The sequence below is a fragment of the Lygodium microphyllum genome, chromosome 2 (genome assembly GCF_053477565.2).
Source record: "Lygodium microphyllum isolate KBCC chromosome 2, Lygodium_microphyllum_v1.1.10, whole genome shotgun sequence".
Lineage (NCBI taxonomy): Eukaryota > Viridiplantae > Streptophyta > Polypodiopsida > Schizaeales > Lygodiaceae > Lygodium > Lygodium microphyllum.
In genome coordinates, this window is record NC_141136.1 from 80,978,980 (window position 1) to 81,051,068 (window position 72,089).

The 72,089-nt window shown below is 40.5% G+C and overlaps 1 protein-coding gene across 1 annotated transcript; it reads left to right on the forward strand.

Annotated features, from left to right (window-relative positions):
- The first annotated feature begins 18,064 nt into the window (after positions 1-18,064).
- Positions 18,065-37,788, forward strand: LOC148039936 (potassium transporter 7-like). The gene is made up of 9 exons (XM_087695357.1): positions 18,065-18,685; positions 21,955-22,189; positions 30,334-30,579; positions 30,724-30,774; positions 35,176-35,436; positions 35,521-35,573; positions 35,752-35,866; positions 36,013-36,267; positions 36,354-37,788. Exons 1-9 carry the CDS (start codon positions 18,647-18,649, stop codon positions 37,430-37,432), a joined length of 2,334 nt encoding a protein of 777 aa, XP_087551483.1. The 5' UTR covers positions 18,065-18,646; the 3' UTR covers positions 37,433-37,788.
- The last annotated feature ends 34,301 nt before the right edge of the window (positions 37,789-72,089 follow it).

Genomic DNA, 72,089 nt, shown 5'->3' on the forward strand with positions numbered 1-72,089 from the left:
GTCTAACCATAGGTGAGTGTTACCTCCATAGGTGTGTCCTACCCTTGATGTGCCCTAAGCATGAAGTCAGGAATCAAAATGAGGCTAGGGGGTTAGGGACAGAGCCGATTGACCAAGGCCACCAGATGCACCTAACTTGAGAACCCTTAGGTGTAGTGATTGTGGTAATCAAGATGCTTTGGGGGGGTCCAGTGTTTCCACTTTTTCTTTCTTTGTCTTTTTCTCTTCTTTTCTTTTTTTTTTGTAAGTCACATAGTCATGATAGAAGTTAGTATTCGTTATCGGAGTGAGGCATAGAAGAGGGCTTAATAGATTTGTTAAGGAATTGGTCACTTTGGAGATACCCCTTGAGGTTTAGGTGGACTTGAAGGGTGGTGGTGGAGAGGAATGGATGAATGTAGTGGGTGAAGTGGCTATCATTCATATCCTCTAGAAGAGCTAAGCAAAACGAAGGTAGTAGAGCAACTCACATCATTAGTCGACGAGCCATTGCGCAACTATCTATAGCATTAGGATCAAAATGGAGGACTGATAGGTTGCGCTCTTGCAGAGTGGGGTCTTGCATAAGGAGTATCCTAGGCAATCTAAGGTAATTACAAGTGGTAATAAAGGTAGGGTTAGGGCATGAAGAGAGTTCGTTGGTGAAGTGGATTAGGGTATCATACAAATTTTTTTATGTGAAGATGAGGGCATTTTCATATGTAGTACAATGTGGATTATAAATTATTGGGAATTCATAGCGGCTATGGACACTGGAGTCAAAATCCACTCCCACCCTTTGAGGGTAGGGCATAAAAGTTGGGCCATTCCGCTCAAAGGGTTGAGTGTTGCAGAAGGCCATCCAAGTATCCATGTTGGCGTCGCTAGACCCTTCTTCTCCATGTGGGTTGGCATTCGTAGCTAGGCACCGACCTTGGCACTTCAAAAACTTTATTTGCCAAAATTATGCATCTTCAATGTCGTGGGGTTCTGCTCTCTCTCCTTCAGCCACTTCTGTCCAAGACTACCTCCGATGTTAATCACCTCTTCCACCACTTCTGTCCAAGCCTGCCTTCGATGTTAATCACCTCTTCCACCACCTTGATGGGCAAAACTCTATGCAGGGTGGTGGGGAATTGGAAATTAAAGTCAAAGGGGTTCTTGGCCATTTCTTGCCTCTCCCAGATTACAAGGTCGGTGTGGAAACTTGCTGGGGAATCGTTCTCACATGGTGGGATAAGTGCATGGGGTGCCCTCACTCCTTTGGCATTCCATTTTCTTCTTGTTTCCTCTACCATTTGCTTTCTTCTTTCCCTCAGTGCCGCCTTTCTTTCTGTAGAGGTATCTATGTGATGTTGCTCGTTAGCAGGCCATGGGGAAGGAGGCGGTGGGACAAGCTCTTCCTCATGTGGCCTCATTTCAAAGTTCGCATCCACCTCCTCCTACCTTCGCTCCTACTGCTTTTCTTCAGTGAATCCAAGTGCGTCCACTTCTTATGGGGTTAGCTTTGCCAATAGGAGGTAGTGACGTTGCTATTCCAAGCTTGGGCCAACTCCCTGAGGTTGTGGCGGCATCTGCAGATCTGCTCTCAGGGCCCTGCTTGCCGTTCCCAGCTTCTTCTTGATGGCTTCTACAAACTCTCCCTCCTCTACTTGGGTGACATCCAATAGGGTATCCAGGAGCGGAAGGTGCGCTAGGGTTCTCATTCTCCCTTCATTGCGGGTTGCCCACTCCTCTACTCTCTTCATCAATTCTTCACTACCTTCCCCTTGCCTTCGAGCCAACACCATGAGTCTTTGTTCATGGCCTTCCATTTCCCTTTTGAGTCTCTGTTGTTCCTCCTGTTCCAAATCTGCCTCTTGTCTGAATTTTTCTATTCTTTGGTGCAATCTAAGGGTCTGCTCTTGCCTATATGTTTCCAATGTTGTTGTAGCATCCCTGAGATTTGCCATTTCATCATGTAGCCCTTTATACAGCTCTCCCATATCCGCAGCATTTTGTTGCATTCTCATGAAGCTCTGCTCTTTCTTGGCCAACCTTGCCTTCCACTATTCATTGTCTCCTTCCTTTGTTTTGAATGCTTCCCTCAGCTCATGTATTTCATTTTGGTGCATCGCCACCTATCGGGTATTTTCCAACTGGAAGGCTGCCACCAACTCCTTCTCGACTTCCAACTCGACCACCCCTATTCTTTTTTCCTCCTTGGCTTTCTCCAGTTGGGAGAATAGACATACTCGTCGTAGTTAGCAGTGGTGTCACAATTGTGGGGATGGGAGTTGTGGAGGTTCCCACCTTTTGCCACTTGAGGTCCTGCCTTGACTCGGCATCTGTTGTTGTTGCTAGTCTTTTTTAACCTACAGTCAGGGTTTCCATGCTCTTTTCCTGAGCTAGTTCCTTGTTGATGAAATATTGCACCCACGCATAAGGTTAGTGGCATTGAGGGGTGCTCTGAGCAGGTGTCATTGCTGCAGTGGTGGGTATTAAGAACGTTGGGATGGGGTCAATAAGGGCTTTGCCCTTGCCTTTAGTCACTACCAGTAGTGTCATGTCTAGCACTTGTGCACTCGAGCTTGGGTCTTCATCTCCTCATGGGCTTAAGAAGATGCCCAACTCATCTAGCCTGCCCTACTGTACGTGGCTAGCACGATGTCTTCCTCTTCCTTTCTCTTCAATTCCTCCTCCTATTCAGTGGCATTTCTCTTCCTCAGCTCTTTTTGACTCTACCGCCAACCTCTTAAAATTTTCTCTCTTTTTCTTCTTCTTTTCCTTCGCCTCTTGCTTTGACTCTTCTTTGGCTTTTTGCGAATTTGCTTTCTCCTTTTTCTTCCTCTCTTCCTCTTACTTTGTTTGCGTCGTTTCCTTTTTAGTTGCCTTTGCTTTCCTTTTGTTGAATCGAGCTTCTTGTTCTTCCTCCTCTTCACTAACCATCCTCTCACTTGATTATTATTTGTCCTGACGAGGAGGTGACCTACCAAGTGCTTCATCTGCACCCTCTTCTCCATCCTATGCCTCTTTTATCACCTCTTGGATAAGGGCGGTCAAGATTCCTCCATACCCAATAAATGAAGCTTTGGTTGAAGGCTTCTTCCTGTCGATTCCTTTTGATGTCAGGGACTCTCCACCCACTAGTCTGCTTCCAAGGGCTAGTGCTTTAGCAGATTGGTCTATGGTCTTTTGCACATAGTCATTCCAATCCACCTCATCCAGCGAGTGAGCCACCACACTCTCCAACACGAGTTATACCTTTGGCTAGAGAAGAGGGAGTGGATCACCTTGGTGTGCAATCTAACTTTAGCGTCGGGGATGTCCTAGATGCTTATGCCATCGTTCGTTAAGACACTCTCCTTTCTCATTCTCAACATGGCATAAACATCTCTTTTCTACCTCTTTTCTACTTTCAGTTCCAATCCCAGCACCTTCTCCACCAAGGCCTTACTGAGTAGGACTGCACTTGCTTGACTTCTACAAAAATTTCTTTTGGAAAGTCTCCCAAGTAGTAGGACAATCAATACTTTTGCAGACAACAGTCCACCATAGGGATGCTCTATCCACTAGATGATTAGTGATACACTTAATTTTGTATTTCTCAGCATAGTGTTCTTCATGGAAATAATCATCAAATTGACTAATAAAAGCAAGTATAGTATTTCCATTGCGTGACCCATTGAAAGTACAAAATTTGAAATTTCTTATACTTATCTTTGTTTCTTTCCGAATAGATTGCGCTTCAAGTGTCGCATCGATCGTACGTCGTATAAGATCTTCAGATTGCGGTCCATCTTGGTTGGTGGTAGATCGTTGCAGATTGGCCAATTGAGCTTGCAAAGTTTGACATGCTCTTCGTTTCTCTTGAAGCTGCATCATAAATAGATCCAATTTTTGCTCCATCGTTGGTTCCGGTAAATCACCTTCAGCTATAAAATCTTCCATGGTTTGATCGGACATCTTGCAAAATTCCAAAAGACCTCACACACTTGAAATCTTGTTAGGGATGAGCGTAGCTCAAAGTCGGGTTTACAAGGCTTTTTTTTTAAATGAATTTTTGCAGTATTTCTTCTTTGTGGATGTTGAAATTGATATCACGGTATTCTTCCAAAAGGATATTTGTATGTGTAGTCTGCGTGTAGCAATCTTGTTTGCTGGACTTGAACTCTGTCAGTCCACAGGCGTGAACAGGGGCTTGCAGGGAAGTTGAAAATCCGTTTAAGACTAGTTGTGTATGAACAGCCACTATGGGAGAGGTTTGAAATTGAGTTTTTGAACCTTTGTAAAGTTGAAAAGCATTAAGCTTTAAGGAAATAAAGCTTTAACCAAACTGTTGATTTTTTGGAGGACGGCGACAGCTTCTGAACGGCGTCGTCTGTGACGACATACTCCCACCACAAAAGATCAAAATCTCAAGAGCTTTAAGCTCTTATAAGCGTTTAAAGCTTATCTCTAACTTAAATAATGATAATTAACTTCTTCTCTTATCTGTGAATAGGCGACTTGATGTAGGAGTTTGTCTACTGATCCTCCGTCTGTAGAGGCTGGTCCTTTGCAATCCAACAATGTAGCAGGGGGTTCTTCACCACTAGGAATGCGCTGGTATTGACGGATTTTCGTGAGACTGACTATAGAGCTTGATCATTCCAAGAGCTCCGCCTTCGCGCGAGATGATAAGCGATTGGAAGCCCTCGATCTCAGCTTCGCTTTAATACCATTGGTGCACAGATCGGATGTTCTATGCGTACGTAGCGAGCACTGGAAGGTCCTCAAGAACAAAAGAACTCTTCTTTTGCACAAAAAACAAGAGAGAAGACTTGCACGACATGAAGCAAAAAACTAATTGGGTACAATCTCCCCCCATGCCTTGTGTGAGTGCTCCACAAAGCATGTATTTGATATATTATTCATCTCCAAGCTCAAAACATTAGCCCAATTTACAATTAGCACGCTTTAGCTTTTGTGTTTACTTTTGTCCCACTAAAGAATTAAAGTGATTGGGCGCCCAAAGAGTCGGGTTGTGTCCAAATACAATGTCCAATAACAAATATTTAAATCGTGCGCTCATGCGCATACAAAATAATAAATAAATGTTAAGCGCTTCAATAAGTAAGTGCGTCAAAATAAATATTGGCGCCACGCCTAAGATGCGCGCCCATCAAAATGATAATTTCTTCTAAATAACTTGAATACACGCTATCACCTAGTTCCTCCCAACGCCACCATTACCTGCTCTACACATCAACTGAAGCATTCACAATTGTTAGAAAATAATAGAATTTAAACTAACAAAAGTGAATACCTAGTAGTCTTCAGCTACAAAATAAATAAACTGGTTAGAACTCAATCCTAACCTTAATTTATTATGAATGCACACTCTAAACTCATAAATGTCCATTAATTTAAATATGTATTTTGCGGAATCACCCGCTATGGAATCACCCACTTGCACATTAAATTAGCAAGACGCTCGAAAAGGACAGGCGTCCCCATCGACTTTTCACACAAGGATTCCACCTTCTGTATGAGCCCCGACAACAAATATAATTTTATGGAATCCACCAAAAAATCTCAGAAATCCACCGCGGAATATGCCTCCTGGCATCAAGATGTCAAGAGACTTAACATATATGGCCAAAAGACACTAAGTGTTAGGGAAGGAGCACTTGTAGCACAAAGATATAGATTTCAATGGAAGAAGACAAAAAGAAAGAGAGAACATAATAGATAACAATAACGAGGAACCAATTTAACTCAAAGCCCAACTAAAGCTTCTATATACTTGATAAAATCTTGTGTCCAAATCACATACATCATATACACTAGCATATATATCAAGTTCTAAGGCTATTTGTTAGCATATCATCCCCATATGCAAATAATCACCATACATGATTGTGGATAGTAAACAATGTATCTGTAATTTAAAAATAGTCTCATACATACATATGAACAACCCGAAACATAATCAGCCCATATAGACTTGATTATCCCTACATTAGGGCCCAAAATGCCTCTCTTTTAGTCTTATACATTGACCTTGCAATCCATGACAACAATGAACCAAGATACAATCAAAACACTCCATTATTTCCTTGGAATTGGGACAACCATGTACATAGAATAGAGAAGAACTTTATGATCATAATGTGCTACTTTAAAATCCATGTCCCCATCACTTTATAACAATATTTTTCAACATACAAGAGCCCTCGAAGAGCATCCATAAATACGAAGCAAGAAGATCGTGCCTACCTCTTGTAAAACCATGTTCTTTTATGGATAACAATGGATACATAGACATAGATTCAGGACAACAATATGGCTACTATAAATTCAACCCGGGTTCCCTATTCTTGACCTTCATAGATCAATCCTCATTGATGTTCAAAGTAGCCTTGAAGCATCCTCCCCCATTTTCCCAAAAGCAAGCTTCAAACCCTTCAATGTATAACCAAAAATCCTGCTCTATATACCCCTTATTGTGTATTCAAACATAAGACAATTGGAAGCATCCCAAATTGTGTGCAAATTGTGCTAATTTTTAGCCATCCCTAACATGATTCAATGCTACCAATAGATTCCAAAAAAATCCTACTTTACTCTTTAGTTTAATATTCTCCTAGCTCTCTTGCAATCCAATTCATACATAGCCCTTCAATGTATGTATACATACTCACATAGTGTTTAATGCACCAGCCACATTCAGTCGTATGATGAATCACATATTTTTGAAGCATCAGCATTGTGCCATTGTTTTTTTTGATGATGTATTGGTTTTCAGTAAGAATGAGAATGTGTTAGGGGTAAAGGCGCCTCCGCCTAGCCGTCCGTATATTACTACACTGACAGTCATTGCCACTGCACACTGCAGGTGGCGAGCGCTCATCACCGTCACTTTATTCTTCATTCTTTTAGTGACAGTTTGAATAAAGGAAGGCCCGATCACACATTGTGATTTCTCTCTCTTTCTTGCTCTTGCTCTCCCACTATAGCTCTCGAGTGCAAGCTTCGATCCTTCTCACCTTTCAACTGATATCAGAGCTCGGCTTCCCGACTCTTGAGCTTGGTTCGTGGCATTCTCAGCTTCCCATCAACTCCCCACTTGCATTGGGTCTCCTTCCCGACAACCATATCAGACTCCTTCCCAACAACCATATCTGACTCCCCACTTGCATTGGGTCTCCCCACTTGCATTGGGTCTCCTTCCCGGCAACCATATCTGACTCCTTCGAGCTCCCGTCACTCCCCAGCTTCCCGAGCACCTTTCCGACCCCTTTGGGCATCCTCAAGGCATTCACACACATGTATTGCTTCACTCTTTATAGGGTTTACCTCAGTTTTTAGCCCTCTTGAAACAGGGCAGCCATTACACTCCCAGCTCTCATTTCATATGTGGGCTGCTCTCCCCTTGCTAGAGTTTGTTTAAGGCCTTCCTTGGCTTTAACTGGACCCCTGCGAAGCTTGGCCAGCATTTTTTGCAGCCCCAGGATCAGCATTTACAATTGGCGCAATCACACAGCCCTCCCATATGTGTCTTCAGCATTGACAGTCACAACAACAACTCTCCCCCTCCATTGGCACTTGGAAAGGCTCCATTTCGGGCATATGAACATGCTTTGATGCTTGGTTTCTGATCACTTCATTCAAGTCATATTTGTATATTGATGTACTTCTTTAAAACCACACAACATTGTTTACAATAATTACATGATTTTTGATAGGACATGCATGAAGAGGATACAAAGCACCATATTTGATTCCTTTAGCAACAACAAATGATCCCCTTCTAGATTTTCCATGAGATTGGTTTCCAAAAGTAGTAGGGTATCCCAAGACATCTAGTTAACCAATAGATATCAAGCTTTTAGGAATCTTGGGCACATGGCATACATTCCAAAGAGTAAAGGTGGATCCATTCTAAAAAGCAAACTACACATCATCTACACTAGCTATGTCACATGTATAGTCATTATCAAGATGGATTCATTCACACTTCCTCTATCATATGGACAAAACCACTTCTTATGAGAAGTCACATGAAAAGATATACCAAAATCAGGTATCCAAGCTTGAACCAACTATCAATCTGCTACAGCTAGCATATGTGCAAGAAGAGTACAAGTAAAGCATACTGCACCATCATCATTGCTCAAAATCACTACATTTATTTCTTTCATGTTTATCTTCCATTACCTTCTTTTGTATTACTAACCTTATCCTTCTTCTTTTTATATTGTTTCTCTCTCTTCCATTTGTACCAATCCTTCATGATATGCCCTATTTTACCACAATGGAAACATTAAACGTCTTTCTTGGACTAGGATTTGCTACATGATTTCCCATGGTCCTAGTTCTTGCTTGTATTCTATTTCTTGCCTCTTTCTTTTTGAGTTGCCAATGCTTGACCATTTCTACCTTTGTCCATAAATTTCTTGCATATCTCTTGACCCAATAGACTACCCACAATATCCATAAACTTTAGCTCACTAGAGTTCAATTACTAATGGTTGTCCTAAAAATATCCCATGATGTAGGAAAGAAGCACAACAAAAAGATTATATTAGCCTTATCTTTAGATCTCAACTTTTAGGCCTACATCCAATAATATATGATTAAGGTGGGAAGCAATAGTAGTGCCCTCCTTCATTTGCAACTCAAATAACTTTTTCATGACATACATCTTATTTGAGGAAGTTTCCTTCTCATAAGTGTAGCATAGCTTCTATGCAATGGCCTTATTCACAATTGTATACTACATAGATTTTATGTGCAACCTAATAGTGGATTTGGTTATTAATGTATCAAGCTCTAACCAATCCTCTTTAGATATATCCATCGGTTTTTTATCTATGCCTCTTATGGGCCATGACTACTTCTTTTGAATAAGGACATCTTTGATCTGGTCCTTCCACCAACTAAAGTTAGTATCATCAAACTTTCTTATGTTATACAGTTCCGTATGCATTGTAGATGATGAAGCCATTTGTGAAAAATAGAAACTAACTATCAAGTAATGAAAACCAACAAATTAACAAACTGCACAGCAAAATTGGCAAAATTTCTACAATACCTACTCATTATAGTCAAAACCAAAAGGAGACAAAATGAACCATTGCTCAACAATAATGCATGTACATTGTCCAAATACTATGAAAATCATAGTACGTAGTCAAAACATTGTACTATTGTATCAATACTTTAGTAGGCATATAACAACATAACAATATCAAGTTGTTCAAAAGTACATCAATTAGGCTAATCTCCATAGAACCATTACATTACACTAAAGGAGAGTGTTCTTGCTCATTCACAAATATGCATGGACAATAAGACAATATATGCAACACAAGAATTGCTATAGCATATACGTTGAAATCTCTACTCCAAAGAGAGAGAGAGAGAGAGAGAGAGAGAGAGAGAGAGAGAGAGAGAGAGAGAGAGAGAGAGAGAGAGAGAGAGAGAGAGAGAGAGAGAGAGAGAGAGAGAGAGAGAGATAGAGAGAGAGAGAGAGAGAGAGAGAGAGAAGAAGAAGATGATGATGATGATGATGATGAAGAGAGACAGTAGTGGTGGTGGTGGTGGTGCTGCTGCTGCTGCTTGTGGTTCATCCAATAGCTATGTTGTGAGCATCACCTCATTACCTTATTAGTTCATGAATAAAAAATGAGTGTGTACATGTATAGTTAGGGTTAGTTTAGTAAGATGGATGGCTAGTCACATTGGCCTTCATCCCAACAAAGAAATTGGTCGCCTAAAGAGTATAAAGCATTTAATATAAAGCTTAAGAAAGCTTTATAACAATAAGATTTTAAAAGGAAAGAAAAGGTGATGAAATTTCAATGGTCTACTGGAGTATGTTGCATCCATTGCTTTTTAAGGAAGGCGAAGTGATAAATGTGCTAGAAAGAAGGGTGGTTTTGGAGTCAACTAACGATCTTGAACAAATCAATAGCCTCTGATTTATCTCTTCTTGTCTCTTGAGAAAAATATTACAGATCAAAACCATTATAAGAGTGGTCTTATCCTCCTATCATGGTTTTTGTGGAGAAAAGGGGTGGAAAGAAACCCTTTGAAAGGTCTCTTTTGCTAATAAATTGAAGAGAAGGATAATACAATTAAGAATACTAAGCTTTTTAGCTTGAACAACTATGTGAAGCTTTTATCTATTATGCTAGTTCTTGATGTTGGAGATGAAGTAGCTCTCAAGGATGGACATATGTCTCTCCTCTGTAATGTTGATGTGTAGTCTAGTAGCCTTATTCTGATACCGATGTTATAGTCTGTACAATTGCAATTATCAAGTAAAAGTTGAGAGAAATACACAATTTACACAATAAAGAAAATAGAGACATGAGAGTATGATACAAACATTGGGTACAAATTTATGGAACTATATTAGCTTTTTGTTCTAAAAAATCATTGAAAATTATTCTCTTTTTGGGTTCTTGCTTTCTTTGCAATAGCACCATGCTTGTCTAATACTGTATAATTTCAATCAAATAAATATATCCTATGATTTACAAAAATAATAATTTAGCCCTTTAGGCCTCCTTTAGGGCTTATACAATAGTTACATCCAAATAAAAATATAAAATGCAAGTGTGCATACAATATCTTCACTCTAGAGAGTGACCAAAATCTTCTTCACATGTTTAAGCACACAAGTAAGGTTCCCAACATGCTCACTAGAACTACATAGGTAGTCCCTCCTTCTAGGAATTATTTTTCTTCATTCTGTTAATGCCTATTTGAAGCTACTACACTAAGAAATCCTAATCTAGAATGGGTGATTTTGTCTTTTAAATAGTTGAGGGGACTACTTCCTAAAATTTGAGAGCCCTATTAAAGTAGCGGTCATCCACCAATGACTCTACACTAATAATCTCTCAATAATCTTAGATAAGAAGGATGTAAAGGCTTCAATTCCACAAATTTGAGAGCCCTATTAAAGTAGTGGCCATCCACCAATGACGCTACACTAATAATGTTAAACAAGAAGGATGCAAAGGCTTCAACAATTTGTTATTCATTTCTAATAATGTGCCCATACTTTAACTTTAGAATTCTTCTATCATTGTGTTGAAATCCAGATTTGAGGGGCAACCCCCTAGTTTTAACTATTGAACGCTAGATTGAAGTCTAGAGACTTGAATTCTAAACTTTTCTTATTTCTCTAAGGGATGTTTAGCTTTTTGAAATAATTTCTACACAAATTTATAATTTTTTTCCAAACAAATGTGGGTGAGCAGATTAACATTGTTGCAAAATTCTCTTGTGGTGTTGGGGAGAGATCAAATTAAGAAAGGATAAAGCAAAAAGGAAAACTATTGATGGAGAGACAAGGGAAGCAAGGTTTCTCTCAATATTCTTTGCTCATACTCTCCTCACGTTCAAGCTAGGAAAAACCCATATAAAGCAAGCATACCTCCAAATATGTCCATAACCAAATACAACCATTTAACATTCAATGCATTTAGTGAAGAGAATATCCATTCATGGGACATGTCATAAACATATTAGGTCTTTCTCCATGTTGCTTGAAATATGTGAATAGAAGATCCATTCATGGGACATGTAATAAACCTATTAGATAATTTTCCATGTTGCTTGAAATATCCTTTGAAGGAACTATCCATAATGGATCTTTGCATTGAATGTTAAGTATTGCATCTAATAACAATAAAAATTTGATTTAACAAAAGTGGGTTGTTGGCTACGTTAACAATGTCTTTCTATGGATTTGTCATCTAATTAGATTGGAAATCTTTCTAGTACTTCAATAATTGATAGGCTTCTACAATCCATGGAGATTGAGGATGAAACCATCTAGACATGTTTCAAGGGAAGCATGGCAACTATCCAACAAACAGTCGAATATCAACTACATTGTGAATCGAGTGCATGTTACCACCACCTCTAGCATATGCTATCCTATAAAATGAAGAACACTTGATGCTAGATTCTCAAGCCTTACCTTAGTTTACTCATTCGAGATAGTCTCTAGATGTCACTTTGATTATACTTTTGACCATTTTTGAAATTCATCAAGGGAGCTACATCTTGACTAGGTTAACTCAAATCCTATCCATTGTGACATCACTTCACCCATTATATTAATCAAGGGGGTGGTGTGTTACATATGGCATCAATGCTTAATTTTTTCTTAGTACCCAATCTTGTATTCTCCTTTGTGTTTATGGGTGTCGACAAGGCATGTTGACCCAAATTTATGGTTATGATAATAAATTTTTATCATGGCCTATGAGTATTTTTCTATGCATCCCTACTCGTGTGCTCATGAGTGAACATCTTTCAAAGCTTCTCTCACTTTACTTGTTTCTCTCATCTCTCATTTAAATATCCATGCTCATTCTTGAATGGTCACTCCCCAATATACATAAATGCATCAAGTTGATAATTAAGTTATTGCATAACTATGCTAAAATACAAACAATTTCCCAAATATACTAATTTATACTTTCACCATACAAAGCAAATGATTAACAATCATATCCGAATGCAATTTACATTGTTTTCTAAATGACAATCCACACTTTATATTATGTGTGGAATAAAACTTGACCATTAAAAAGCAAATGATTAACAATCATATCCAAACAGTACACTTTTGTTAGTTGAGAGCCAAAAGCTAATAGAATTACATAAATGATTAGTGGGGTTCCACTTCTCTCCTCCTTCGCTTTTAAATATATTTATTGGCCCACATTATGTGTATCCACAATGTATATTGTAAAGGTTAAATCTAGAGTAATACACACACACACACACACACACACACATGACAATTTGGTCACTTCTATAAATTGTTGATGTTGTCAAACATACAATACTTCAATTTTAATTTTTGGCTTTTAGCTTGAAATAGAAGAGGATATTGCATCCCAAGTGATGGTTAGAGCATGATTAATAGTAGCAATCCATTTAAATTTGTTACTACCTTGTGGTATCACCAATATTGTATTGTAGGTATTAGTTTTGTAAGTGCTTGGTGTAAAAGAAGGTGGGATGGCGTCATATTCTTAGAACAATCGATGATGATTCGTGAGGTTTTCTTGGTTGTCTAAAAGAAGCTTCTTCAACCAACAAGTAGAAAATAAATAAACTATGGGTGAGAAAAAATGCAAGCATCGGAAAGGGAAAGTAGAAATAATCTAAAGAGCCTTGGAATGGCTCACATTGATAGTGAGAGGCAAGTAGGGCAATATATTATAAGAAACATTTCAAAATATAAGGGGGGGATTCACAACTTAGGAGGTGACAAATAGGGATTGCAAACATTTAAGATAAGTAATTTGTGTGCCATATGCACTAGTTGGTGTATGGGCATCTGTCGCCTTCCTATTGCAAACATGAATATGGTACTAGAAAACTCATAAACTATAATGGACAAAGGAGGGCATTATGAATGTGAAGAATCTAGGCTAGTGGCAGCCTTTCTTGAAACGTGTTTTGCATTTTATGGAAGTTTGAGATTTTGGAAACCTCTAAGGTCTGCATGCATGTATTCAGCCCTTTCATTTTCATCTTACTTTCTTTAGAGTAATGTGTCATATCAATGTCTTGGTACTACGGGCATTGCCGCCCAATTTGAAAACATTTATTGTTAATATTCAACAAATGGCCGTGACACATGAGAGAGTCTCCCATCCTTCTACGCACTTTAGGGACAACATGTTTACAATTTGAGAACTATTGCCCCATAGTTCCTAAAGATTTCTTCAACGCATAGAAGAAATGGATGTGATGTATTAGGTGTCTCTATTGACATCTTTTACATTTTGGGAGATTGTACGTGTCAAGTTTCAACAAGTAGGTGAGTTTGAGCATAAAATTCCTTGCACACCTCTCATTCAATAGTACAATGGGCATGCACCTAGACAATGTGACAAATTTGCAACATGTGCGATGGTGCGAATGGCTATGATGATAATATATATGTGTTTGATTGCATGATAGTAGAGAGCCAATGTGGCAAATTTACATCATAGTCATAGCCATGCACTATCATTTCTAGGCATTAAACAATGCTCATGCATACAATTCCAATATATTGACTTGAGCCTACATTTTTTATTTTTACTTGGCTTAGGCGCTACCTTGGCACATGGAGAAAAAAGAGAGATTTTGAGAAACCATTCTAAGCCTATACTTCTAGCTATACATAAATGCACACAAGCAAATATACTTAAGGAAGTATATGGTCACTTTGGCAATCCCTTTTGCCATGTGGCAAGGGAGAAGGGATTCAAAAAGGCATTTGAATTGCTCTAGTATGCATATAAAATAGAAATGTGAGTGATTTCAACATTGTCACTCCTTAGAACTTCATGAACCTTTGTACACATTTTGGCATGCCTTATGACCAATCTAATAACTTGTTAACCAATTCAAGGGACATAAAATATCATGTAGTAAAATGCAATGCTCTACAATCAAAGCTTCACCCATTCTATCATTCACAATGTAATGAAATTAATTGATTTATAATTATAGACATATTGATGATGGTATTCATTACCCAATAAGGTAGATATGTTGCATTGTTGTATAAACTTCTATTGGGGAGCTCCAAACATTCTTGTAGAATGATAATGTATAACTTGGGCTTGCTTTAGATCCCATGCCAATGAGCTTGACAAGCAAAAGATCAATAACTACTAGATTATAGGGTGATGGGATTCTTGATACAATCCATTATCATGCAATATGAATGAGACACACTTATAAACCTCTATTGTGAGTCCTAAACATTGCTATAAAATGCTAATGTATAACTTTGGCTTGCTTTAGAGTCCATGTAAATGGGCTTGATGATTAAAATGTTGTGCACCACCTAGAGGAAGAATTGGCTACTACAAATAGGAGAAAACCATGGATTTGGTCCTCTTTATTACCTCACATTTGGTAAGACCACACCTAATTCTAGGCATCTCTCTAGTTCTTATGCTCGCTTGAAAGACTTTGATAATAGCTCATAAGGGGGATGTGTAGAGCCATTAACATAATCCATTACTTCTTTCTTCCTCAAGTAGTTGTTAGTTATTACCTCATTATCAAGGACTTCCATGGACTCATTCTTAACAACAAAAGTTCATATGAACAAATCACTTTTTTGGGTTGGATTTTACAAATGTTACCTTCAAATATGTTGTGTATCTGAAGTTGATCTAATGATGAATTTCAATGCCTTTTAAGAACAAGTTGCACATTTTCATGCCCACTTCTACATAGTTCATAAATTTATGGGTTCATTAGTCCATTAGTAAAGTCGTTCATAGTGGCTAATGAAACTAGCTTTCATTACCATTACGAGACCATTGCCAGGTATGTCCACACATGTTGCACATATATTTCACTTTTGGCAATTTATCGATGGCATGATATGAACTTTTTAGGAGGGTGCTAGACATGTCTACGCTTACCCTCAAAAGGGAGGAAATGAAGAAGCATTCTTTGTACTTGCAATTATTGTTCTATGATTGAAATATGGTTGAAATGGAAGAATACTTAAGACATGAAATGGGGAAAGGGAAATATTGAAACGCACTTGGTTACATAATCTAATAATGGATTATCTAAGGAAAATAATAATCATAATCGTCACAAGGAAAATGCATGTATCATGTGATTTAATAAAGTAAGTAGTTGTAAAGATGCAGAATCTTATGAGAAAAGTAACTATCATGTGATTACAAAATATTAAGTTCCTATTTACGAATGGTGGTGGTGGTGATCATGATGAGAAATAGTAGTGCATGAGTAGTTGGATAGTTCATGCACCTCGTGTGGCACAAGAAAAAACAATACTCACAAGCCTAAAACTAGACAATGAGTGACTGGTAAGTAGAAAGCAAAATCTATTTATAAATGCGCGATTGTGATACACATAAGGGCACTTATGAGAGAGAGAGAGAGAGAGAGAGAGAGAGAGAGAGAGAGAGAGAGAGAGAGAGAGAGAGAGAGAGAGAGAGAGAGAGAGAGAGAGAGAGAGAGAGAGAGAGAGAGAGAGAGAGAGAGAGAGAGAGAGAGAGAGAGAGAGAGAGAGAGAGAGAGAGGTGTCATCCCTCTTTGTGCACTTGCTTGGTAGAAATCATTAAGATATCAACTCCCAAAAATGTTAATGTGATGAACACAACATAGAGAAATAGATTTTCCATTAAACTTTTAGGTTTCTCCTCATCTTCATGCATGGAAGGATTACAGCTCTTTCACTTGACCTGAAAAAAATTTGAACTCTCAACTGAAGAGACTTTTGGATAAGCAAAGCCAAGTAGTAATCATTTGCCATACTTTTGGATGAGAAAAACTAAATACTAATTATTTCGCATACTTGTGATGTTGTGGAAGGAGTACCTAAAGTCCAAGAGTTACTCTTACACTCTAGGGGGGCGATCCTTGTTGGACTTCCCCCCTTAAGAGGCCATTACCTACTCCAAATATGTTGAAGGTTTGGGAGTGGCTATTCAAAATATTATCTTTAACACTTATAATAATCTGACTTTTATTCTCTTTCACCTCACTTACTTGAATGTTTCTAGTTTTAGTAGCTCACATTTAATATGTGAAACTCACACCTCATGAGTAGATGTAAACATGTACATCTATCATTGCTTTAGAGGAAATTGACTCCCTTTTGGAAAAGGGCTATTTACAACAATTCAAGGTTCAATGTGGAAAAAATTATTAAATTTGTTAAAAAAACCTTATTTTTTGGAGAAAATGGGGTTTTCCTTTGCTTTGAAATCAAGGGTGAATTTAGTCATACTAGGATTACAAAACTCACAAAACACAAGAAAAAGTTCAATCTAATACAATATTGTTCTCATCTAATTCGGTCGTTTGAAGGCAATTGCACTTGAAGTTCAAAATCAATGCTAAATGCCTAGTTGGGAACAGGGTGGGTACAACTTATGCACCCATAAAACTTGCATTGGCTCATAGAAAAAGGTTCTCTCCACACATTCCAAAACTTAAGCTCTTGAGGATAGCGATTAAGTACCTTGTACATAGTCAACATGGAAATCCCCAAAATACTCCTTAAAATTTCACAAAAGTTTCTAAATGCATCATATTTTATTACAAATTAGAAGTCCTAAGCATTGTCCAAGAAAGGATGGGTTTGGTTCATTAGAGAGATTGCTTAAATTTCAAAAATAAGCTTATGGAAAATGTATAAAAAGGAAAAAATGACATCCTAAAGAGGTATACATACAATATAAAATTGATACAAAATTTAGAACTCTTCTTAGTGTGAAACTAGGCGCTCCGCGCCTAGACTCAGCTTGGCGCTTCGTGCCGGGCGGGGGCGGGTGCTGGACGCGTGGCACCCGCCCCTGCGTTCTCTTTTTTTCTTGTGGGGGAGGTAGGGGGCTGCCACGTGGCACCCGGCCCCCACCTCTCGTTAACTAATAGTAAAGAAGAGCAAGGTTGATGTTCCAAATTCCCAAGGACTAATGTTCTAAATTCCTTCTGGACTAATGTTCTAAATTCCTTCTTAATGTGAAACAAAAAGGACTTAGGGCTTGTTGCATCTAGGATGGGGGGGGGGAACCAACAAGTAGGCCGGACGGCTAGAACTGTTTTCTTTGTGATAAACCTTTAGGCGCGGTTCGCGGGTGGGGTTTCCAAGCTACATGGCTCTTATTATGTACAATTCATGAATTTAAAAGAGCTTCAAATCAAAAGAATCATGAACGCTGGCCCCTAAGGCTTAAGGTCTTTCCCAGCTTCCAACATTTCTCTTACACCTAGCCTGTAGCGTATGTTGTTTGGGTGCCAGCTGGCTGTACTCAGCTTATAGGCCTATTTGAAAGGCAGGCCTACGCCGTCCACGTGGTGGCCTCTCATTCCGGGTCCACCCGTCCCAAAACATGGGTAGCCCCCGAGGGACGAGTACCAAAACCCGTAGTACTTACTCGCTCTTCCACCTTTCACTCTCATATATCCTCAAAAGAGAAAGGGGGGGAGAAAAAAATAGGAAAAATATAAAAATAAAACATCGAAGAATTAGGAAAAAGACAGCCCGATTTTTCTCTCTCCCCCCAACACAACCCCCCCTGCCCCACACACACACACACTCTCTCTCTGTGTCTGTCTGTGTGCGCGCTCTCATGTTTGCCTTGCTTTCGAACTAACTGCAACTTCCATATCCCAGATGTTCTTCGTGTTTTTGCCTTTCCTAATAATAGTCTTCCTATCTCAATCGCTCTCTCGCTGCTTCACATTCCCCCCATTTTTTGGTTCTATTCAGCTAGATATATTATCACATTCTTCCATTACTCGTATCTCCCTGTATTTCCTGCTCCCATTCTCAAAAGAGACTCGATCAAGACACAATTGGTCTCTGCATTTCTTTCTTGTTTTTCCTCTTAACTCCATTTAGACAACTCAAGCTCTTCTGGTTCAATTTTCAGCAATCAGAAAGACCCTCTATACCAAATTTTGCTCCTCTGCATTAGGAGAGATTGTCTTGCTGTAGCATGTACCAGAGGCTGTTATAATCATCTGCCTGCACTCTCCTCTTCTTGTTTTTTTATTGTACTTCAGAACATCTGTGCAGGAGATTTTGAGTTGTGTATTCGGTTAATGGTGAAGGCGCTCTGGAGCGAAGAAGGGGGTATTCATGTAAGCGCATGTGGTTCCCCTTCTTTGCAATATCATGGACCTTGAAGCAGGCTGGGTTCCAGATACCCGTAGAGTAAGTACCCACTAAGCGCCTTTCTTTTTCTGCCCTTCAAATCGGCATTTTTACATTGTCCTGCAATCAATATAAGAACTTCAAATTGATATTTTGAGCATGATCTCTTTGTCATGAGAGGGTTAAGGAAAGCTAAGATTGTCTCTTTGGTCCCATGATTTTGTTCATCATGACCATTCCAAGGAGCTCTGCAACTTTTGGGGTTGTTTGTGAGGTATGGTTAGATCCCCCGTATAAGTTTAAATCTCTCCATGCAGGAAGATCGGGGAACGACTATTTTAATAGACTCATTAGTCCTCTGGCTGCACAGAAAAGAAGTTATCTTTGGTTGCTTTCACAGATGCGATTTTCCCACTATATATCTGTACAATGTAAGCTGTTCAGAAACTATTATAAGGGGCCAATGGTTAGTACATGATTGCACAAGGCTGTCACATTAGTAGACATACGCTTATAATAGATGAATGTGCAAGATTGGGGCTGGGTCATACTGTTCTTGATGAAGGGTGACAAATTTTCAGTTGGTGCAAATTGTTCTTATGGGTCTAAATTGTACGTACAATATGTGTAGCATGCACCTGGCCGACAAGCTGTGCCACCCGAAAGAGTGGTTGACCTACGTGCATGCTATTCCCCCTCCTATCTGGTCACTTGTTCTGGGTTTCCGCTGACACAGACCTAGGCAGTTCATATGCTGGAATTGCAGCTGAGATATAGATAGATACTAGAAACTGGACTTCAAAGCTTCAGCACTACAATGAATTTAATTATTGTGTGACTGTGGAACAAAGTATTACTCTGCATCATATGAGGCTTGGATCCTTCAGTGGCTACTTGGGAAATCAAGCCCTCCCGATAGGCAAGGAATTTTCTCTTTCTTTTGGAACGCTCTCCCTTAGGGTAGGGGTACGTTAAGTTGAACCTAGACAGTTACAATAAATGTCTGACTCTCACAGATTATGCAATGACTGCATTGATGCACACGTACAAATATGGATGAAATCACTAACATGAGAGTGAAAAGACAAATATATGCCTTGTTGCTGTTGCATTGCCACACATCAACTTCCTGTTGCAAAATTAGAAAGGAAAAGAGGGGGCTCAATTGTTTGGGAACTTGATGCTCAGAAGGTTTGAGAGTTTGGTGTTTAGATATATCTAAGTATATGGTGTATTCACCAAATGGTTCTGAAAGAGCTTTTGGCCATACGATAGCCATACAGACAATACTTTGGTATCCATTGCTGTGACCAAGCTTTCTTTTACCTCTAGTGTGTGTTTGCCAACTGTGGTCAACCCTCACACCAAATAGGGTGTTTTAAACTGTGATTCTCACTTCCAAGTACAGTGTGGGTTGCGGTATGCAGGTTGACAGGTGATCAAGCTCTCCGACAATGAACCTCTCATAGTTAGATGTTCAATCCCATAGTTAGATTCACAAGAAGTTGGAATAGCAAACTGAAACCGAATGAAATATGTGGAGGGACAAGTTGAGGTTTGACCGGCCCTTTAAGGCTCCCTAATTCATCCACAAATATGTTTTCCAATCTCCAACATCTTGAGGAAGTAAAATACTTCTTCAAGGCCCAAGGGGTGGAGTGGGAGGCTGGTTAGGAGCCCAACATCATCCCTTGGCTGTAAATTGAGCTCCATGGCTAATTGCACAATCTGCGTGGCAATCCTCACAACCGACCTAAAACATTAAAAAATCGTTTAACTCTGTGACATGGAACTCATATTATTATGCACATAACCAGCTGCCCTCATTGCTATAAAAACATTCATAATAATCTATGTTGTTTTGACATAGTACGTCATTCTTTTGTGATGTATAGAGGTAAAAGTTCCCTGTGTCAGGACTTTTCTAGACACTTCAGTGTCTATTTCATACCTTTGTGAAAATATGTCCTGCACATGCTTTCCTGTGATGCAGAATGGTGCAATATGCTCAAGACTTATCTATTTTATTGGATTACACGTTTAACTTTGTAATCCAGGCATTTCCTAAAGTTCTTCAGCAGTGCTTGTTGCTACTTGAGCCTTGATAGGCCAGACGGATGCCAGAGATTCTCATTCCAATAGCTCTCACTTCATGTTTTTGTGCCTTGCATGGTGCTTGCACATTATAACTAGTCGACTTGTGTTTACTTTTCCACTATCATACCATCAATTGTCAATGCTAAATCAGATTGTAGCAAATGTAGTTGTGCAAAAATCAGTGGGCACCTGTAGTCGGTTTGTGCTGATTGTAATAGAGGGCTATATCAGCTGGAAAACTATAACCAATTTCCTTTCTATCTGGTATAAGATTGGAACCACATGCATCTAAAGCACCTTTCACTAGAATCAGCATAGGTGTGGTGTATATTTTGATGCTAAATCTTATTAATGTTAGAAATTCAGATATTATTAGCATGGAAGAACTTGGATGGAAATATAATGTAAACACCTTTATGGAGGTTTTTTAGTTTTAGAAACTATTTGCAGGGGGGGTCAACCTATTAAGCTATTGGGTTTAGCACTGTGTTAAGTCTAAATGTGTTACAGAAAACATCGCTCTAGACATTGTGCTTGATGTAATGAAGCTGAACTGAATTGTGCCTGCGCTGAAAGATTACCAAAAAGCTACATAAAGTGAGGAAATTGAGTGCAAGTCAAAAGGCTGCAATGGGTATTTCCAAGTCTGATTAAGTTAGAGCTGAATCTGATTCACTGAGATGTGGCTCTGATGCTAAGCATGAGCTGGAGGCCCGCATTTCTTAGTGACTTGATGTTAATAATCTGAAAGTCTTCATACTGCATGTCTTTATGCTTGGTGAGACAAGAGAGCTTTTAAGTGCCAGGTGCAACACATGAGAGTGTAAATAAGATTAGAGTCTCTGAAAGGCCTGGCTAATGTGACTTCTGAATGCTGACAACTTACTTGGGTTTCAGTATGCTATCCATTCTGAAGCAGTGTCTTGTTTTTGAAACTCGATTCTGCAAATTGCCCTATCGATATGACCCAAAATCTACTTTTTTCTTGATACACTTGAGATATGTATGCTGACAGCCATGCTCTGGTCGACGTGAGTGTGTGATCTATGGTGTTTGAAACATGATACTGCGGTTTGCCTTTGGAATAGAAAGTACTAGGTGTGGCTGAAACACACTTTGCACTGGAGTTGTTTCTTAATGTGAAGTTTTGTCTTTTGTTTACTGGTCGATTCAAAGAATGGAAGCAGGTTCAAAGCAATATCTTTTGCTAATATGGTTTCAACTTGCTTCAGGGGACCTCCTGGAAGAGTGTGTTATCCCTAGCCTATCAGAGCTTTGGTGTTGTTTATGGTGATTTGAGTATCTCGCCTATATATGTTTTCAAAAGTTCATTCTCAGGCATTGTGAATCTCTCTGAGGATGATGCTGAGATACTTGGGGTTATATCCTTGATATTCTGGACAATTACTATGGTGTTGGCAATTAAGTACACCATCTTTGTTCTCAGAGCCGATGACAATGGTGAAGGTAATCTCAAAGTCTAGGAGCAGTTTTATGTGTGTTGCACTTGTTAATTGGCAATTGTACCAGGTTGTCTGTATACAGGTTGTGGTGTGTGAATTGCACTTATGCATGCAGGAGTGCACATCCATTTCATTTTGCCTCAGTATGAGAAAAGTTACTAACCAAAGGAGTTCAGATATGAAATGTTCTGTTTTTTTGTTTAGCTGATTTAACTTTAGACTACTGTATAGTGACAGACTAAATCAAAAGGAAAAGATTGTATACTCTTGAAACTGTTTGTAATTTTTGGCACTGCAAGAAAAGAAAGCTGCATGTGGAGGCAGTTTGGTACTGCATTTCCCAACCATTGAAAGAATCTAGAGAAACAGTATATTAGAGAGAAGCTGCAGGAAATGTTTGGCAGGCCCATTTGACTATCTCCTCATGGAAGGCATTCAAGGCATTTTACTACTGCAACTTTTCTTCCTCTAGCATTTTTCCAACCTGGAGGGTTCTCGCCGTACACCTTCCAAAAACACCATATGCTTTAGAGAGGTTTCCATTGCCCAAAGCCCATCAAAAGATCTTTGCAACTCCATGTGGATTTATGGCCCATGCAAAAATCTGTAGCAGCCAGTTGTGTTGATACCTGGCTCAAAAATGACTTTCAAGAAATCTGGCAACCAGCTGCAGCGATAACATGAGCAAAACATCTCTAGTATTTGAGTAGGCCTGTAGAAAGAACTGTACTGTCTCATTGATGGAGGAACATTGAGGCTATGAGCCAGAAGCTATCTTTGTTGCTGCTATCTTGTCTCCAACAGGCAGTGCGGCAAGAAGACAAAATCCGCAGGGAGATGCTTTATCTCAAAGGAAGCTTGTTTGCCTTAATATTTCGTAAGCTGTTCTTCCAACCTCACTATCTGGGAGCTTGTTTTTCCCGATATTTTTATGAGCTTGTTTCCACCATGTTCTGTCTCATGCATATCCACGATCTTGTTTGCATGGTCATGGCTGCAGTAAACTCAGACATGGCCAACAAGTCTATTGTCTTGATTCAGAGGAGGGAGATGACCTTATTGCTAATTCCCCATCTCAAATCTTTGGAGGGCTTGAGTGTCAAAGAAGATCAAATACCAAAGAATCATATCATATACCAAGTCGATCTCTCTTGCATGGAGTCTTTCTCTGACATAATGGTAAATTGTAATGTGCCTCAATATGCTTAGTGTAACCATGGAACACTAGGTTCCTTGCAATTGCCATAGTGCTCTGATTTTTATTATAGAGAGGAGTGGGCGAGTGCTGTCCCACACTAAGATCAGCCAAAAGGTGTATGAGCCACATACATTCCAATGTAGCTGTAAATGCTGCCCTATATTCAGCTTTATAGCTGGATGTGCCAATGTAGACTGCTTCTTGCTTAGCCAAGAGATACATGAATCACCAAGCATGAAACAATTGCCACTAGTGTACACTTTGGCGTCATAACAACCAGCCCAATCACTAATTGTAAAAGCATGCAAGCAAGTGGAAGTGCCTTGAGGATAAAGGAGGCCCAATGATTGAGTGCCTTTCAGATACCAAAAGAAACATTTGATTGATTGCCAATGTTTAGTGGTAGGATTGTGCATGAATTGTACTAATTGAGATACCCAAACTGAATATTTGGCTATATTGCATAAATAAAGTTGGTAGCCAATAGTTTGTTCACACACACACACACACACACACACACACACACACACACACACACACACACATGTATATGTATATATACTTCATGATTCTTTGGGCCCTCGTCCGTATTTCACCGAAGCCACAGTTTCTTGTGATAATCGATTCGTTTCAATTGTTTGATCTTGAAAACTAAAGATAAAGGGATTGGATGATTTTTCTCTTAAAAATTCACTCTATTAAACTAATAATAGGCCAAAAAAGTGTGTCCATCTGTAATAAAAATGACATGAAAACTAAGAAAGTGAGAACCATTTAATGAGAGAGAGAGAGAGAGAGAGAGAGAGAGAGAGAGAGAGAGAGAGAGAATTTATTAACTTTCCCCGAGACCCATCTCTTAGCTTCCACCATCTGATGATATATCTAATTGGCTGACCTTTTCTCAAAATCATTAGGAAGCACAAACATCAGTCACGCCATGGATCCAGTGGTTGTAACACAAGCAAAGGAGTGAACCTTTGAAGACTGTCGTGTATGGACGACCAAATGTCACTATATCCACGAGGCACCCTAAAGTACTGACGAATACGCTTGAAAGAATAAAGACGGGGCTGCCCAGGAATAACACCGTCACGGATTGTCTTCAACCCTACTCTAGCCGTTCGATTAAACTTGTCTCATTACAAATCTTTTTGTTGCCAATCCAACAACCTTGAGGAAGCCAATACTTCTCCTTGCAGTGAATTTTTCTCCTTACGAATATCCAGAGAACGCCAAACTGCAAAACGAAGCATCTCTTGTCAGGAAGCAATCAAATGAGAAAGGAGAAAAGAGTGGGAGACCTTAATAGGCCTCGTAGAATTAAGCTCATGCCACCTGGAAGAATGAATAACCGTGCTACCATGAGAGATGCCAGTCTTTTCGATGAAGAATTTAGCAATATCTGACCAAGGATGACACTAAATACATAGACTTTGCAAAAGGGATAGCCTCAAAGTGGCCATATGCAAATTAACATCCAACAAAGCTGCACCCCCCATCCTTTTCAGAGTAGTCACATGCTGCCAGGAGATCCATACCTGACCCAAACGATTGCCTTTCTTTTTCCACAGTGTAAATTTGATAGGCTAGACCAAATCCAAAAGGGACTTCTTAGTCCAAGGAAGCAATGACAGAAAGAACGAAATCATACTGATCATAATGCATTAAGCCACTTTTAGTCTGACATGCAGAGGCCAACTCTGAGATTTTCAATACATGAACCTATCATGAATTCGGGAGGCCATCCAATCTAGCAAGGCACGGGGAGCAACCTCCACACCAATAGGATATCCCAAGTGTCTATTAGCTCTATGCTGACCTAATGGTCTATTGTAAATATTTACTTCTTAATACAATTATCTTCACGAAAAAAAAGAGAGAGAGGGAAGGGGGGGGGGGGGGGGGAGAAATGGATCTCCTACATCCTCAAGTGGAAACTTGTGGCTTCTCTCAACTAGTGTATAGAAAGGCTTGTAGTTTGAAATGCTTAAGGAGTTGTCCAATGTACTTGGATTGTCGCATGACAATGTCCCCCTCGACTACGATAAATTGTATACTTGTTGGCCTAGGTGTGAAGTAATTGCGTGATTAATTGATGGAGAATAAAAGATAAAGAATGGATTAATCGATGCACAATAACTCAATCACAAAATGAGAGGCAACGTATTAATAAGTGAGAGATATAATGCTCTCGGCGATCACAGTGAATAATGCTACACTTATGTACCAATGAGGTACAAAGCATCTTTTTATAATAAAATAAAACCCTAACAGCTTAACTATCATAGGAAACCCTAATCCTAGTGTGACTTAGTGCCTAGGATACTAGGGGCAACATTGCATTTAATGATAGTTTAAATGCTTAGGGAGTGTGGATTATGGATCAAAGGACATCAATGTGTAGCCCATGAGATGGCTTACAAATCCCCCCTTTATTGCAATGGGTGGATTGATCGAAGAACAATGACAAAATCCTAGAAAATAAAAGGAAATATAAGGTCATGGTTGCACAAGCTCATCTAAGTGGGTATAGCAACCTGTGACAGTACACAATATGATAAATCATGTAACAAATGCACTCGAGTTCAAGGCTTACTGAAAAACTTTGGTCAAGAAAGAGCCTTTTTGAAAAGATTTGCCAAGTTGTTTTCATCGGATATGAGGACAACTCTATTTCGCAGCTGACATCGGCTTGTGAATATAATGGTAATGAACTTCTATATGCTTTGTATAGGCACGGAACATTGGGTTCCGTGCAATGCCCAAAGCACTTTGATTGCCAGTGTAGATAAGTGTTAGAGTTGTCTAGTGCCCATGAATATCTGCAAGTATGTGCTTGGAAAGGGAAGCAAGTGTGAATAGAGGATAAGATTGTTGGAAAATAATTGCATTTAATAAATAATAAGCCTTTTTGAAGGAAGCTTGGGAAAATGATGAGTTGAGAGCTTGTTGACTAAAGGTGAAATAGGGTGGCAGATTTGATGTGGTAGTTTGTCGGCGATTAGCATGTATGTTGGAAAGGCAGCAATGTTGAGAAACCCCTTCACCCTTCACCCGCAGTTTGCGTTTTTGCGTTTTGCGTTTAGGGTTTGCAGCCCCAAAAAGGGGCGCCATCCTAGATTGATTGTGCCTATTTATAGGCCACTCTCTCATTCATTCCTTACGGTTGATTCATTCAGTTCGTCATCTCTTCTCTCGAGCCTCTCCATTGCCCTCACACCCCTTCAGGAGGACATTGCGGTTCGTGGTTCATGACTGTCTTCATCATCTTCCTTGTGCTACGGCACCCTTGTTCCCTTGTATCACATTCATTCCATGATTCAGGTCTTCATCATTCCATTCATTATAGTTTTTTCTCTCCTCTTCTCTTCTCCATGTTTGTCGAGTTCACTCCGTGTTCCTCCCCGCAAACCCTATTGTCTCGTTGGTACGTCATCTTTTGACAAGCAACTTGTGACTTGGAGGCACTGGGAGGATGTCGAAAATGGTAACGTGCTGACAGGACATGTCAGTAGGAGGGCAGCAATTGGTCACGATCAAGGCGCTAAATAGGCAACATGCTAAGGGTAAGTAGATGGTACTCTAGGCTGCAGGGATGTCATGTCCACAGGTAGATGAACCAAGGTCGCGACTCCAAGAAGCATAGGTAGGGCAGGTAGGTCTGGTGGCAGGAGACTAGCTAGGCATCGTGTCCAAGATAGTTGCGCAAAGGTAGGGTGCCATAATAGCTTGGCGAAGTGTCAGCTGCGCCCAAAATACGTGGCGTTGAAGGCGTGCAACAAGTGAAGCGTGTTGCTAAGGATGTATGCAATGAAGATTGATGTTGAAGATTGTAGGGTGGAGCCTTGGGTGTCATTTGGAGTGGACGGGCGAAGATGGCGGTATGGAGTGTGATCGCCAATAAGATGGTAGAGCCGGTGTGAGGGTAATGGCTTGTGGGCACTCGACTGAGTGGGAGGAACTCAATGGCAATGGTTGGTGGCAATGTCGTGAGCGATGGCGATGGCGAAGAAAGTAACTTGGTTCTAATACCATTGTTGATCCAGGGGTGAAGTAATTGCATCGTTAATTGAAAGAGAATGAAAGATAAAGAATGATTGAATTGATGAATAATAACTCAATCACAAAATGAGAAGTCATGTATTAATGAGTGAGAGAGAATACAACGCTCTAGGTGATTGCAATGAATAATGCTATACTTATGTGCTAATGAGACACAAAGCATCTTTTTATAATAAAACAAAAACCCTAACTCTAGTGTCACTTAGTCCTAGGACACTAGGGACAACAATTGCATTTAATTATAGTTTAAATACCTAGGAAGCCTAGATCATGGATCAAAGGACATCAACGCATAGCTGATGCGATGGCCTACAATACCAAGATAATGATGCAAATGGCCTAGATCAATGACATCAAATGAATGCTGCAATTCAGTCTTCAAAGCTGTGATATATAACTTATGGGGCCTAATCAATAGCATGCCTTCCACATAAAGAATAAGAATCGATAAATTCCCACCATCCTTGTGGCCATAAAGTGTGCTCTTAATAGGTGAATTGCTGAAACCAAGACCAATCAAATGAGCATGTATCTTCTCATGCCATGCTTGAGGTGCATGCTTCAAGCCATATGGTGTTCCTTTGATTCTTTTTGAACAAATCCTTGAATTTGTGCGACGTAATCCTCCTCATATATATCACCACTCAGAAAAGCTATCTTCACATTCAAGTGATACACATGCCAATCAAAATGAATAGCCAATGCAATGACACTACAAATGATAGTCATATATGAAGTGGGAGCAAAGGTCACATGGTAGTCAATCCCATGTTGTTGGTCATACCCTTTTACAACAAGCTTGTAAGTTACATAACTCCCATGTGCCATTTTTATAAATGGAGTCCAAATTTGATTGAATAGTTGCCATCCAATGCTCACTTTGTGAGGCATTCTCAAAAGAGAAGCTCTTCATTGCAAGCAATAGCTACAAGTGCCTGTGCAACAAAGCGACCTTGTGCATGGTGAGTGATTGCTCTAGTTCTATGGGGAAGTGAAGTGGGCCATTTGTTGTCGTAATGTGTCTAACAAGCATCTAGGGACTTATTTGCTTTTTGAATAGGAGCTCTCTCATCGGCCAATACAGCCTCAATAGATGTCTAATCAGCGGGCTGAAAATCAGATTGGTTCAGCGTTTATAGGCTGTTGGTTTTGTTGTAATGTCTCAATAGGTAGTTGAATTTGGCCAAAATATGATATACCATACTAAAATAAAGGTAACAAAGTGTCAAAATATATCAATGGGACCCACAAGTGCTGATTTTTGTAGGCCACAAAGGGCTGACCTGCATTTTCAGCAAATATCACGTCTCTATTCACAAAAACTTCGTTCTTAGAAGGTTGGTATCCCAGCCTCATATGGCGTATGCATCCAATGTGTTAATGGGGCATGATTAAAAATATGTTGAGCACATATTAGCATCTAACCAAAACCTTGGGAGCAACTTATTGAGCAAAAGCATACATCGAGCCATCTTTATAGGAGATGGATTTTTGGGCTCAGTCATACCATTCTGCTGAGGTGTAGATGATGTAGTACACTAATGGATAATACCACACTAAACCATAAAAGATTGAACTCACTTGACATGTTGTCCCCCCCTTTCTATCAGTATGAAAGGTGACAAGCTTACAACCATTGCCATTTTCAGTCACGACCAATAAGCTTTTAAAGCATGCAAACACTTTGACTTATGCTTCAATGCATACACCCAACAATAATGTATTGCACTTCATGGGGTGGGTGTGTATTCATGTATCTCGATTGAATCACAAAACCATCACGAGAGAAATATGGAAGATGCGTCAACCAAGACTTGCCTATGTATAGTTAAATAATTTTTATCTGATGATCTTGTTATGCTCCTCTCATTTGAGCTGTCGAAAGGGGAGTCCAATTTGTATTGTAGAGGGCAAAGATGATCCATATGTAGCCCATGGAGTTGTGGAGATGCATATGCCTCAAACAATGTGGTATGCTCGACAATTATGATATTCACTTATTTTTGAGGTTGAACCATTTGGGAAAATAGAAAGAATGAATACTTGAGGCTGAATATGATAATTATTTAGAAAATTGCAGCCATGAGCAATTAAAAGAAATGGAGATAGATTGAGGGTTGAAGATGGGCAAACCCCCCTTGAAGGTGTGTATTTTTGCTCAACTCAAGTCCCTTGGGGAAGAGCTCAGTTACTACAAACGTGAGAGCGAGGAGCAGTATTTCTCATTCTCACAAGATCATGTAAAAGATGTATGTTCACATATGCATTGCTTGCTATGCAATTAAAAAAAAACTGGCTCTTGCTTCAACCTTCTCTAGATGAAATATCTCTAGACTCTATTGGCTCTTGCTTCTTTTGCACTATAAGTGTGGAGTCATATTGTCATAGGTTTCTTTCCTATCTAGTGGGTGGCACGGAAGATTTGGTCTCTTCTATCAGAGATTTGGCGACAAGTGGTGGGACCTATAATGCGTCCTTGTGATTGGGTGTTTGGCAAGACAAAATTCTCAGACCTTGTCTAGCTGCATATGAAAATAGTGATCCATTTTCTGTTTTCTATGGATGTTGGCATAACTGGGTCATTTGAGATGCCTTTATTTTTGACTTTCATTCAGGTATTCAAAGCCACATTGCTCAATTGAAAGGCCTTCTTCACTAGCTTGATATGGTGCTGCATGTAGGGCTTTTCCCTCAGAGGATTTGGTCTCATGGCATATGGCAGTTTCCTCTGTTACTCTGCCATCCTTTTAGCTCATCTGTGACTCGTGTACCTTTTCAGTAATTAATATAATGATCTTTTATGTGAGAGAGAGAGAGAGAGAGAGAGAGAGAGAGAGAGAGAGAGAGAGAGAGGTTTATGAGTTGATAATTTGTGATGCTATTTTCAGGGGGTACATTTGCATTATATTCACTCTTATGCCGGCATGCAAAGTTGAGGCATTTGCCAAATATACAAGAAATAGATGAGGAATTGTCAACTTATAGAGTGGAATCCTTCCCAAGAGGGGGCCAAGAATCTACAATGAAATCTTTTCTTGAAAGGCATCAATATCTCCACACTGTGCTATTAATTGTAGTGCTTCTTGGAACATGCATGGTTATTGGTGATGGTGTCCTTACTCCAACAATATCGGGTGAATCTTTAGTGAATCCTTAATGAGCTACCTCATAGATTGCAATTAGAACAGATATGAGAGAATTCCATTGAAGTCTTACCTTCATAAACCAAAAGCTATTGTTAATAAAACTGATACTTAAAACATTTGTGTGCCATGCAGTGTTATCAGCAGTCTCTGGTATAAGAGTTGCAGTGAACGATCTCAATGAACGTGAGTACCTATAATTTGAGGTTTGTGGGCCTTCGAAAGTATAAATTTCAGTTGTACAATCCATTTTTTGCATGCCTTCTTGGATTTCTGCTAATTGCTGATCTCTCTTGCTTTAATGCCTAAAATTTGAGGAAGGATTTTAGATTTTAGTTTAAGCCTTTGAAAAAGGTTTATTCACTTTGGGGTTGCATACTTTTGGAAATGGTAGTGAAGGATGCACACAGCAGAAGAAATAAACTTTGATTGACTGATAGAAGTCATTCTATGTTTTTATAAGCTTCTCAGCCTTATTGCATCTTTCAAGTTAACTAACCTAACCTCATGTTAGCCATTGCTTCTCAGTATTGAAAGCTTTGGGGCTTACACTAATGGCCTATACGTACTTGACCGGACTACTTATCCCCATCATATGTTGATTGTTGTGGAGATTTAGAGGGAGTTCTAAATATATCCTTCTTCTTGAGGACTTAACAATGATTTGCTTTGGGAGCAGGAGCTACCCTCAACAGTGTCCCTCATACCAACTGTTTCTTAGAAACTGAATGCAGGTGATAATGTCTTCTTCATTCAGGTCTTCTTACTAGGATTTATCCATGACTAGTTCTTGGATCAGAGATGTTTCTTGGTGCCCTTTAAGTGAATCTACGAACTATAGTGGAAGCTTCCAGGACTCCTTCGGAAGTGGAGCATGTACGCTTGGTGGATTTCTATCAGAGATTGTGTTCCTAGCTGCTCCAGAGCTGGCATGATCAGTGCCCCATCCAGGATCTGAGAGGGGATGTTAGTAGTACATGTTTACATCACTCTTGGTTGAGACTCCTATAGTGAGTCAAGCAAGACCATAGAAGAGCTCAGTTACTTTTGTTAATTTGTGGTTGGTTTGGTCATTTTGGTCCATCATGGCCAGTTGAGTTGTGGTAGTCCACCTGGACGTTTTAGTCCGTTCTTGGGGTTTTCCATGTATAGTTCCCAGTTCTCTCTTTCTTGCTTTTTGGCCCAAACACCATGTGGTAGGTTTGTTCCTCTCTCCTTGTAGTCCTCATTGTAGCTGCGCACAATAGCATGTGCAGGAGCTTTCCTTGTATCAACCCTGTATGTCTTTAGTCTGAGTTCTCCTTTGCCTTCATCTTTGCTCTTCAAGGTACCTGTCTTTTGTTCATGCTCTTCTTCTTTTGATGTCGTTTTAACAAGGGGTGGGAGAGTGGTCAGGAAGTGTTGGGGGTGAGTGGGTCCAAAGGTCAGGGTCTGGGTGCATAGGAATGGGCAGAGGAGGAATGGGTCAGCTGCAATGAGAGTTTCTGCTTGCTGCGAGGTGGGATACACAGAAAGATGTGCAGCATCTACTACCTAGTCTCTCTACTGAGTCCATGAAGTCTGTTTTGCCACCTTTCCCTAACCATGATGCTGTTGCATTTTGGTAATTTCCCCATCATTAGCTGCAGAGGGTAGGCAATGGCTGTGGGTAGGCTCTTGCTGTGGGGCATTTCCGCCCAGACCTAGGAGAATTAGCCCACTCGTGAACTTATGACATCCAAGCCATTGGTTATTTGGCTGCCAGATGATGATGGTTAGTTGCAGAACCACGGCACACCTGTGACAATCTTGATGGCTGCAGAGATCTTCTTTGTGGTAGCTCTGCAAAATGATGTCAGCAAATGTAGCAAGAAACACCATTTTGAAGTTTCCCCTGGCCATGAGGTTTCTGCAGAAGTCTTTTCTATAGCTGGCTGTCAGCAGACAGTGGACCAGTCTTCACCAGTAGAAATCATGGGTCCCTAAGCCTCATGCTTTGGAAGGGGAGTGCTCATATCAGTGCCGATCTTAGTGTCTCATTGGACTCCCCACTGGCACTAGTAGGGAGTTCGGTTACTTGCCTTTCCAGAAAGGTATTCAGCTTTTGTCAGCTTGGAAACTTATGCTAATTTAAGCAGGATCCAGTTTCCTTTCATCCAAGAGGTTGACCACTAGGTGGATACCTAGGCAGTCAGAGCTGACTTATCTAGCCATACTGAGCCAGCCAACCTCAGTAAATGGTTACCAATTCTAGTCAGCTCACTAGATCTGCACCATGTGGCTTTCAGCTTTGTAGGTTAGACTTTTGTATTCCAGACCTCAGACTTCAGGTTCCAGGAGTTGCTTGAAGCTTCAGACCCACTATTGCAGTCTCAATTGCAGCAGTCTCCAGTGATTACCATTACCAGACAGACAGTAGATAGCTAGTTAGTACAAGATGCATCTGCAAATCAGAATCCTAGAGAGAGTTTCAGTTGGTCAATCGTAACTCAGCAGCTCTAGGTGATGGTGTCACAACCTTGTACTAGATTGAGTTCATGGCTCAAGTGCTAGATCAGGTTAGGTGCATTTCCAACAGCAATACAGAGGCCACTACCATGGAATTATTTGCTTCTGAGGGTGCACTACTCCTGACATTTGCAAGGACATATTCACTAGACTTCAGTGACCCATGTGGGCCATCCTCTGATGACATACAGTTCCATACTTGAGCAACTATGGCCTCTTTAGATATGGTAATCTAATATATATATATATATATATATATCTCTCTCTCTCTCTCTTTCGTGGAGAAGCTTAAAATTAAATGAAAGTATTTGCGCCAGGCCTCCTGGCCAGCTGAAAGAAAACCCTGAGAATCCTAGTGGTTAAAAGTCAAGCGAAAAGGCTACCAAAACATAGCACACAAATATCATGTAGGTGTCACAATAGAAGTAGAGCGAACTTTATCCAGTCAAGGAGCAGCTACATTAGGGAGGACCAGGTTTGCTGAAACGATGGAAGAGATTTGTTGTAACAGTAATCCTTGAACACGGGCCACATGACCATGGATACATAAGGCCAAACAAAAAAGAAGGCATTATAGGTGCGCAAAATGTGCTAGAGAGTTGTTCATCTGAGAAAATGAAAGAAATAGGGATGATCTGATTGTAAAGTGGACAAAGAAGGCAACTTGGTCAAGACCCAAGAATGGATTGGCATTCAGTGGCTTGTCACGGAGGTCCACACACGGGAAACAAAGCTCCAAATCGGTCTCGCTATAGGGCAGGAGATGAAGAGGTGAATCGGTGTCTCATCACATGTAGTGCAAAAGATACATCGACCTTGTGAGTTCTTGTGAGCATGTACCACATCCCGAGTGGGGAGACCCCCAATAAGCAGTCCCCATAGAAAAACTTTCCCTCCATAAGGAATCTTGGACTTCCACAATTGGAGAAATCAAACAAACTCAAATTCCTTCACACTTGCTCTCCCACCTAGAAGCCTGCCCAAGGCTGCACATGAAATGCCTTCTTATAGCACTACGTACTCTCTCTCCTAACTGTATTTTTAAATGTTTTTCCTTTGTCAAGAAGCAAAAAGGAGTCTTCTTGCCTCTTGGTTGTTCATTGATGAGTTGAATTAAAATAGAGGAGTTAGATGTGCTTCACTTTCCATTGGGGGATTGGACATTAAGAAGATCTTGAGTGTAGTTAGAGGTACTCAATCTTTGGGATCCAAGAAGAATGTTGGCTGCTCATGCAAGGTTGTAAAGCATGGCAGGACAAAGGGAGAGTTTGAAGTCTTTGATTATGAAGGAATGGTAGAAGCCCTAACATGTGTAACCCTCATGGTAACCTTGTGCTTAGGAAGGATGCTCAATGTCCCAATGACATTTTAGGCATGTGGGATGATCATTTAGTATTATGCAGTTTGGATCGGCCCTTTTCTTCTCAATCTCCATCCCGTGTGTGTGGCCCTTGCCATGTGGGCAGCAGGTTACAAATCACTTCAATTTAATGACACTGACTACAAACAATTTGTTTTGTTTTTGCACTGCATCTAAAGTTCTTTGGATGTGGTCTCTCCTTGAGGTTCCTTCCACTTGTAAATTTAGAATATATGAACATATTAATGATCTCACAATGTTTGTGTGCACACATGTATATGCACAAAAAAGACTAGATAAATTACACAATATATCTTATATCTATCTTTGATGTGCCACTAGGGGGCATTTGGACTTCCAGAAATCGCACCCACACACAGCTACTAAGGCTATCTGTTTATAGTCGTCATGAAGCAGAGACATTGGTTAGTATCAGATGGACTTGTGTTTTGACTGTTTTTGGCTGTCAAGTTAAAAAAAGTCCCTCAGATTGAGGGTTTCTGTAAAAAACTAGTACTGGATGAAATGTGTTTGTAGGCGTATCTTGATGTATTTTTCTGTTTATAGTTGTCATGAAGTGACATTGATTAGTATAGATGGACTTGTTTCCACTGTTTTTGGCTGTCAAGTTAAAAGAAGCCTCTCACATTGAGGGTCTATGTTATTACTAGTTCTGGATAAAATGTGTTTGTAGGTCTATCTTGACAGGTTTTTCTAACACATACCTGGTTATCTTACAGATGTTGTGGTTTTGGTGTCTTGCGTCATATTAGTTGGCCTATTTGCCTTGCAACACTATGGCACACACAGGGTTGCTTTCATGTTTGCACCCATTATCATTACTTGGCTTCTTTGTATAAGTCTGATAGGCATCTACAATGTATGGCGCTGGAACCCTGGAGTCATCAAAGGACTTTCACCATTCTATATCTACAACTTCTTTAGAGTAACTGGCCGAGATGGTTGGATGTCCTTAGGTGGAGTTGTTCTTTGTGTTACAGGTGCATCCATGCTCATATTTCATTCTTTTTGTCAAGTGCCATCTTCGGGAGTAATTTAATCACTTTTTGATAAACCTCCTACAGGAGCAGAAGCAATGTTTGCTGACTTGGGACATTTCTCACAGGTTTCCATTAAGGTTCGTTCTTTCTTTTGAACATTATCTTAATCAATGTTCACAGCTATGTTATTAGGTAATATCTGAAATGCTGCAGTCATTAACTTATCCAATTTAAGAAAGACAGATACTAGGACAGCCTGTTGATTTTGAAGTTAAGCTGTTGAAATCCACCTGAAATTGGCAGTGATTTATGCAGATTGCTTTCCTATGTGCTGTCTATCCTTGTTTAACTGTTGCTTATCTGGGAGAGGCAGCCTTTCTTTCTCGAAATCGTGAAGCACTTGGTTGGAGCTTCTACAAGTCTATACCAAGTAATAGTTTGTTGTTTTAGCCCTATGCTTTTGACCAGTGGAGCTTGCTAGCTATGTAGATTATCACTGCACACTTATGTTGTCAACCATTATATATTGCAAAGCCAATGTTTTAGTATTAAGTGGTAACATTTACTTTACTGCAGAGCCAATATTCTGGCCAGTCTTTTTGGTTGCCACTTTTGCCTCTATTGTTGGAAGCCAAGCTATTATATCAGCAACATTCTCTATTGTGAAGCAGAGCTCCTCTTTAGGCTGTTTTCCACGTGTGAAGGTTGTGCACACGTCTAAGAACATCTTCGGGCAAATCTATATCCCCGAAATCAATTGGATCTTGATGATTCTATGTTTGTCTGTCACTCTTGGTTTTCGAGATACAACTCTTATTGGAAATGCTTATGGTTAGTTTCTGTAGCCTTATTCTATTAATGGTCAGTCTTTATCTTGTTCAATTGATAAGAGTGAAGCCGCTTTTTGCCCACTGCAGGTCTAGCTGTAATAACAGTAATGCTGGTGACCACAATGCTTATGTTGCTTGTCATCACTGTTGTTTGGCAAAGGAGGATTGCAGTGGCTTTGTTGTTTCTCATTGTCTTTGGATCGATAGAGTTTGCCTACTTTTCATCCTGTTTGATTAAAGTTCATGAAGGTGGCTGGGTTCCTATTGTTCTTGCCATGATCTTCATGGCTGTTATGTACATTTGGAACTATGGTCTAAGAAAGAAGTACGAGTTTGATCTGCAGAACAAAGTCTCTTTGAAGCGGTTACTGACTCTGGGCTCAGGTCTTGGTATAGTTCGAGTCCCTGGCATTGGTCTCATCTATACTGACTTGGTTACAGGGATCCCAGCTGTCTTTTCACACTTTGTAACAAATCTTCCGGCTTTTCATCAGATTTTGGTATTTGTGTGCATAAAATCTGTGCCTGTTCCACACATTCCTCCAGATGAGAGATTTTTGGTTGGTCGTATAGGACCCAAAAATTATCGGATTTTCAGATGCATAGTCAGGTATGGCTACAGGGACATGCAGCATGATGATGACTTTGAAAATCAGCTTGTACTTTTTATAGGAGAGTTTATTCAAACAGAAGGAACAGATGCGGATGTTGTATCTTCTCCAAATGCAATGGTCACAGAGGGTAAGCTGAGCCTTGTAAGAACCTCAAGCCGTTCTGCCATGAAACTAGTGAGGCTTGATCATGGATCTGAAGACAGTGGTGACATTTCCCGCAGCTTGTCCCGTGAGGAAGCTGCTAGTTGCCAAAGCCTGCAAGATCTCAGCTTTGGAAGGAGAAAACAAGTGAGGTTTGAACTTCCTAAAAGCCCTGAGATGGTGCAGGCAGTCAAAGATGAGCTAAAGGAACTTGTCGATGCCAAGGAAGCAGGGGTAGCCTACATACTCGGACATTCCTATGTGAAAGCAAGCAAAAGCTCATCTTCTGTCAAAAGGTTTGTGATCAATATTGCATATAATTTTCTCAAAAAGAATTGCCGAGGTCCTGCTGTGGCCCTGAGCATTCCCCATGCTTGTCTGCTTGAAGTCGGTATGGTCTACTATGTGTAGGGTCCCACTAAAGGAGCCTCTACATTGTCCCAAGGCCAAGTTCTTCTTAACAGCAAGCTCATTTAACCTTTTTGTGGTGCGGAACTATACAACAGATTCAATCCCTTGTAAAACAGAGATCACCCTGATTTGTGCTGTACATTTACAGAGAAAATACTACCTTCAATTGTATTATAATCGTCATCTTTTCTAACATGGGCATTCATGTTGTACTGTGTATGTCTGTACGCTATTCAATAGACATTATCTTTAGGTCTGGCATTGCAGGACTGCTGGAATTCATAGGTTCACACATTGATTTTCAGGCAACCTCAATTTGATGTTAACAAAGACAAGCCCAAATGCAAAACTATGACACAAACAGGTTTTCCTGAATGCAGCATCATTTGCCTTTAGTATGAGAGTTTACTAGGTTACAAATTTTCTGATTAAGAGTTTGGCATATTAATTTGCTCAACTGTTTTGATGGAAAATTCAATGCTGGAAGGTATTCTGTTAATTTAAACAAAAAAACCACCTTTGTTGTTTGAAAGACTGGCAGGATCATAGTCTTGCACTCCCTAGGGAGTCGCATTGTGCTAGATACTTTGATTTTCCTGTATTTTATGGGTAGGCTTCCTTGTGAAGAAGAGTTTATTCTTGCTGGTTTGCATCTGTGTTCCAGGCTCATTGCACTCTGGTTCACTACAAGTTTTTTGGAAGAGGCTTCTTCTAAGTGGTTGTTGATTCTGAGCCTGAGAGAGACTAGATTCTCTCTCGCTCAATGGGTTACAAGGGTAACTTGGTTCACATGGTATTGTGGTCAGTGGGGGTTTTCCCCCTTGAAAGTTTTGCTGTTAGAATGCTTGGTTTGGGTGTTATTCTCGGGCTCCATACAGTTTTTGATGCGCACATCAGAGAGAATTAGAGAGATTGCTATTGGTCTCTCACACTTGCAAGTGGCATGGGTTGCACACATGGATTTGTAATTAGAATAGCGTAGGCTAGGTCCAGCTAGATTAAGGTACAAGCATGCTTTAAGAAATGACTAGTTTGAACCCCACAAAGTAGGCAGGACACCCAAAAGAGGGTACAAACCCTAATCCAAAGTTGTGGCAGCCTTAAAACACAAAAGGAACGAAAACCCTAAAATGCAAATGAGTTGCTATGCTAGAGAAGTGGCTATTCCTAATCTTGGTCGATGAAAGGGTGGGAGGGCTCTCTCAAGGCAACTACTATTGAAGCTTTTTATTCTCTTTTTCTATTCTATCACCTTGCTTCCATTGGAGAGAGAGAGAGAGAGAGAGAGAGAGAGAGAGAGAGAGAGAGGGGGACCAAGGGAAGGTGAAGCTCTATGTTGGCTTCTTGCTTCTTTTTTCCTTCCCTATTAGCTTTTTTATTTGTTGGTGTGCTTTGTGGTGGATATGGAATGATGGCATGGGATCATGTTTCTTGGGCCATGGAACCATATTGAAGCCTTAATGCGTTCGGACTACAATGGGGGAATGTAAGTTTGTGAGTTTATTAAATCTCGAAGTTAGTTTTGTGTTCTTGTTTTTTGGGCTTGAAGAAACGGATGCATGGTTAGAGTGGAGCATCCAGAAGACAAGGTGAGAGATTCCTGTCGAAGTAAGTCGTAGCTTTTGAAACAATAGGAGCCCATTCAATGTCGATTGTTGTGTGTTTAGCCCACTTGTTAGCCATTTTGCTAAAGAATGCTCGAGAAAAGAGAGAAAAAAAATATCGATAGTAGTAAGTAGTCCAAGGCTCAACTAGACGTTGCAGGGGGTTATGGGCAAGAAATCCATGGTGGTTAAGGTTGTAAATTTGCTATCTAAGAAAACAACAGTTTTGCTTGTGCATCAACCTCTCTAGCCAAAGAATAGTAATGCTTCTTTATTTGCAAATAAAGAGAATCATGCCTTAGATGAGTGGATCATTAAAGATAAGAAATGAAATAAAAAAGAAAATATGAGGGAAAGGATTTTCCTTAAGAAGCTTGCAAAGAATCCAATTGGGTTTATTAAATTTTATGCCCCATTTGAGGCTTTGGGTAGTTCTTGAATTTATGTGGAGACTGGATATCTGTTCATGGAACATAAAGGGGCTTTGTTCCATAGGAAAAAAAGATGTAATAAAAATATATGTGTGGAGTATTTCAACCAATTGTATTATCCATGCCAAAAGTGAAATGTGGATCAATTTATGATTTGATGTTGTTGGGTTTTGTTTCCTTTTCTAATGTACCAATTGAGGGAAGAGATGGTACGATTATTTTTTGTAAGCCATTTCTTCATCTAGAGTCTTGGATCATGAATGGTGAAGGAGAATATGTTGGAATAAAACTTAGGTTTTATAATGAGAAGTTAGGGTCGATAAATATCTATGCCCCCAATAATAGGGTGAAGAGGGAAGATTTGTGGGTATGCTTGTATGGACTCTAAGACGTGGGGGAGGTTCTCTTTTTTGGAGATTGGAATATAGTACCCATTTGATCGAATAGATGGTGGTGTTTGAATGGAGTGCATGGTAAAGCTTCCAAAGCATTTAGTAGATATTACAGAAGAGCTTGCATCTTATTTTACTTGGTAAAACAAGCACTGTGATGATTCTTTGAGTGAAGTCTCGATCGAGTTTATGCATCCATGGGAGTTGGTGGTTGGGGCAAGGAGTTGAGTTGAAAGTTACCTAATTTGCGTCATCTGAACATTTTTAGTCTTGGTGAGGTTTACGTGTTTTCCCTCATGGTTCCTATCACATGATGCTCTAAAAAAAAGAATCAATAATATTTTATCGTCTACTTGTTTTAGGGATCCTACTACAAAGATTGGGATCGTAAAATTGATGTTGCTATTTGAACTTGTTAGGATTAAGGTGGGGGGGGGGGGTAGGATTGGTCTAGTAGTCTCGTCTATAGTTCGGATTTGCGATTGTCTTATAGTTATTGTTTGCATTGGCTTTTGGGATGAGATTACTTTTACCCTCTTTCAGGATGAGATTACTCTTTTACTCTCTATTGGCATTGGCTTTTGGGATGAGATTACTCTTACTCTCTTGTAGGAGACTGAGGCTTTACTGTAGTCTTTGATAGTATTTGTACTCTCTATCTTTCCTTTTTGCAAATCATCTTGGAAGAAGGGTTAAAAGCTTTTTAGTGATTTCCTTTGACTAAATGATGAAAAGAAAACTCAGTGTCCCATTAGTTGGTAGCATGTGACTTCAAGGAAGGAAGGACATGGCTTAGGAATTGCCAATCTTTCAAATCATGCTCTATCATTTGTTATGAAGTGGCTTTGGAGCTTGGAGGCTTCCCATCCTTGCGCTTCTCTTCTTAGCTTTTGGATCAGTTCATCTAAAGTAGCAAGCATCAAATTCTCTTGGTGGGATAGTTTAACAGCCAAATTGCTTATCCTCAGGACTTGGCAATCTTGTACTACATACACTATTATCAAGGCTTGGTTGTTGGTTCTTTCAAGGTTGGAATGGGGGATCACAGGGAGAGGCATTTTCTATCTTGGCACTATCAATTTGGTGTAATCATCCTCCAATCCAAGGGGCTCCCCTCATGAGTACTTGTTGACCTGAAGTTATAAAAAATTTTGATGGATAAAGGGATTTGAATATGGCATGATTCGTGGAACCTTGGTTGACTTGATTGCTATCGTCCTGAAGAGTTGGTCTATAGGTTTAAGCTACTAGACATTGAAAGAGATTGGGTGGTCTCAACCTTGATCACGATTAAGATAGAATGGCACTCCTCTCTTGGGTATGTCACACAATTCAATCTAAAGCACTATTACCTGAATAAAATCCCTTGCCCGAAAGTTAAGATGTAGTCTCAAAGTGCAACCACATTATGGATTCAAAAAGCAACTGCATACCGGAAACTTAAAAATCCTCATTGGTCATTTGAGGCAATGCAAAATATTGTGAAGGTGTGGCTAGAGACACCATTTCCAAAGATTAACTTGTTTTGGATCCTAATGAAGAAAGTGTTGACCAAGGATACACTGAGCAAATGGGTCCCTATTCCTCTTATGTGCCCACTTGGCTATACTAAGGATGAATTTGTTTATCATCTATTTTGGGAATGCAAATGTATTAAGCCATTGTGGGGAAAAACTCGGAATTGGATAGGTAGCTCAGGCTTTCATGATGTTACCAGGTTCCCTATTGGAGTACCACTAGAGGAGTGATCCTCTCAACCATTTGGGAGTCTAGGAATAGTAGAGTTATTAAGAGTCTAGCTTGGGTCACTAGTGAACTGAGTTGGTAGAGTTGAAAAGCTTACTTCTTGGTGCCTTAAGTTACTAGCCTGTGTAGGCAAAGAAAATTTTGCTAAATCTGTCCTTTTGAAGCCTACTAGTACTACTTGTTGAGAGGACTACAATCTAATGTTTCTTACTTGATACAATGATGATCGCATTACAAAAAATATGGTCCATACATTTAGCTAGTGGATAAATGTTTTCTATCAACGCCAATACAATGCTAGAGGATGAAGAAAAAAGATACTTATGTATTCTCTAGATTTCTACAACTTGGATGCATTTAAAATTTCCTTCTATCATGTATCGCTTACACCTTACTACGAAATTGGGTGCCAGTGTTTGTCATTCTACCAAGAATTCTCCTATATTTCCATTTGGACCTTTTCAATGGCAATATGTAGTTTTTGCTAACTCTTTTAGATGGACTCAATTTCCAAACAAAGTATGCATTAACCCTTTTCAAAGCATGAGACATATTTGCATAGTTCAATGGCTTTCTTGGAATCTATCATACAACTTCATTTCTAATTTAAAAGCATCACAACATGTTAGTATCTTAATCTACATGTAAGGCTATCATGGTTAGTTCTTAACCCATATATGACATTATTATACTTACATACTACATTATAGTACTTTTGATTGTACCATATGTATCATTATAGTCTTAAAAGGTAGTTTCACATACATCACATATGCTAATTGGGTGCTTACTTTACCTATATTGCATTATAATCACAAAAGGTAGTCTTAAAGTACATTAGGTCTCATTCTTCATATACTACCTTTTAGTACCTTATGATTATTAGGTCCCTTTCCTACATATAGTACATTAGCACCCATAGTACTTAACATAAGACACATACCTTTTTGGGTGCTTGTTTCTACGTGTATTATCTTATGTCGCCGCTCTTGCGAGCAAACCGCCAAGACCCACATACAGCTTATTGCTTCAAGCATTTCAAGCCGAGAGATATGGCTACCTCTCACATAGCCATACACACTCTTTCACACACAAATATAGTGAACTTACATTTTAATCCGATTGAGTTACCTCCTCCCACGAATCTGCCGGTAGCTCCATGATCCAAGATGCACTCTCAAGCAAGCTCCATCTCCAAGCTCCAAGCTTCGACCTCCATAGCCATGTGCACGAGAAATGAGAAGAGAAGAAGATGAAGATGAAGAGAAGAGAAGAAGAGCTTCTCCATAGTCCCTCACTCCCTCACATACACACTCTCCCTCTCACCTCCTTTCTCCCTCTCTCATGCACAAGAAGGAAGCACGAGCAAGAAGCAAGAAGAGAACAAGTTTGGCTACACACCAAGAATGAGCTTCTTCATTCACTTTTTGACTTTTATACATGCCCTATCCCCTCCTTGGGCCAAGCATTCCCTTTTGGTCTGCAACCTTTGTCCATTCCTTTACTCTCTTTCCGCCTCCTCCCTATTAGCATTGACCTTAACCCGTGCCTCTCATTCTTTACAACTTGCATGGGGGGAGAGAGCCTGGTGCTCTTTTACAAGATGAATTACAAGGTGCCTAGTGTTCTTTTTGAAAAAATATTAAAGTGTGCTTATTTGTGTGTGCCTTTCTCTTACATTTAGAATTTTCCTATGCTTTGGGTCTTCAAATTTTTCTTATTGTGCCTTTGTCCTCTGTCTTCCTCTTGCATTGGGACTATCTTCCACTTCTAATTTTTTGTATTTTCCAGGGGTTAACATTACCCTCCTCCTAGTTGAGTGCCAGTCCCATGGCATGTGATAGTATGGGCTGAAAATATTGAGGGTCGATGTGTGGACTGGTTCATGGTGCCTTTGGAGAGGTAGGTCATGTTAGGGATGCTCTGTGAAGTAGGTTTTGAAGGTTGCCAATGTTGGAGATAGATGGTTGGTTGAAGAAGGCCTCCATAGTTGTTGGCTTACTGTGCCATCATACAATCTACGAGAAAAGAAAAAGAGTGCACTTCCTAGGGGGTTGTGTCTACCTTACCATATAGTGCATTGTGCAAATGATTGTGGAACTCCGAGATCGTTTGAAACATAGGCGACCTAAGGTGTTGTTCCACACTTGAGGATCCACTTCATGTAAATGAAGGTGCTGTGAGTGACTTAGGGAGATAGGTCTATCAAATTTTTATGCCCTTGATGTGCCCTAAGTTGTGAAGTGGGGGAGGGCTAGGGTGGTCTCTAGGTGCAGTGATTGTGACACTCATAGATTATAGATGAACGTATTTCTTTTTTGTGTTCCTTTTCTTTTCTGCTTCTTTCTTTTCATTTCTCTTCTTTTTCTCTTTCTCTCTTTTTTAATTTTTTTTCTTTTCTTCTTCTTTTTCTTTCTCTTCCTTTTTTAAAATGATTACAAAGGGAGCACATTAACTAGCATTCCATTCATGGGCAAGGACCAAGCTGCGTGGAGGCTTAAGGAATTTTCTTAGGAAGGCCCTAATTTTCATATAACCCTTCAAGTTAGCTTGTACATTGAGGGGCATAGATGATAAAAATGGGTGGTTGCACCCAATGAACCTACTATCACTCATATCCTCTAATAGGCTCATACAAAATGTTGGAAAGAGGGTGGTTCTCATCATGAGATGGACCATTGCATAACTATCTATTCTTGCATTAATATCAAAAAAGAGGGGTGGCAGCTGCTATTCCTTTGTAGTAGGCTTTTGTTTTAGTAGTATTCACAAAAGGCGGAGATAATTACAAGTGGTAATGAAAGTATGATATTTTGGGCACAAGAAATCTGTAAAGAAGCTTACTATTGATAGGTGGAGGTTCCTTTCAGTGAAGGTTAGGCATTTTTCAAGAGATGCAGCATTCACATTGTAGATCATAGGGAAGTCATACCTACCGTGCACCTCTCCTAGGGGTTGAAGTCACCTTCATGGGTAGAGCATGTAGGTAGGATCATCCCCCTCATGCTGTAGGATGCTACAGAAAGCCATCTAGACCTCTAAGTTAGAGTCCAAGATGTTTTTGTGCCACTTAGGTTGAGCCTCATATCCCTCCACTCTCCTAGGCACCTTCACTGCCTTGTCTTCCCAATAATCCGTAAGCTCTTGTTGCCACCTCATGGGGTGCCTCAATATTTCCTCCAACCATCTCCTTCCTAGCCTTGTTGAGAGCATTATTATGTCCTCCACCACCCTGGAAATAGTACCCTGTCCAATGCTTGAGGGAAAGTGATGGTGAACTCCAAAGGGCAATTGTGATTTTTCCATTGCTCCCACATTGCAAGTTCATGGCCCTAGTTTACACGGTTGCACTCCTCTCCTTGAGGGATGGCCACATGTGGAACATGTAGCAGCTTGGCTTGGAATTTTCTGCATGCTAGTTCTATTTGCTCTCTTTGTTTATGCCTCATTTCCCCCATTCTTTTGGATGGTATGGCTTCCTCCCCTTGCTCTTCTAGTTGCGCTTGTGGTTGCAAGGGGGGGGGGGGGGGAGTCGATTCATGCAATTGTTCTTCTTCCACCTGGTCATGCTCAAATTCAGGCCTTTCTTCATGGATTGGCTTTGTTGGCTCTTGTGGAAGAGGTTGTGCTCATCGCTTCTATAAAATATTACACGGTGCAACGAACAGAATCTGAGAAAGAGATAGAGAGTACACAACAGATAAGAGGAGAATCAATAAATTCTTTAACTTTAAACAACTGATACAAAGATGGCTCTGTCCACCCGTGCGCTTCCACTGTGTGAAGCTTAGATGGCGATCTAGACAGAAGATAGGTGAAGAGCTTAAGGCTAGCTGGAACAACAACTCTGACTGGGTGAAAGATGAGTGAGAGATGGCTGCGAAGGGATTTAGCTTTTATAGCCCGCGAAGGTCGTTAGGTCAGCCTGCTGATCGATCTACCATATGAGCCTCCACTAGTCGGCCAGGGAATATCCCAGGGAATATTCCCTTTACCATCGGGCTGGGGGCGCTGCCCCCGAACCCCCACCAGGGGGGTTGTTGGCCCCCCTGGAACCCCCTAGCCAAGGGATGCTTCTGCGGCCCCCGGACCCCACAATAGGGGCCCCTTTTAACTCCCTTACACCGCAACTCGATGCAATGCGCCTCGAGTTGCTACCAGCTTAACCACTCCGTCTAACCCAAAGATTAGACCCACAATGGTCACCTTTTTGCCATCTGGTCACATAGACCTCATCTGATATACAAGTCAGGACTCCGCCAATGTCCGGGCTCACACTTGGCTTCTCCTCATAATGGGGGCCTTACAACTTTGAGCACCATGGATCATTGGTAGCACCTACTGAGGGTGGGGCATTGATCATATCTAACACCCCCCCTCAATGTCCACCCATAGGTGAACTATCTCCTCGGCCCAATGCCGAGTCTCTGAAGATGAACTTGAAGCAGAGTGCTTTGGTGAAGATATCTGCTCCATTCTCCTCTGTTGGACAATAGACCAGTTCCACTATCCCATCCTCCATCAAATCACGCACATAGTGATACTGGATCTCTATATGTTTGGTGCATGCATGAAACACTGGATTTTTGGCAATGGCGATGCAACTCTGATTGTCACATCTCAGCACAGTTGGTCCTTCATCCTGCACTCCCATATGCCATAGAATCCTTCTCAACCATACGGCTTCACATGTAGCAAAACAAGCTGCCTTGTACTCTGCTTCGGTAGAAGACAATGCCACTGTTGGCTGCTTCTTACTAATCCAAGAGAAAATTCCTGAACCCAAAGAGAAACAATAACCAGAAACTGACTTCCTGGAATCAATGTCTCCTCCCCAATCTGAGTCACAGTTCCCCACAAGAGAAGTTCCGAAACTGTATGTGATACCATAGTCAAGAGTTTTCTTCAAGTATCTGAGCACCCGCATCCCAGCCTTCCAATGACTCTAATGAGGTTTGTTTGAGAACCTGCTCAAAACACCAACAGCAAAACTGATATCTGGTCTGGTGTTACACAAGTAGATCAGACTGCCGACCAACCTCCTATACCTCCCAATGTTTGCTAGTGCTGATGTATCCTCGACGGATAACTTTGCATTCACCTCCATAGGTGTAGCTATCTCCTTGCACTCGGTCATGCCAAATGCCTTCAAGATCTCCCATGCATACTTCTTCTGAGAGATGAAGATCTTTCCTGGCTCTTGCCAGACTTCAATCCCCAAACAATAGTGCAGCAAGCCCAAGTCTGTCATTTCAAACTCAAAACTCAAAGCCTTTCGAGTTTGGTTGATCATATCTTCATAGTCACTTGTAATAAGAAGGTCGTCCACATATAGGACAATCACTACAGACTTTTTACCATCCCTGTAAACATACAAGTTAGCATCTGAGGTACATCTTTTGAAGTTTAGGTTTAAAAAGAACCTATATATCCGCTGGTACCATGCTCTGGGGGCTTGTTTCAGCCCATACAATGCCTTCTTCAGCTTACACACTTTGTTATCAGAATGGGGGGCCTCAAACCCTGGTGGCTGAGCCACGTACACCTCCTCCTTGAGGTCACCATTTAAGAACACTAACTTAACATCCATTTCGTACACTGGCCACTTCTTGTGCCCAACCACTGCAAGTACCGTGCGAATAGTGGTCATTCTGGCAGTTGGGGCAAATGACTCTTGAAAATCAAACCCTTCAACTTGTGAAAATCCTTGGGCAACCAGTCTAGCTTTGTACTTTTCTAAGGTACCATCAGCCTTGTACTTTACCTTCCAGATCCACTTGGTGCCAATAACCTTCCGCTTTGTTGGTCGATCCACTAGCTCCCAAGTGTCATTCTTCATTATGCTGTCATACTCCGCCTGCATAGCAGCCTTCCATGATGGATCTGCAAGTGCTTCTTCTAAGTCAGTTGGCTCCTTTACTTCTCTCATAATCTCAACCATCAAGGCCATATTGACTATGTGAGCAGAAGCCCTCCTTTGCTCCTCTATTCTTTGAGACCTCCTTGGTCCGTCTGCCTTCTCCTCAACAGATGCAGGCATAGGATTATTGTGGTCATAGAGCTGCTTCACCCAGTGCAGCAATGGCTTTTCCGATGGGGTGATGTCAGGTTGGTGAACTTTTTCCTCATTATCTGAAGATGATGCTTCCTCCTCCTTAAGGATAGGGATAGCTCTCGGGACAGGTTCATAGTGGACTACTTCTTCGCTTGATGATAAAGTGGAAGAACTTGCCTTCTCCTCCTCCACTGTATGCGGCTCCTCCTTGAACACCACATCACGGCTCGCGATGATCTTCTTTGCCTCTTGGTCATATAATTTGTAAGCCTTCTGCTCATCACTATAACCCAAGAAGATACATTTTCTGCTTTTTGGTTGTAATTTGTTTCTCTTCTCATCTGGAACATGTGCATAACATTCACATCCAAAAATTCTGAAATGTGAGACAGATGGTTTCTTACCAGTGTAAGCCTCATGAGGTGTTTTTTCCTTGAGAGCCTTTGTATAGCTCCGATTTAGAATGTAGACTGCAGTATTAACAGCTTCAGCCCAAAAATGGTTAGGCAATTCCTTGCCCTTTAGCATGCATCTTGCCATCTCCACAATGGTGCGATTCCTGCATTCCACAACACCGTTCTGCTGAGGTGTGTGAGGCGTCGTCAATTGACGCTTGATCCCTTTGCTTTTGCAAAAGCCTTCAAACTCCTTTGAGTTGAACTCACCACCACTATCTGTTCTAAATTTCTTCACACTTTTCCCTGTTTCATTCTCAACAAGTATTAGCCATTCTTTAAACTTACCAAAAGCTTGAGCCTTATCACGAAGGAAGTACACCCACATCTTCCTACTGTAGTCATCGACAATCAACATAAAATAAGAAGATCCCCCCAAGGCCTGTGTAGGCATCTTACCACACAAGTCAGCATGCACCAACTCTAGAGGAGCCTGTGCTCTATTCTTGCTTTCTTGTGGAAATGCCTTTCTCTGTTGCTTGCCCATCATACAAGCTTCACATGGTTCCTTCAATTCAGTTATTGTAGGTAGGTGAGCAACCATACCTTGCTTTTGCATCTCCTTCAATACTGCAAATCCGATGTGTCCAAACCTTTCATGCCAAAGCTTACTTGTGCCCACTCTAGCGGTGGCTGTAAGAGCACTTAGCTCATACAGGTTGTTCCTTCTTTCTCCTTTGCCAACAATTGTGCCAGCACTATCAATAATTTTTGCACCTGTCTTCTTGAACCTCACTTCATGACCAAGATCAGTTACGACAGCAACAACTGATAAGAGATTTCTCCTGATTTCGGGAACATACAACACATTTGAAAGCTTTTTGACTTCAACATTTGCAGCAACAAAAGAAATAGTACCTGTGCCCGCAGCAGGGCATTTAGCATCATTTCCAACCGTCACAGTGATGGATTCTTGTAGAGGCTGCATAGAACTGTATAGACCTTTCTTGTTGGTCATGTGACGGGAGGCCCCACTATCCAACATCCATGAGTCAGCGGTAGATTCTTCTTGCGCTGAGGAGCACACTTCCTCAATGGTCGCCATGAATAATTCCAACTCTGCTTCAGCCGTATTGGCTGTCTCTTTCCCTTTACTTTTAAGGGTACCATTCTTTTCATCTGCCTTCTTGACACGACAATCTGCAATTGCATGTCCTTTCTTCTTGCAGTAGAAGCACTCTCCTTGATACTTCTTCTTGGCACCCTTCTTCTTTTTGTCACCATCATTTTTGGTGAAGGAAACACTTTTGCCTTTTGCATTGGCAGAGAATGCAGCATCTCCATTGTTGCTTCCTTCTCGAGCTTTCAGCCTCAACTCCTCCATTAATAATGCACAAAACTCCTCAAAAGTCAAAGCTTGAGGTCTCACCTGAGTATTAAGGGCAGTTACTAGTCCATCAAACTTTTGTGGACAAATCCGAAGACAGCTCCGAGCTAGCTCTTCGCTAGTCTTTTGTATCCCAGCACCAGCCATCTGGTCGCGCAGATTCTTAATCCGAGTGATGAATGCTTCAACCGTCTCTCCTTCAGCAAACTTCTCCGCTGCTAGTTGATTCTCCAAGTCTTGAATCCTTGTTTGGTTTCGTGTTTCATACTGAATCCTTAGTACATTCCAAGCCTCTGACGCTTTGGTTGCTGAATCAAAGTCAGAACACTGTCAGAACAGCTTGTAACTAAGGCACACAATGCATTTGCATTCCTTCGTTTCCAAGCTCGTAGAAGATCTGCATTCGGAGGAACCATCACACTAGGATTTGATGGGTCGGGGGTAGGCTGTGGTTCTGCGTCAGTCCCTAGCACAGTCTCCAGAAGCTCATAAGAATCAAGGATAGTTGTAATTTTGAACTTCCACAAGGTGTAGTTTGTACCATCTAACTTGCCTTCACTAAAGGTTGGTGGACGAATCCTCAGTGTTTGAATAGCCGGTACAGCAGCACCACCTCCTGCACCGCTTCCTGATGTGCCAGAACCGCTTCCCGGAGTCAACATAGTTTCTCTTTGCTATTGAAGCCTTTGCCTCTTGCACGCTCTCCGATCTCTAGAGCCCCCTGGGCTCTGATACCATGTAAAATATTACACGACGCAATGAACAGAATCTGAGAAAGAGATAGAGAGTACACAACAGATAAGAGGAGAATCAGTAAATTCTTTAACTTCAAACAACTGATACAAAGATGGCTCTGTCCACCCGTGCGCTTCCACTGTGTGAAGCTTAGATGGCGATCTAGACAGAAGATAGGTGAAGAGCTTAAGGCTAGCTGGAACAACAACTCTAACTGGGTGAAAGATGAGTGAGAGATGGCTGCGAAGGGATTTAGCTTTTATAGCCCGCGAAGGTCGTTAGGTCGGCCTGCTGACCGACCTACCATACGAGCCTCCACTAGTCGGCCAGGGAATATTCCAGGGAATATTCCCTTTACCAATAGGGGCCCCTTTTAACTCCCTTACACCGCAACTCGATGCAATGCGCCTCGAGTTGCTACCAGCTTAACCACTCCGTCTAACCCAAAGATTAGACCCACAATGGTCACCTTTTTGCCATCCGGTCACATAGACCTCATCTGATATACAAGTCAGGACTCCACCAATGTCCGGGCTCACACTTGGCTTCTCCTCATAATGGGGGCCTTACAACTTTGAGCACCATGGATCATTGGTAGCACCTAATGAGGGTGGGGCATTGATCATATCTAACAGCTTTAATTCTCCAAAACCTAGCAATTCGAGTTCTTGTGTGGTTAATTCAACTATGATCAAATGGCTCTTTGCTCCTCCACTCCTAAGCTAATACTAGGTTTGGATGCCTTAGCATGGAGGCCATGTTGAAGCACTCTCGTTGCTGACTCTAACTTCCTTTTGACTTTCTCAAGGGCCTTTTTTTCTCTTGATTGTGTTACATTTAGCATTGTGTTTAAAAAGGCTCTTGGTTGCTCCAACATCCCAATCTCTACAGTTGTAGCTTTGCTCTTTGCCATGAGGCATTCACTCTCTGAACGGGCTAGTCGGTAAGCTAAGTCTTTGATTCTGTCCTCACTCTTGGCTGTCCATTCTTCCACCTTCTCTTTCATCTACTCCAAACTTTGATTTTGGTATTGGGCTAGAGTGGTGATTACTTGCTCCTGCTCCCGCCATAATGTATTTGTTTGTTCTTTTTCTAGCTTTCGACACTACTTGCTCCTTTAGGATTGCTTGTTCGTGAAGAATTGCTTGAAGTTGGTTATGCAACTCTACCAACTTCTTCATGGCCTCTTCATCTTTTTGAGTTTTTGCCGCATGCAGCTCTTTTCTTGCCTCCTCTCTTTGCCTCTTCAACTCCTCGTTTTCCGGCTCTAGGCATATGTTTTTCTTAGAGTTGAAGGCACACATCTCCTTTAAAGCCATACGGTTGTCCCTTTCCTCATCATACAAGTCTTTGAGGCTTTCTTCACCTTGCCTTGCCTTTAGGGCCTCTTTTAATGCAATCATTTCCTTGTTTATGATGGTCTTCACCCTCGTTTTCTCTAGCATGTAGGTTGCAAATGCATTCTTTTCTTTTTCTGGCTCTATAAGTATGGCCCTTTTCTCTTTAGTCATTCTATCAAGTTGGCTTTGAAGTTCTTTTAACAACTTGTTGTATTCTTTTGCATTGCACATGGCTGAGGGTATCGAAGTAGTTGATACTTCCAAGCAGGGTACCTTTGGCCCTTGGTGCAATTTGGCATCAGTTGGCCTTTTAGTTTTCTTGCAAGGGGGGACTCCTTCACTTGGTGCATGTGCAAATTATTACACTTTGCTCATTAAATATTGCACCCAAGCCATGACATTACTTTCATTGACTTCCCCTTCGGTGATTCCTTGTGTTGGGGTGACTATTGGGGTGACCATGACTAGTGGGATTGCGTGTGGAGGGACCTTACTTGCCTTTTGCCACTAGTCTTTTTGTCCTGCCTCTTTTGCCGTTGCAATTGTACTTGGCATGTCCTCTTGTGTGGGGATCATCATAGCCAACTCTTGAGATCAAGAGGGTTGCCCACTAATAGCCAAGGCTATTTACTCCTCCTCCTCTTGTCTTGGTCTTTCTTCCTCTTCCTCTTGTTTCTTCTTGCGCTCCTCTTCAAGCCTCCTAGATTCTTCTTCCACCCTCTACAATTCTATCTTTTCTTTTGTGGTGAACCCGTTCTCCTGATAGTGATTTTCAGCGTGATATTTCTTCTTCCTCCTTAGCTTGATAGCTTTGAACCTTGCAGTTTGTTGACTGTCCTTTTCACATGAGGTTCCTTGCTTTGCGGTCAGCTTATTTCTTCTTAGCCACTTGCTTTGCTTTCTCCTGCTAATCTCTATTGAATTCTCCCTCCCCTATTCCTTTGCTGAGAATGAAATGGGAGGGTTGACTAGAGTGGGGAAGCGATGCTCCTCTTGGATCAGTGATGGTTCAGGGGTTTCCTCTACTACTTCTTCTCTTTCCACCTCTCCCAGGGCTTCCTAGATTATATCTATTAGTATCCCTCCAAACCCTACGGTTTGATGCCTTGGAAGCTGATCCTTTCCTTTTTGACTTCATTGTGGTAGTTGAAGACTCTTCTCGTGTTGGCCTTGGTGCTGCTTCTAGCACCTTTGCTGATGCCTGGATTGTTTTTTGGAGCTAGACATTCTAGTTTACATCGTCCAGTGCGTTTGCTGCAAGGCCCTCGAGCAATGACACTCCTAGTTTGTTCATAAGGGTGTTGTATCTTTGGCTTGAGAAGAGGGTGTTGATTATCTTTGCTTACAGTCTGATGGTGGGATTGGGGATATCAGCTGAGCTAATTCTATCATTTGTGTAGACTTTCTTCTTGTCTATTCCCAACATCCTGTATAGATATCTCTCTTGGGCCTTTTCTCCGGTCGGCTTGTCCACTAGTCCCACGGCCTTCTCCACAATTTCTGGGCTAAGTTCAACTTCCACCCTTTTGGTGGCATCTCCCTACCTGATTGTTACTGTTCCATTTTTCTTCTGGGCATCAAAGGCCTTTAGGAACTTAGTGCATTTGCTATGGTCGATATCATGCCACACCTTCTCCAAGTACTTGGCAAGATTACATTGTTCCATTATCCACATAATTGCCTCTTCAAATGTCACTAGATCCCCTAGGTTGTGGTATTTTAGTTAGTTGAATGCATGCATCTCCATTGCTAAGCCATATTTCTTGTGTTCCTCCTTGGAGAATGGGAGCCTGTTAGTTTTGTCCTATTGCCATGCCAATTGGGTTCCTGTCACCACATGATAAACCACAATTAGTTCTTCGTAAAGGACATTTCTTGCACGGAAGGTAAAGTGATTAGAAAAAACACTATCAGATGATGAAATGCATAACTCACGAAATGAGAATTTCTACATCAATCGATTCATACATTTCACACAAGAACTTCATGGAGCATTTTTACTAAACGAAGAAGAAAATTCCATTCATCATTTTCTTTGAAGTTTAACTCCTATTTCGAGTTTTTCCATTCACCTTCCACTTTACCCCCTTGCCCTTGGAAATAATGAAAATCCTTCCTAGGATTATGTAAGTAAAGGTGTAAGGCCTTCAGTGCATCCGTGGTGTGCCTTACTTTGTCAAGAGCCAATCCTAAAATGTTGGGTTATACTCTAGTGTCACATGACAATCCATATCATGTGGATGAATGTCCACTTGTATGATGTAAGTCAATGCATTGGTCAAGAGGTCATCTAAGTTAATTCAACTTGTAATGTGGAGTTACTCCTTGGTTAGAGTTCTATCCAAGTATGGATATAGCAAGATATTGTCATCTATTGGCTAATTTCTTGATTGTCATGTCTAATACCCTAAATGAGGCTGGGGCCACATACATCGGATCGTACTTTGAATTCTTGATGGCATGTTGTTGCTCCACATTGGTCATGATTTGATAACCGCCTTGAGCCCATGAAATACACAGAGTATATCACTTATGTAAGAAAGTCAACTTACACTCAACTAATTATTGGAGCTCTGCAAGTTCCTGTGGTGACATGGGAATTTTGCTATTCTTGTAGGATGTGATTAAGCATTGGCTTAAGGCCTTTTCTCATGAGATTTCATTGGAAATCATCTCTTCTATAATGGTGGAGGCCTTAATGAAGATGAATTCGTATTCTTCCCAAGAGCACGGTAAGGAATGTACCTCATTTGCTATGGGTTCGTTAAGTAGGTCTAGGTCCAAACATTCGTAACTTCTAGCAAACAATGTGAAAGTTGACTCCAATCATCAGATGCACCTTACTACGTCATCCCGTGTGTCCATGGCCATGTTGGAAGCCACTTCAAGAATGGATCATCGTTGTTTGCTATCATGACTTAAGGCCTGTGCGAGTGGTTTTGGTTTAGTTGGATTGGACAAGTTGGTACATGGTAGTTCCACCTTGGGATTCTCATTGGGTTTGGTGAGCTTGGGTTGAGAAGTTTGGAGTTCATTAATGCTTTGTTGTCGGCTTTTGCAGTGGTGAACACATCAGAATCATTAGGCAGGAGCTTATTCATGAGTGGTCGCTCATTGACACTTGGTTGAGCTTTGGATCAATAGACCATTGGAGCACTCATAGATTGAGCACCCTTTCTTTTGGTTTTTCTCTTCCCCTGTTTTGATTTACTTTATGGGCCTTAGTTTTTGGAGCACAATATTGAGGATCGTACACACTACTTATGAGTTTAGGCATACACACCAAGGTGTTACCTTCATAGTAGCCTTGGCCTTGCAATAGGGATTTTGGAACCCAATGCGGTCTAATCACTTGTGAACTATAGGAGCTCCAACTCCTCCATTTAGGTCTAGAGTGTAAGGCACGAAAACTATGAGTTCCAAATGATTGGCATTTGTGAGATTGTGGTTTACGCATGGGGACCCACTTGAGTGTTTGAATTGTAGCTTGGTTGTGGTCTCTAGATGTTGGTGGGACTTTGCCATGGAAGTACGTTGTAGTGCACTACCCTCCTCCTTAGGGTTGACACTAGGTTTAACTATTGGTGGCACTCTAGGCCTGTGGGTGGTTGTGGTGCCCTTATTGAAAGCCATTACTAATCTAACATTGCCGGATGGCAATGTGGATGTGTTGCTAGTGTAGTCAACATTATATTGAACTTGTTTTTTAAATCTGCGACCCAATGGTGATTCCTTACCAACACTTGTTAGGTAGCACATAAAAGATGATGGGCAAGCTTTCGGTCTCGATAGAAACCATTAATTTGCATTTTCCCAAGAGTGGATAGGACTACCCCTCAAACGAGCTGAGTTTTGCATGGGTTGGTTGCAATTGGGGTTGACCCATGGCAGTTCAGTGATCATACGTTAAGATATTTGAGTTAGCTTCCTCATCAAATTAGCACGTCAAAGGTGTATGCCTTTTGAGCGGTCATAATTATTCACAGGTAGGTTGGTTCTATTGCTTCCTCATCCTCCTCCTCTAGTTCAGTGATGGTTGCAACTCTCATATTCATCGGTGGTTCCATTATATCAAAGGTTCATGAAGTGGATGTGAAGAAGGGTAATACTTTTTGATACGACTTATCCCAATCCCATGAATTTTATCTTCAGCTTGTGTCCCTTGACAAACTACAGTAAGACTAGATCTCCTTGCTTGAAGTCTCGTTGTTTGATGTGTTTGTCAAACCAACTCTTGCATTATGCCTTCTAGCAGATTAGGGCATAGATTGCAATGAGATGAGTCTTATATAGAAGTTCTAGATCTATCGACCAATTTGTCCATGCTTCTTTGCCCTCCTATCTCTCTTGGGTTGCTATATGCCCATAAAGCTGCCATGAGCTTATTGTCCCAGTCATCACTGCATGAAGCAGAGACTACCTTTGTTAGGACATTCACCAAGATCTTGTTCGTGGATTCATGTTGATAGTTGGCCTAAGGGTAATATGGTGAGGAATTCATGTGGATTAGCAAGAAGGTGGACAACAAGTGAACAATCGCTTCATTGATAAAGTGTGTGCCTTGGTCAACTGATCAAATCTATGGGATAACTGAACCGTGAGATTACTTGCTCCTAAAGGAGCTTGGCTGTGGTCCTAGCATCATTTTTGTAAGTTTCTTGAGCTTTTGCCCACTTGGTGAGATAGTCTAATGGCAACAATGATATACTTGGCTTGTGAGTATTGTGCCCCAGGGCTGACTAGACCAATGAAGTCAATTTCCCATTTCTCAAATGATTGACACACAATCACTAGGGTTAACTCCATTTTATTCTTACAAATAGGGACTTTGGTCTGTTGGCACTCATCGCAGTGCTTCACAAACTTAGCTGCATTGTGGAATAGTGCTGGCCACCACAATTGACATTACAGCACCTTGCATGTTGTGGTGTCTCCACTAAAATGTCCTCTAGCAATACTGCCATGTGCTTCCGTGAGTTCATCATGCATTTCATGTTTGCAAACACATCTTCTTAAGAGTCTATCCTATCCTAATCGATACAATTGACCAATGATAAACTGATATGGTTAGATCTTCAAGATCAATCTTTTTAACCTAGCTTTTTATATGGGTCATTCAAGCAATCCATTCTCTAGGATGTGGACTATATCATCCATCCAATACGGTGTGAGGTCTACTCTAAATAAATCTCATTCGCTAGACATTCTAAAAAGATGTGCGTATGGTAGGTCATATCATTGATGTCGTGTCCAACTGCTTCATATGTGGGTATGTAGGACATGTGATTAGCTATATAGTGCTGTTTCCCTTTGTGTACTACCACTGAGAAGTCAACTTTCAAAAGTAGAAGTAAGCATCGAGCAACATGTCTTGTTGTGCAAGGTTTTTTCACAAGATAAAGCAATGCTTGATGATCCATAAAGAAGGTAAAGGGCGTTGCCAGAAGATAGTCCTTGATGGAAAACACCATGGCTAACCCTTCTCTCTCCATTGTGTAATGGTTCATTTACATATCAATGAGTTATCTACTAACAAAGCTCATTGGATAATCAAGGTTATGCTCACCAGGTCGGCACAACACTGCCCCCACCACGAAAAACTTTGATGTGTCAATGTGTACATGGAAAGTAATGGACCAATCTAGGGCTCTTGAGGCTGAAGTTCAGCTTGTTTAAGCTTTTCATATGCTTGCTAACATTCTTCGATCCAATCGAATACTATCAACAACCTATACAAAGTTCTTGCAATCAATGCATAGTTCAACACAAACCACTCAGTAGTATCCTCTGTGGCGTAAATAGCATTGAACTCCCTTGAAGTTGGTTGGAGGGGGAAGGTCTACAATTACCCTAACTTTTGAGGAGTCTGTGGCTATCCCATTCCTCGACACAACATGCCCTAAAATACACTAGTGCTTCACCCAAAATTGACACTTTAAGGGATTTAGTGAGAGACCATATTGCCTACACCATTCAAAGACTATTCGTAGCTTTTCCAAGTGCTCTTCCTCCCAGTTGGTATGGACACACAAGTCATTGACAAATACTTCCAACCATTTTGTGAGCATGTCCTTGAAGATGGCACACATGAGGTGCTGAAAGCTAGGAGGGGTGTTAGTTAGTCCAAATGGCATGACAATGTAGGCAAATACCCCCCATTTGGTGATGAGGAATGCCATCTTGTGCCTATTGTTTGGATGGACTTGCACTTGGTTATAGCTTGAGAAGCCATCTAGAAACCTATAGGCTTCTTTTCCTCCCACTATCTCTAATATATTCTTAGTGTATGGTAATGGGTAGTTGACTCTCTTATAGTTGTATTGACCTTCTTATAGTTCATGCACACTTGAATCTTTCCATTCTTTTTCATGACTATTACTATGGGTGATACCTAGTCCATGTGCTCTATCTCATAAATGAATCCTACCTTCAATAGCTTATCAATCTCTTTCTTTGTTGCATGTGCATGCTTAGGATTCATTGCATATGGTCGTTGCTTAACTGGTAGTGCATCAAGGGTCATAGGAATGTTATGAGTCACAATACTCAAATCTATTCCCTTCAGCTTATCTAAGGATCATGTAAACATGTCATGGAATTCCCTTAAGAGATTTATGAGTTCATTCTTCTCCTCCTTAGTTAGGTCGTCTACTATGTACATGGTTCGAGGCTTGTTCCCTTCCCTTGCTAAGTTAACTTCCTCCAATGGGTTCACTTGCTTGCCCTTTTTGCTTGGCTCCTACTAACACCACTATTTGATCACCATTCTTGGACTTTGTAAAGTGCTTGGGTAGTTCTTGGGGTTTCTTTTTCCTTTTAGCTTTTAAAAACTTTGAATGTTTCCCTCTCACCTCCTTTAGCCTCTTGCGCCTTAGGTGGATTGGAAGGTCCCCCCCCTTGGTGCATTTGATTCTAGGTGATTGAGGCATTTTGGGCTCACTATCAGAGCTCACTTCTGATTCCCGAGTTGTACTCACCATTCTCATTGGAAGAGGCTATTTCCCTCGGCGGTTGCAACTCTGAGGCTGACTCCATTCCAAATAATGGTGTGATGCAAGGTTGAACTAATCCACTTTCTCATAATCGACTACCTCTAGGCATTCTAGCCAAGCTCGATCACAATCTACCTTGGAAACTCCTTTGTTCACTTTAAATGTGTTGGCCTCTTATAGTGTCTGCTCTGATTTGCTCAATCACTCTAAAAGTGTTCACTCTAAACATATTGACCTCTTGGGGTTTAGTGTCAGCTCTGATTTACTCAATCACTCTTTGGTTCTGTGCCATATTCTATGGTCTCTGCTTCCTCTTCACTTTTCTCCATGATTGAACAACAATCTTCGTACTCATCCTCAAAATCCTTGTACTTGAATTGTGCAAGGGGATGGGTGCGGCATCATTGTTAGGTGACTCGACACAAAAGAGTCCGAGCGGCACTGATGATTTGCCGAACTAGTGGAGGTTTTTTGCTTAGGACAATAGAGAAAAAGTGTGTAACTCCACATTCGAGACACCTCAAGTCAGCCTCCTCCCTATTTGCTTGCTTCTTTTCAGGGCAGTGAGATGAGATATGCCTTGGATAGCTACATGTCCAACATGCTATGGGCTCATAGTTTTGACCTCCTCCTAGGCCTCTATGTCTTCCTCTGCCTAAAGCTAGGACTGGCATATGCCTAAATTCCATCAATATGGGGTTACCCTTCTCGTCATAAGAGATGTAAGGGTTTATGTACGAGTCTTCCTCTAGTGGTTTCTCTTCAAAGTGCAATGGAGCATCACTTGTTGGTAGATAGTTCACTATATCTCCTGGTGGTCTAGGGATTCCTACTGGGTTGATGTCGATCCTTGGAGCAGTTGGCTTTGAATTGTTAGGTGCGGGTAGAGCCAAAGGGGCTCCCCTTTCAAAGAAAGGCTACCTAACTCTTGGATAGTATGGTTGAGTGTAAGGTTTCTCGTATTACAAACGTCTTAGCAATTGACAGTACATAACATCATGCCCGAATCTTCCATAGTTGGTACAAGGCTAGAATCTTGGATCGGGATATTTAGATGGTAGCTGGTTCCCTCCATAGTGCATACAGTGTAGGTGAGGTCGTACTAGCCTTCGTATTGACTCCTGCAGTCTAGTTAGCTCTTAGACTTGAGCTTAGCTACTGTCGCTTGGGTTTGGTCGATACCCTTTCCTTCACCTTGTTCACTGGGGGATTACTTGTTCACTAAGTGCTGTGGTTCTCTTGACATTTCTAAACGTGTTGCTTCTCTCTCTAAGCAAGTCATCCACCCGTGTATGGCCTCCTCAAAGACTCTTGCAATCACATCCCTTTGCATGTTTGAGTTGCTTGCTAAGGCCTTATAGAGTTCTTCATTGCGCCATCATGTTAATGAATACAGTGGAGACTGCTCTCTTATTGGATCGCTTAGCTACATGTATCCTCTTGTATAGACTCCTCACATGTGTGGTGTAGTCTCACATATCCTCTTTGACTTTTTGACTGATATTCACTAGCTTAATAATGAGGTTATCAGAGTATCCTTCCTCTGAGGATCTCTTGATAAAGAGATCCTTTAGATGGGCGAAGTTATTGCATTCATCATTATCTAGATTGGTAAACCAAGTTCATCCCTTATCTCCCAAGCAAAAGGTGAATGCTTGCGTTTGTTAAGTGAGGTCCATGAGGTTGTTAGCCTCACAGACCTACCCAAATTGCTCGAACGAAGTTGTAGGGGTTATTGCTTGCTTGATATTTAGCGAGTTTCTTGGCCACTATGGGTATCTTCGTTTGGCTAATGGTATTTTGACTGGCCAAAGACCAAGCCACTTTGAACCAATTTGCCAAGCCAACTCTTAAGAGTTGTTGCACTAGATAGGTGATATTTGGCATTAATCTCATTAACTATGTCTAACCTTCCCTAATATTTACGACACTCGTTTGTAGTAGTCCAACTAACCTAATGTCTAGAACTCAATAAGCTTACTTAGTCTTGCACTTCACTTCTTAAATTTTCATGACTAGATCTCTATACTAGGCACTAGAATGCTAAGCTTAGGATGACTATGGTTTCCTCCCATCTTTTAGGAGCGGCTCCTCATAAGTTTACCCCTGCGATACTAGTGGCGGTTTATCTAGGAAGTTTTGTGTTTGAATTTAATAAGAAGATTAGTATTAGGGTATAGACCCAATGGATCTATTAGTACATCTCCATTTAGGTTCCTTTTAAGCTGTTTCCTCTCCACCTTTATCCAATTAATTCCTTCTATATACTTATTAATCAACAAACATTCAAAACAATCATCTAACGTTCCAAAAATTTATAATTCGTATGTCCCTGTTTAAAAGCGTAACCCCTCTTTGTATTTTGCAACTCATTGTTGCTCCTTAATGTTTAAATAATTAATTCATTGTTATTTTCCGATGGTAGCATCCTTCTTCTTCTCTTCTTTAACTAATATCAAGCAAGGTAAAGACAGGTTCCTTCCACACTCTTTCGTGTACACACAGTTCATTTTAAACCCAAGGTCTCCCCTTAATTATTAATTATTCTAGTGGCCCTTCACTCTTTATCTTAACAATCATCTAAGCATTGTTTATATGAATAACATGTAAAATTTTAGCATAGACGTTGAGGCTTCCCCTCATGCCATCATATAAATAAATTGTAAATTTTATGTTGTTTATAACTTTTTAATGATTATAGTAATTTTCAACCTTAGCAACAATCATAAAATACCCTTACACTTCTCTTTTTGCTCCCCATATGACATAGGTTAACACAATGTGTATACTCTTAATTGTGTCAAATCAGAAACACCATGACTTATATGGATATTTTCTTTAAAGAAACATTAAAGTGGTTTTTTTATTTTAAAAAAAAAATTTCTAAAAAATTCACTAAAGCATAAGAAATTTTACTTTCAACTTTTTCATGAAAAATCACACTTTTTATTGATGTAAAATATAATTTTCAAATGAAAATTATAATTTTTACTTTAAAATAACTATTTTTGAATTTTAAAACATGTTAAACATTTTTCAAAAATTATAAAAAATTCAACAGTATAGATTTCATGAGAAAAATATTATATCTCATAATTGTTTAACGAAAGAGTTTATAAAAAATTATCTATGCCATTTTAAAGCATTTTTAGATATTTTTGATTTTTCGAAAATAGAATCAGACATACATAAATACTAACAACCATTTAGAGTGGAAAAAAAGGGTTTAAGACATTTTACAAAAATTCTAAACCAAGAAAATGATAACTTCATACTACTTATTTTTATTAAATGGATCAGGTGCTTACTTGAAAACATACGAGTCGAAATTTTGTCTTTGGAGACGTGCGTCCCGCAGTCCCCAACCAAGGTCTACCATCCACCCAATCATCTCAAACACAAGCTCTTCACTTTTTCGCTTCCTCACAGCTCCTCACTTTTTGATTGACTTATCACAATATGAATGGCCCTTAAGAGTTTAAAGCTATTAAACTTTAATTAAAAGCTTAAAATCCATGGCTATGGCTTCTTCATAGGCAACATCTAAATGAGGAGAAGATAACTAATTCAATATCTTGCCTACCTCTCCACCAAACTGTGCACGAGGTAGGGCGATTTGAAGAGGAGAAATTCTTCTACCAGCCTATAATCTCAGTTTGCCCAAGTATATTGAGGCTCCAAATTGGCCATTATGAAGAAGGGAGGGCGATGGAGGAGCATAAGAGAAATTTGGATTCCATTGGTGTCTATGATGATTGATGAATCCTATCATGGCTTTAGGGGCATCAATCGTGTGGTCTTTGGGCCAAATCATCCCTCCATTGAAGGCACCCTCTTCTCCTTCTTCCCTGGCGCTGTGTTTCTGATGGCGCCCCCCTTTCATAATCACCCTCCCCCTTCTTGCCAAATGGCCCAAGGTTTTATTTACTCTCTCTCCCTCGTGTTTTTTGCTTCCATTCTCTCTAATTCATGCGTTTTCCTCTCCCTTTCCCCCTCTTGTTCCTGGCGCCCCCTTCTCCTTCTCTTCTTGGCATCCCCCTCTTTTCCACGACATGTCTCACACACCTTCTCATCCTTCTCACTATCATATTGCAACTGTTTTTTGAAAAAATAAAAATTATATTCCCCATCAATCCATTCAATCAAGGAAATAAAAACTCCAATGCTCTTTTTGCTTTGAGTAGGATTGTGATAAAATTTCATCCCATGCACCTGCTTATTTTGTTGGAGAACAAGATGGTGGTGACTTGCAATACGATCAAATATTGTTCTCTTCACGGGAGTACTAAAGCATAGGGATGTTTGAGTGTTTGCTTGCAATATGCTAATCTTCTCTAGTTGGCATTGCATATCTTCTTCCCACTCAGCCCTCAAACCTTGTTGCTCCTCTATTCTACACAACAGCTCCACTTTATCCACATTCACGCCCTTTGAATCAAGAAGATTTAGTCCATATGCTTCCCTTAGCTCATTTGTAAGATCAACCTCTGTTTGTTCCATCAAACTCAACTGATTTGTCAAGGCATCCAAAGCCTATTGCACCTCCAATACTAGTCCATCTGCTGAAAGTGGCATAGTTTGAAATAGGATTTTCATTCTTTGTGACTTGCTCCTATTGGCTTGCCTTGTAATTTATAACCTCTATGAAGATTAATAACCCCTTTTTCTCCACTATAAATCCTAAAGCACTATGCTCAATGTAGCATCCTTCCTCTTGCTGGACTGCTAGACCGTCCTTCAAAGACAATAACTATGACCGCATCTGCATAGAATTAATATAAAAAATTGATAACAATGTACTAATTGTATACAATATTGCAAATTGTTTTTGCAATGTTTTGGAATCTTTCTAGGTGTTGTCATATTTGGGGTGACTCCCAGCCTAGCTAGTAATGATGCTGCCAAGGCTACCCCACTTTGCTTGGTGCTAGTATTGTCTAGTAATCGTTTTGTGAGCAACTCGCTCAGTGTAAGGTCGGCTTCTAAGGCTCTCTCCCTTATCGACATTGCCTCCTATTCTGTTTCTACTTGAGATGGATAGGATCTAAGAACCTCATTGAGCTCTCTCTCTTGGCGTAATCCCTGAGCCCTTTGCTTCTGGCCATAGCTTGCTATGCACTACAGTGTGATCTATCCTAGCCTCCTCTCTTCTTCAAGGTTGTCTAAGATATCAATTGCAGGTCTTCCGTGATGTGTTATCCTTGTTTGCTAGTCATATTGAGTGATAAGTCATCATATGTCATTTGAGTACCTTGCCCCACTAAGGTCAAGGTCGAGATCATTCTTATTTGAGATGGTACCTGCCATGGTAGTTGTCTCTTGATTCGCTAGTAGTTCTATTATGAGGTCAAATAGGCTGGCTAAAGATGTGTCTCTAATCATAGCTAGTCTGATGGAGATGGCATGCTGTCCAAGTTGACTGCTGGACTTCTGATAGACAATAGTAATGACTGCCATGAAAACAGTCCCTCAGTAGTCTGATAGTTCCATCTTTCCTAGATCTTTTTTTTTGATGTCTTGGGTCACTAGTTTAGTTCTTGGGGTTGCATTCCTACTGGTGGGTTCATTTTAGCTTTATCCCCTTTAGTGTCTTCCTTGTTAATCCAAACACTTATACACTAGAGCGGTGCGACTTGATGTGAGTTGTGTGAAATTAGGCTTTCCAGCTTTCACATGCACTTAAGTGTCTATAAGTTAGAGTGCAACATTCGATGAAGTCAATCACATCCAATCAGTTCCATACCATTGCAACCTTTTTGCATGGATTGTGATTACTCCTAGTAGTTGATTTTGGGTCCTTCATGGGTCTTGATAGGTGATCTAATTGGTGTTCAAGTGAGATGGAAAACTTAGATCTCTATTCGAGGTGAGACCAGTGTCAGTTATTTCAATCACTTCTCGACTTTTAAGTCAAAGTTTTGGGTACAAACAACTCTATGGTCTCATCTAATGGTCTAGATTCCAACTTGGGTTGCTAAATAACTAGCTGTAGGCCATAAAAAATATTAGAGTGGCAAAAAATGGTCAAAATTAGAGTTTTGGACAACTCATGTGAGTCCCAGACTCAGCCATCCGAGGGGGCTCCTAGAGAAAAGTAGCCGTCTGAGTGGTCAAACTAGAATGAGGGATACTCATCCAAGTATCTAAGTCGGTCATCTTTGAGGCCTGAGGTTCGACCATTTGAGTCCAAGAAATTAGTTCAAGTCCGAGTGGACTGTTGTTTGAGTTGGATGTCTGAGTGTACTTAAGTGGATCAAACATCTGAGCCCAATGGGAATTCAGCCATCTGAGGCTGTGGTTATCATTCAAGCGGCGCAAGAAAAATATCGAATGAACAAATATTGATTTTATTGATTTAATGCACAACCTACAATGTACCCAAGGTTTTGACTTAATGCCACAAACATCAGTGAAGACTTAGGGCAAACCTAGAGTGCCCAAATGTGACAATGCCAAGATTGCTGCTGTTGCTACCTCTAGACCTGTAGCTCTCTGTCTCTCTCTCAATAGCTCTCTCTCAATCTCATAGTGTGTAAATGAGCTGTCTCTTCTCCCTCTTCACCTTTTGTGTTCTCTCTTTCTCTCCTTACACTATTTTTCTTCCTAGATATAAAAAATCTTCTCCTTTCTTTCTATGTTCCCTTGTTTCATGGTTATATAGAGACTTATCTCTTTCTTCTTCTTCTTCCTTATTTCCCAAACCTTAATGTCTCAAATTTGATCAAAATACACTTCTGCTACTCTAATCAATGCACAAAAGGCTTTCTAAACCTAAACTAATCCATCAGAGAGATCGAATAGCCTTCGATTCCCTCGCTTCCTGCCTAAAACCAAGTGCCGTTTTGGAGACGAACTCCTACTTCGTCACTTGATTTGGAGCACGCAAGCACTCAAGCGCTTGAATCTATTAGTCCTAGCAATGGAAGCAAAATGTCGCTGCTCTTGCGAGCAAACCGTCAAGACCAACGGACTGCTTATTGCTTCAAACCTTTCAAGCTAAGAACTATGGCTACCTCTCACATAGCTATGTGCACTCTTCCACAAATGTAGTGAACTTACCTTTGAATCACATTGAGTTTCCTCCTTCCATGAATCCATCGGTAGTTCCACGATCCAAGATGCACTCTCAAGTAAGCTCCAAGCTTCGACCTCCATAATGATGTGTGCGAGAAAGGAGAAAAGAAGAAGAAGATGATGAAGAGAGGAGAAGATGAGCTGCTCCCCGCAGTGCCTCACTCCCTCACACACTCTCTCCCTCTCTCATACTCCCTCTCTCCCTCTCTCATGCACACGAAGGAAGCAAGAGCAAGAAGTAAGAAGAGAACAAGTTTAGCCACACATAACTTTTTCATTCACTTTTTGACTTTTATACATGCCCTATCCCCTCCTTGGGTGGCCATCTCCTTTTTGGCCCGCCTTTATCCATTCCTCTACTCTCTTTCCTCCTCCTTCCTATTAGCATTGGACTTAACCCATGCCTCTCATTCTTTATAACTTGCACAGGATAGAGTCCAGTGCTATTTTATAAGATGAATTACAAGCGCTTGGCACTCTTTTTGTAAAAATATTAAAGTGGCTTATTCGTGTGCACCTTTCTCTTACATTTAAACTTTTTTTGTGCTTTCTATCTTTAAATTTTCCTTATTGCACCTTTATCCTCCATCTTCCTCTCGCCTCGAGATTGTCTTCCACTTCTGATTTTTCAGATTTTCGGTATTGGTCTTCCAAGGGTTAACATCTTACAATCATGAAAGATAGGCCTGAAGTGCACTAGCATTATGTTGTTATATGTACCTTTTCCACCTATGCTATACTACAATGTTCATACATGTATTTTACACTATATACATTCTATGTACATTTTAGTTAGGTAGTATGAGGTACACTACAAACTTCTAGATACTTTCTTTGATTTATACCACAAAAATTTGAACCTAGAAGTCTCTAGGGTACATCTCATACTTTTCTTGAGAAAGAACGTAATTCATGCACATTTTTAGGTATCGACTAATTCAAAATTGCTTCTATCTTTTTAGGATCAACTTTAATACCGTCAAATGAAACAATATGTCCTAAGTATTCAATGTGGGTTTGGAAAAATTCACTCTTTTCAGGATTAACATATAATTGATTCTCTTTCAATAATTTGAAAACCAAGGATAAATGTTCATAATGCTCGTTTTCATCCTTACTGAAAACCAATATGTCATCAAAGAAAACAATGATACAATGCTGTTGCTTCAAAAATATTCGATTCATCATACGATTGAATGTGGCTGGTGCATTAGTTAAACCAAAAGGCATAACAAGGAATTCATAATGACCAAATTGAGTTCTAAATGCAGTTTTGAAAATATCAGGTGTATCCAGTCGTACTTGATGATATCCAGATTTAAGATCTATCTTGCTAAATATTATGGCCCCTTGTAGTTTATCCATGAGGTCATCTACCCTAGGGATTGGATATTTATTCTTGACATTGATCTTATTTAGGGCAGGATCCAAAAGGAGAACTACTCGGCCTAATGAGTCCACTTGTGTGACAGTTAGTCTTGTTTGTGTCTATGTTCTCATGAGTCTTGTCTTCATCTTCCATCCTCCATAGCTCCTGCCATGCTCTAGATCCATGTTTTCTCACATTAAGTTTATTTTATGATCTTCAGGACGTATAGCTGGTAAGCCAGGTGGTAAGTCAGCAACAAAAAAATCTTTAAATTGTGAAAGAAATTGTGCGTGTCTAGGATGCATATGATTTTCCTTAGCTTCAATTTCATTCACCCATACTAAGTATGATTTGCTACCTTTTCTTAATGCACGTTTAGCCTGTGTGTGACTAAGTAATGGAAAATTATCAAAAGTGTGAGTTCCAGGTAATGTGATTTGTTTTCTATTAGAATGAATCTTCATTGAATGCGTGGAATAATCTATATCGGAATTATATTTATGACGCCAAGGCATTCCTAATATAATGTCACTAGATTACAAAGCCACAACTAAGAAATTTCTACGCTCAACATAATCACCAATTTTAATTTCTAAGTCATGAACTTCTTGTGTACCATTATATCTAGTACCTAAGAATGTAGCCTTGATGCAATAATGAGTTGAAACAGTATGTAAATTCAATTCTTTGACCAATTTTATAGAAATAAAATCATGTGTGCTCCCGTGATCATGTAAAATAATCTTTTCTTTACCATACACAAGACATTTCATTGTTAATAAAGAATGAGAATTTGGCATACCTGGTAAAGAATTTGAAGTAGTACCGATATTGTCATCGTCTTCTGTGAAATTAGACATTTTTTCATGGTCTTCATCTTCAGTCGATCCCAAGTAGTTGATGTGAATAGTTGACTTTTTGGATTAACAATTCACAGTTAGATGTCCACGTTGATGGCACTTGTAGCAGACTATGGGTTTGACTTTGGAAACATTATTGGTAATGGTTGGGAGTTGAGGTATGTTGGGATTTGGCTAAAAAGATGGCTTAGGATTTGGATTTGTGTTTGGTGGTAAAGCAGGGGGTCGTGTCCAGGATTTATGGAAAGAAGATGGAACAAAGCGTTTTTGATTGAATATTTGAAAGTTAGAATTGAATTTGTACCAAAGTTACCGTTAGTTGGAAATTTTTGTGGTCGCTTCTCTCATCCTCGAATTTTGTCTTCAGCATCATGGGCCAAAGAAATCGCATTCTCGAGAGCTGTTGGCTTGAACATGTTCAATTCTGCATAGAAGTGACCAAGCAAACCAGACATAAACTTGCACTTGTGGATCACCTCAGGTACATCTTCGAGCATTCAAAGTTGTAATAAGGCATTCTAGAAACACTCAGTATATTGTGAAATAGGCTCACAATCTCTTTGTTGTAGAAGATCCCACTGTTTGATTGCTTTTTCGTGGAAGAAAACTCTACAAAAATTTCTTTTGAAAAGCCTCCCAAGTAGTAGGACAATCAATACTTTTATGGACAATAGTCCACCATAATGATGCTTTGTCCACTAAATGGTTAGTAACACACTTGAGTTTGTCTTTTTCGGCATACTGTTCTTCATCAAAATAATCATCAAACTGACTGATAAAAGCGAGAACATTCTTTCCATCACGTAACCCATTAAAAGTATGGAATTTGAAGTTTCTTTTGCTTATCTTGGCTTCTTTCCTGATAGATTGTGCTTCAAGTGTCACATCAATCATACGTCGTATAACATCTTCGGGTCGCAGTCCATCTTGTTCGACAATAGATTGTTGAAGAGTGGCCATTTGAGCTTGCAAAGTTTGACGTGCTCTTTATTCCTCTTGAAGCTGCATCATAATTAGGTCTAGTTTTTGCTCCACTGTTGGTTTCAGCCATAAAATCTTCCATATTTTGATCAGTCATCCTGCAAAATTTCAAACAACCTCACACTCTCGAAATTTTGTTAGTCGGATGAGCGTAGCTCATAGTCGGGTTTACAAGGCTTGTTTCTTTTTTAAAAAATGGTTTTTTTGCGATCTTTCTTCTTTTTGCAGGTATGGAAATTGATGAAATCCTTCTTCCAAGTGAAAAATATACTGCGTGTATCAGTTTGCTTGCTGGAAACTATCTATGTTAGAGTGCAGATACGAATAGGGGCTTGTTGAAGTTTTTTGGATTGATTCGGGAAGAACTTAATGCGAACACCCACCGCTGAGAAGGAGATTATTAATGAAACTTCTAAGATTTACTAAAGCTTAGCTTTAAGCTTTGTAAATAAAAAGCTTATACCAATCGTAATCAAACGTGCAGGACGGCGACAATGTTTCATCGATGTCATCTTCTTGGAGTATGTCCTCCCACCGTCGACGCTCGAATTCGTGAGCTTAAGCTTTTAAGCTTAAGCAATAAGCTTTAATAATTAACATTAAGCTTATCATTAAGCAACTTTTCTTGTGATAAGAAATGACTTGACAAAGAGGCTTCAGAAGTTGTCCTCCGCCCCGTCAGAGGGTGGTCCTTCACGATCCAACAGCACAGTAGGGGGTTCTTCACCGCCAGGAACACGCTGGTATTGATGGATCATCACAAGATTGACTGTAGAGCCCATTTGTTCCATGAGCTTCACCTTCACGTGAGATGGTAAGCAATTGGAAGCCCTTGATCTCAGCTTCGCTCTGATACCACTGGTGCGCAAATCGGATGCTGGATGCGTACGTAGCGAATGCCCGAAGGTCCCCAAGAACAAAAGAACTCTACTTAAGCTCAAAAAGCAAGAAGATAGACTTGCACGACATGAAGAAAAGAGAAAAATTGGGTACAATGCCCCCCATGCCTTGTATGAGCGCTTCACAAGGCATGTATTTATAAATTTATTCATCTCAAAGCTAAAAATTAGCCCAATCTTACAATACGCATGCTTTAGCTTTTGTGTTTGCTTTTGTACAAATAAAAAAATAAAGCGGTTGGGCGGCCCAAGAATCGGGATGTGCCCAAATACAATGTCCAATAATACAATTTTTAAATCGTGCACCCATGCGCATACAAAATAATAAATATTTATCAAGCACTTCAATAAATAAGCACGCCTAAATAAATATTAGTGCCACGCCTTTCATGATAAGATGCGCGTCTGTCAAAAATGATAAAATTTTCTAGGTAATTTGAATATATACTATTGCCCAGTGCTTCCCAATGCCACTGCCACCTGCTCTACACATCAACTAAAGCATTCACAATTGTTAGAAAATAATAAAATTAAACTGACAAAAGTGAATACCTAGCGATATTTAACTACAAAATAAACAAATAGGTTGGAACTTTGTCCTAACCTTAATTTAATACGAGTGCACTCTAAACTCATAAACGTTGATTAATTTTGTGGGAGCTTTCACTCAACCGCTAAGACCCACAAATCGCTTATTGTTTCAAGCGTTCCAAGCCGAGCACTAATGGCTACCTCTCACATAGCCGACACGCCATCCATATCTACGGGTGTAGTGAGCTTACCTTCATGCCTATCGAGTTACCTCCTCTCCTGCGCACTCCGGTAGCTCCACGATCCAAGTGCAAGATTCAAGCAAGCTCCATCCTCAAGCTCCACGCTCCAAGCTCCATAGCCGCAAGCAAGAGAAGAGAAGAGAAGAGAAGAGAAGAGAAGAGAAGAGAAGAGAAGAGAAGAGAAGAGAAGAGAAGAGGAGAAGATGGAGAGCTTCTCCTTCCCAGTCCCTCACCCTCACACACTCACTCCCTCACACTCTCACACTCCCTCTCTCAAGCACAAGCTCAAGCAAGCAAGAAGAAGAAGAAGAGGTGAGCCACTTTTGCCACACACAAGAATGAGCTTCTCATTCACTTTTCAACTTTATATACAAAACCCTAAATCCCTTTTGGGCGGTCATCCCCTTATCCCCTTTTTTACATGGCCGGCCGTGGCCTTTGCCATTTTTCCCATTGTCCTTCTATCTTCTTAGCTTCCTTTCCACCGCCCGTCTAGATTTACAAATTGCACGGGTGAGAGCCCGACGCTCCTTAAATTAAATCACGATGTGCTTGCGCTCTTTTACAAAAGTATTGACTTGCACTTTTCCTTGTGCGCCTTTTCCCTTATTTAGGACTTTTCTACGCTTCTCGTGTTTCTAGATTTTTCTTGGCGCGCATTTGTCTTCTGTTTCACTTTGCCTTTTGCTTTAGCTTTTCCAAAATTTCCACCTTATTCGTCTGACGGTTAACATTACCCTCCTCTTAGACGAGTGCCAGTCCCATGGCACTCATCGTTGTAGGTAGCAGGCTTTAGCATGCACCGAAGACGTGGGTGGCAAGGATGCCTGTGGTTGCCGTGGAGGAGTGTTGGTGCTGGTGTGGAGGAAGGTCCTTGGGGGCATGTTGGTGGCCTAGGTGGCTAGTGGAAGGGTTGTTGGAGTTGGTGGTAGGGCTGTTCTTTGTTGGGGATTGCACTGATGGCCAGCACAAGTGTTGGTTTGTTGGGGATTCTGCACATGACGATTCTTTATGGGCTTGCAAGATAATAAAGAATAAGAATTCAGAGTTGGGTGTCAATGAAGAGCGAACGACACTTTCGTTGGAGTCTTCAATACCTGCAATTGAAAACCTCTCATAGGTGGTCTCTCACTAGGGGTAGTGCTACTATTCTCTATCTGCACAAGACATAGTTCAATTAGTTTGGGAGACAAGTCAAACTCTAAGCAAGCTGAGAGTATTGTCCTGCACTTGAGGACCCAAACTATGTATATACTTCGGTGCAGATATTATGTGAGTGCTCGTGCATACTTAGATATTACGTAGTTAGAAGACCGTGGGTTGGTTTCTCATAACAATGTGTGGATGAAGCAAAGTTGTCCATGTTGAGAAGAAGTACACGTGAAGGTGTATGCGACATCCTTTGCATTGTGACTGCACGACGTAGTTAATTGAACACAGGGACACCGCACTTTTGGTAGCTGGGAGCTATTGGACTTGCTTGATAAGGACGGTGTACTTTTCATGGCCATTCATGCGGTGCTTACCACAATTGATTGCAATGGTATTAAGGCAGAGTGCAAGAGAAAATCGTGCGAATGGGTCAGGGTGACAGGTCTAACCATAGGTGAGACAAGCTCCCTGG

Coding starts and splice junctions, on each gene's coding strand:
- LOC148039936 (XM_087695357.1), top strand. CDS start 18,647: ATGGACCTTGAAGCAGGCTGGGTTCCAGATACCCGTAGA. Junction 22,190..30,333: donor AGCCGATGACAATGGTGAAG/GTAATCTCAAAG, acceptor TGCTATTTTCAG/GGGGTACATTTGCATTATAT. Junction 35,437..35,520: donor AGTTGTTCTTTGTGTTACAG/GTGCATCCATGC, acceptor AACCTCCTACAG/GAGCAGAAGCAATGTTTGCT.